The 72,089-nt window shown below is 38.3% G+C and overlaps 1 protein-coding gene, 1 non-coding gene and 1 pseudogene across 2 annotated transcripts; all 3 read right to left on the bottom strand.

The window, feature by feature from the left end:
- Window positions 1–9,279: 9,279 nt before the first annotated feature.
- LOC114217453 (small ribosomal subunit protein uS2B pseudogene) lies at window positions 9,280–14,804 on the bottom strand (annotated as a pseudogene).
- LOC114217547 (small nucleolar RNA SNORA62/SNORA6 family) lies at window positions 10,097–10,246 on the bottom strand. The gene has a single exon (XR_003610994.2). It is a non-coding gene; the product is annotated as a small nucleolar RNA SNORA62/SNORA6 family (small nucleolar RNA).
- Window positions 14,805–31,645: 16,841 nt separating the features above from the next.
- HPGD (15-hydroxyprostaglandin dehydrogenase) lies at window positions 31,646–63,233 on the bottom strand. Its single transcript, XM_028114324.2, has 7 exons — window positions 63,066–63,233; window positions 62,651–62,774; window positions 59,385–59,491; window positions 50,771–50,867; window positions 38,722–38,798; window positions 36,062–36,225; window positions 31,646–34,143 (listed from the first exon to the last, which is right to left on the bottom strand). The coding sequence occupies exons 1-7, from the start codon at window positions 63,156–63,158 to the stop codon at window positions 34,005–34,007; spliced, it is 801 nt and encodes a 266-aa protein (XP_027970125.1). The 5' UTR covers window positions 63,159–63,233; the 3' UTR covers window positions 31,646–34,004.
- Between the last annotated feature and the right edge of the window lie 8,856 nt (window positions 63,234–72,089).

The raw sequence follows: 72,089 nt of genomic DNA, 5'->3' as shown, positions 1-72,089 counted from the left end.
GTTAAGATGGTCTGTTTTATCTTCTTGTGCTGTCATTTAACGTATGTTTTGACCATGTAATCTTGTTTTTAACTAAAAATTAACATTCTTTACTTTAGAATATTCTGTTGCCACACAAAAATATTTAATCATGCTTAATACCTTCAAGAAAGGTAGCCAATTAAAATAAATAGAATCCCTTACTCTCCGAGAGATACTCCTTATTGTAAATGTAAATTGTAAAGGTACTTTATCTTAAAGGCTGAGCCTAAGTTTTTCTTTAATGTTCTCAATGGACAGTTTGTGTAGAAAAGACCAATATTTCTCCATCAATGCATGTAGGACTTAACTGTGATAGATATTAGAGAAACATGTAATATGATAAAAAGTCCTACCCATTGTTCAATCTCCATTGAGCTTTCTCTTTACCAAGATTAATTATGTGGCTATAGCCACATTATGTTCTTAATACTCCCCTAACAATGTATTAAGTTGAATCATATGAAGCTGCCATTTTTATAGGTCATAAATGGTTATGCATTCAGTTTCATCTGCTTCAATCTAGTATTTCAAATTTTATTTCTCTGACTTTGAAAATACTAGAAATTGATACAGTGTCTGGATATTAGTGAGTGAAGAATTACAGTTTGCATGTGCCATAAACTATTTTCAATATTAATTTTTTAAAGATTTTATTTATTCATTTGAGACAGAGAGATCCAGAGAGAGAGCATGAACAGGGGAAGAGGCAGAGGGAGAGGGAGAAGCAGACTCCGCACTGAGTTGGGAGCTGGACATGGGACTTGATCCTAGGACCCAGAGACCATGACCCGAGCTGAAGGCAGACGCTCAACCACCTGAGCTACCCAGGTGCCCCAATATTAAACTTTTAATAATAGTACAATACTAGCATTACTGACTTTATTTATTTATTTGTTTATTTCTGTATTTATTTATTTGACACAGAGAGAGAGAGAGAGACAGAGACAGAGAGCACAAGCAGGGGGAGATGGCAGAAGGAGAGGAAGAAGCAGGCTCCCCGCTGAGCAGGGAGCCTGATGCAGGGCTCCATCCCAGGACCCTGGGATCATGATCTGAGCCAAAGGCAGATGCTTAACTGACTGAGCCAACCAGGTGCCCCTGTGCATCAACTTTTAGATTAGCTTTTTAAATCCTTTGAAAAATAATTAGTATTTTCTTCCTTTTTTTATCATATAACATGTTTCTCTAATATCTTTCACAGTAAGTCCGAGGTGCATTACAGAAGAAATATTCTTTTCTCTACAAACTATCTCCTTTATTTTGACTTTGTACTTATAACTCATGCTTTCAGGCATCATTTACGCTGACGAAGTCAAAGACCCTTTGGATTTCTTTTTGCTTATTTCCTATCTAATGTTGGCTTATGAATATGCAGGTATATTTTCCCATTTCTGTTGTTAATTTTTCTACCTGTTTTTTTCAGACCAAATTTTTTTCATGTTGAATAAAAATGCCAGGTTGAGCTCAGCTAAATTTTACTGATAACCTTCTGAGTGCTTAGTAACTTATACTACCCCTTTCTACAATAAGGATGTCAGTTGAAAACATCAATTATAAAATTAATAAGGTTTCCCAGTTTAACAACATTTTATATTGCTCGCTTTTGCATAGATTGATAAAACAGAAAAGATGTTAATTTTTCACTTTTTTTTTTGTAGAAAAGGGGTGAGTTTCTAATTTTTAATTTAGAATGTCCAGTCATTAGATACCTTTAAGAATTTGGTTTGTACAACTGATGTTTGTCACTTTGATTTGCCATGTATATAATTCAATCATCTGGATATTATGCAAACATCTCCAAAACTTGGCAAGAAAGCACGACTTTCCATATCCAATACGTTAGCCAAGTCCCTGAATTAGTATTGTTTAGAAATATCTGTCTTCCCAAGACAACCCTGACTAAAATGAAACGTTTTCTGGTGAACAATTTTCCAAGCTTTAAAGCATCTGTGCACCCTGTTCGGTTCATCACAAACAGTGACTCCAAGGATTTGGCGTTAGGAAAATGATTGTAAAACGTTTAAATCATGCAGTACAACTTTGTTTTTTTTTTCCAAAGCAGCCACAGAAATGGCAATATCTCTGCAAGTGAACACTGAGTTTATCCCACCTGCCAAATATATAAATGTTTACCTCTTTGAAAATGGAAGAATGTATAGGTTAAATAAATTTAAAAATATTCTTTGTCTTGTAAGATCACTCATACAGCCCTGGGGAGGGTCTTCTCTTCCAGGTGAAAGATGTTCTTAGGTTGCCTCTCACTATTTCCCTTGCTAAGTGATGAATCTCTCTCTGGTGTTTCCTGGATTTTCGTCCTTCTGTGCCTCTACCTGGATGTTTATATCATGTCTCCGTCTTAGGGATGTGGGGTGTATGTGTGTGTTGTGGGGTGGAGGTGGTAAAAATTCCAGCAGCAATCTTGTTTTGCAGATTGTATGCAATTATCAAGTGTATTTGACTAAATATCTCTGAAACATATGATAAGTTACAGTTTCCTAAGAAACATTGATTTTATCCCACTAGTCTTCTTAGGGAGCAATTAAATCTCTATTGCTCGAGTTTTATTTTATCATTCCATGGAAAATCGGGCTTCCATTTTCTGGTTGAAAAACAAATACTGTGCTCCACTTAATTAAATCAGGTAATAATGGGAGAAGTGGAGATGTCCACCCCCAGCAAGGAATGGAGTGACCAGAAGTTGAGCAGATAGAGAGCTAAAATGACTTTTCCAGCTTTCTGACTCAGGTCTCTATGGTCTACTTTTATTACTTTGTCTGAAATGCAAATTCTCAGAATGCCAGACACACCCATATTCCAATGAAAGTACAAAAACAAAATTAAAAGCCAACCACAGTTGAGTTTTCATTGTCTCTCACTTTGATTGGTCTTGTTTCTTCAGCCTTCCTTTCCACCCCAACCAACCTGAATAATCAAAAATTGTCTCTGTTTAATAGGAAAAATGCCTGTGCTAAGAGGATAATTCACACAAAGAACTTTCTTCTGTAAATAGATACTCAATTGACTGTCAATAAGCCCCCTCCTCTTGCTGATGGCTCTGAACACTACCAGATATTATTGATGTGTTGTTTTTTGGTGGTACAGCTGAATTTTACTGGGGAAAGTAATACAGAGAAGGACTTTCATATCCAGCCCCTATTGCTGTTGGGCCTGTTTTCTCTTCTCACACAAGATTAAGGGGTAGGCTTACTTGAGAGTCTATGTTCTGGCAAGCCTTGTTGCTGAACTTGGCAGGAGCATTAAAATATCTTTATTAGAAACCATGAATCAAGTTCCATCACAGAATTCATAACCTTCCAGATCTGGCTGCCTTCTTTTATCAAACCTCACTGAAAGGTGTGGCTTAAAATAAAGTTTATTTTAGGGTGCAAAGATCCAGTGATAATGGTAAATTTTCTTCTATAGCATATACAGGAAGTCTTCATTTAAAGTAAAACACATCAACCTGTGATTTAAAAATGTGCCACAGAGTTTCCAAATATAATCCAGAGAATTTTGCCAATAAAGAGCTCAGCTATAAAGAAACAATGATGGGTTTTGAAAAACACCAGTATTTTCTTTAAGCCTGATGAAAATCCATTGGCTTTGGTTCTCTAAAGATGCATATTGAAATCGTTTATAATAGGAAATTCTGTTAGTGCTTTCTTAAAGTAAAGGTATGAAATTGCTCTCTTAAAATTGCTTCCAAGTTCTGGAAGTCCAGTTTGAAGGAGTCTAAACTCTCAGAAATCTACAAGACTTAACCTGCCAGTCAGGCATGGGCCCCATTATCAAGAAAAGCTATACACGATGAGAAGAGTTTTAACACATTGGCGAGAGAAGTGTGTATAGGCTCTCATAAACTCGAGTCTTATTTTTCCAGCATGAACTGCAGGCTGGAGGCCTCTCACCAGTGACAGGTGACATTCAATAGACAAATCTACAGAATGGGCCACAGAGAATCCCAAGCATGTCTTCAATCCTAGAAATGGTTGTAGGGGGAAGGGCAGAGAAGAAGCCAGTCTCTTTATCAAGATGGGAAAAGTTAGAATATCAGTCTACAGAGATTAATAAAGGTCAGATGGCATCTTCAAGAATAGTTTTGGTGCGCCTGAAACTAATAATACACTAAATGTTAACTAACTTAAATTTTAAATTAAAAAAAAAGAATTGCTTTGTTGTGTACTATCATTCTGTACAAGTGACGGGATAGGCTAGAACAAACATTCTTTTTTTTTTTTTAAAGATTTATTTATTTGAGAGAGAGAGAGAGAGAGAGAGAGACAGCATGAGTGGGAGGGGCAGAGGGAGAAGGGGAGAGAATTTCAAGCAGACTCCCTGCTAAGCAAGAAGCCCAACGCAGGACTTGATCCCACCCATGACCCTGAGATTGTGACCCAAGCTGAAACCAAGAGTTGGATGCTTAATTGACAGAGCCACTCAGGTGCCCCTAGAATAAAAACTCTGAGTCATCTGTGTGAATAATAGAATTGTCCAGATAGATAGGGCTTAATGGCAGTTTAGGACTACTAAGTAGCCAAATCACTGTTTATGTATGCTACAGGTGTGGATGTGAATGCTTTCTTGACCTAGTGCTTTGGATAAAGTAAAACCATTCTGTTTTATTATTTTTGAAAATGTTGGTGAGTGGGAGGCATTAACTTTGCAACAAAAATGCTGTGTTTTTAATATTGTATGTGATGATTTCATAGAGAACAATTCTGTGTTAGAATAGAGAAGGAAAGGCACTTCCTATTGTAGCTCCTATTACTAATTCTTTGATACGTAGATAGTTGGGCTGTAGATTTAGTGGACTAAACGATTAATGTATATTATGTCCCTTTAAGTCTTAGATGACGCAAGAATGCATTCTTTTTTTCAGCTGTGTAATAGCAGCTGACTGAAGCTGGTTAGATCCTATTGTCTTCCAGTGTCTAGCCTACTGCTCTTAATAGTTCAGAGGCACTATACCAAGGTGGAACTCGGTTATTTTGAGAGATTAAATTAGGAAATGGAACACCTTAGCTCTATGAGTGCACTTTACCTGCCCCCTGGCACATCTCACAGCCACTGTATGCTGTAAATACTCCTTGTTTATGAAGCCTTACAATACAAGCTTGACTGAATGGCTGAGGAAAGAACACACCATTGTTTTCCCCCTCAGTTGCCATCTGTGAAGAACATTTTGGCTTGGAAGCTTATGCTTCACTTCCTATGTAATCTGGAGGCTCTGTCAAAAATTAAATGGAGTTTGAGCAAATTTTCAAAGATCTGGGAGGTGTTTCATGAAACTCTGGGTGTTTTTTGTTGTTGTTGTTGTTGTTTAGATAATCGTTATGCCCTTCCTCCCTGGTACAGACTGCCCTTCACAGAAATCCTCATAAATTAAACTTCTTTCCATGAGGTGGAGAGATGAAGAAAGAACGCCTCTGTTTTAGTTTCCTCCATAGAATAATGCATATTTGGTTTATATCATAGAAGCTGACAGGTTTAGAATCTGCTTCCAGATGTCCAGATGGTTTAATAAAGAAAAGAATAATAATATATTACATATTTTCTTTTTCTGATCCAGGAAGAAACGGCTTTATGTCAAGTTAACTTGGAAGTTGTAAGATGAAGGAAACTGTTATGTAAATAAAGAAGACTGATAAAACAGAAGAAAACAGGGCAAGTAAAGACACCCTGCCCAGAAAAAAAAAACCAAGAAGGCATATAATAAAAATTACTTTTTTAAAACAAAGACTGAAATGTTTATCTGATTTATCACAGTCTGAATTATACGTATCTCTAGCTCCTGAGGTAATCTCAAGTCCAATATATTTGCAAACAACCATGTCCTAGAGTCTTTGCTGTACAATACAATAAAACCATGTTTCAAGTTAAAGCTAAGATAAAAAAAGAAACTATGAATAAGCAAGTTAAGACTATGAAGGCTTACCTAAGGCAGACATTCATCAACATCCAGGCATGTGACTATTTGGAATAAACTTGATTTATATGTATAAATATAAAACTGCACAACCCTTAAAAATTAAAACTTTTCTTTCCTATATGAAGTTCAGTATTTTTAAAGCCTCTTGACTTTATCTTTTCACAGAAGTATGGATATGTAGTTCATAGACTTGCTTTCTTGTTTTACAGTATCTATTTTAAACAAGGTAGATTGAAAGAGTTCTTAATTAAAGATTTTGCAGTTCCATCTTGGCTGTGTCAGCAACTTAAAAATAACAAGCTAGTACTTTGAGAGAAAAAAATGGAATGGAAAAATAGTAGAGAGATGGATTGTGGAAGGAGGACTAAAAAGTTTAGTATCGTACACTGTACCTGTGTGTGAAGCCATATTTAAAACTGGAATACTGAAAGGAAATCCATTTAACTCTTGGGAAAATGTCTCTTTCCTTTTATGATCATCTTCTGTGTGCAGTAAGTTAAACACATTCATTATATATTATTAGTTAACATTCTTAATACTTGACAATTTAATACATGTGGTTGTATTCCACATTTTTCATTGAATGTATGTATGTATATATTACATACACATATCATATATATATAATACATATATCCATACATATGAATATATACATATATACTCACATAATTTTTTAACATCAGGGAATATTCTGAAAATTCAATTGAAAAATTCATAAATGAGTTTTACAAAGTTTATGTATATTTAGATTAAGGAATGACCAGGCTATTCAAATATTTTCAGCTTTGAGTAAATGTGCTAAGATGATCAGAGTAATTCTGCTAAATTTTCCTAATCATTTTTTGGGAAGGCTGGGATGGAGGTGGGACTAAAGGCCTATACAGGCTGGCCTAGGGACCTGACAGGTGCTCCCGGCTGGTTGATGTTTCTGAACTCAACATCAGATCTGTTGGGATAATCGCTAATAGAGTACAGATAAAAATAAAATGCTACAAACTGAAAAGTAAGAGCAGATTATTTACTAAACACACACATTGTTCTATGTGCAATATAAATATAGTTATGCATAATATATTGTGTATAGAATATATATTATATGTAACATATTTTACACATGTTTAAGTTCTCTTTAAAACTCAGCAATCCTGTGAGATAGTTGCTATTTTATTGTCCCAATTTATTAATTTTTAAGTTATCGCCCCAATTACTAAGTACATTACTTATTGTATATGGAAATCCATCTATCCATTGCTATCCAGATCTGGCTTCCTGACTGAGATTTTGATAAGGTTCTCTCATGTGGCAGACTCAAAGGCCATGTAGGCAAAATGACTGGACCTAAATTTAAACTCAAAGGCAGCAGCTCAGACAGTTCCTTCCTTAGGTAATAATTGTGCTGGAAAAAGCAAGGAGCTGATTTTAAAAATCAAAATTAGCTCTATCACAAAGCAACAGAGCTCACACCCAAAGGAAAAGTAACCTTAATTAGTATGACCTTCTGCTGTTATTCAGAGGCCTTTGGGCTCTGCTATTTAGGTGGGTACCTCATGAATTGGCTAATATACAACCTAGTGGGATGAACTTTAGACATATACGTGGGAGGCTTAGGTTCTAGTCTTAGCTCTACCAATGAGTCAAGTGGTTTTAAGTATGTCAAGGGAACATTGGGTAATATATTAACAATAAAAACAAAAGCAATATGCTCAAATGCTTTAAAAGAAAGACATTTTAAATTCAAGATATTATTATTTTTACTACAATAAGAAAATAAAACCCATCGCTATAGTCCTAAGATATTTCTTCTACAGCTTAATTTTTCTAATGTTCAGTGAATGTTTTGGTCCATTTCCCTGAAAATGTGTGGGAGAGGCAGAGGAGGAACAGAAAGAGGTAGGTCCATGGGTCATCAAAGAACTGCTCTGATGCAAAGCAGGAAAATGAAAAATCATGTGTCTACTTCATTTCTCTTATACCTTATATTCAAAACCTAAAGCTTGAGGTCGTGCTATGTATATTATTCATAAAAGTTATTTAATTTTAGAAGTTGTCTACTGGTGTCTGGGTAGCCGGAAAGATACAAATGAAAAACTATGATAGATCCTTTAATGTTGAAAATTTTGACATTAAAAATATAAATATATTCAGTATTTTTTCTGTATAGAATCTTGTGGTTTCTGTTGTTTTGTTTGCTTTTTCCTCTTGGGAATATTCCAGGATACTGAAGGTAAGGAGTCATACTGAGGAATCTACTTTAAGATTTTAGGGAACACCGTATTCTAACGCTGTCATTTAGATAACCACAGCTTCTCTCTTTGAGGTAGAGATTTTCAGGGGGAGATAAGAAATAAGATTCTTTCCGATAACTATCTCACATATTTTCTAGACATTGGATTCAGATCCTTTGGTTATAAGATTGAAGTATAATTATCAACTGGTCATGGGGGCCATTGTGGGAATGGTGTGCGAGTAAACTTTCTCAATTTTAGTTTTTTCGCGTCATACTCACAAATGTTTTATTAGCGATTTATAAACAGATTTAAATCGATCCTTCTTCTGAGTCTAGGATTCTCGGCTATACTTTATTCGACTTAGTAACTCCCATGTTTCTTTCTGGATTGTATTACTAATTTCTAGGGTGGGACTGGGTGTGTGGGATGCAGAGTAATGAGAAAAATTAAGACTTTGTAGATCCTGTGGCTTGATAAACTTTGATATTCCACCAGGCTTGTCTACTTCTGCCAGAACCCCTATGGAGGAGGACACACTGCTGGCAAATGAGCTCATGTGAAACCTAGAAGCCTAAACAGTGTAATTTTAAATATTTCCTGATTAAACAAAATAAAAGTAAAAGGTCAGAATCTCAAAAATAGCAGGATTTGACATTAATCTACTGGTGAATCGGTACCAGTGTTCAAATGAGGCTCGAATGGTGTTCTTTTTTTCCTGAAAGCAAACCATAAGCCAGACATACAGAGCAGGACTTTTTTCACTTCAAAAAAATTGTACACAGCTTTGGTTTTTCTTAATATTTTGATTTTACACACCAAAGAGTTTTCTTAATAATTTTTTTTATAAAATATTAGCTCACTACCAAGTGGTCAAGTGGTAGTTTTACACTTTAGTACCCCCCCCCTTTCTCTCTCCCTCAGTTAGAAAGAAATCAAAACATATTTTTAAGGTCTTTTTTTTCTGTAGGAAGAACAAAATATTTTTTTTTCCAAAGTGGGTTTTTGTTTTTGTTTTTGTTTTTGTTTTACAAACTGTTTATTTTCCGTGAACCTTTTCCATTTCTATTTCCATTTTGTTTGCCTTTGTGGAAGAGCAGCTTAAGACCACTCAGTGGTTTTCCTACCCATTCAGTGGCCTGAGCAGTGGGAGCTGCAGACCAGTCTTCAGTGGCCGGCTGGGCACTCCAGTCTTCAGTGGGGAACTGCTGAAGAGGCATCAAGGGCACCTGCGTGCCTTCAGACCAGCCTGCGACTTCAGGCTGAGTAGCAGTGAACTCAGGAGGTGGAGCTGTCCATTCACCCTGAAATTCCTCCTTGGTCACAGCCTTTTCAGCAGTGGCCTGCTCTTCCTTTTCAATCTCTTCAGGATCTCTGTAGAAGTAGAGATCAGGCATGACCTCCCATGGGTGTTCACGGGAAATGGTGCCACGCATGCGCAGAACTTCCCTGGCCAACATCCACCACATCAGACCCACTGAGTGAGCTCCCTTGTTGTTGCAAGGGATGGCGATGTCCACATAGTGCAGAGGAGAGTCTGTGTTACACAGAGCAATGGTAGGCAGGTTAACATAGGATGCCTCTGTAAAAGGCTGGTGGTCAGCCTTGGGATCAGTAACCACCAGAAGTCTCAGCTCCCAGCAGGCTGCCTGGATCTGGTTAGTGAAGGTTCCAGGAGTGAAGCGGCCGGCAATAGGAGTGGCTCCAGGAGCAGCAAATTTCAGCAAAGCTCGCTGGCCATTATTCCTGGATGATATGACACTGACATTAGCTAGGTTTTCAATGGCAACAATGGCACGAGCTGCCATCAGAAGCTTCTCCCAGGTTCTCTTCAGATTTATGATGTAGATACCTAGGTGATAGCAGAAAGCTTTTTAACACCTGACCTAATTTGCAATGGATTTTCTTCTAAAAAACTGAATGTAGCAGAGAGTACTATCAAACTCCAGTCATAGAGGCAAGCTCTACTGGTGTTAGCGAAAATCCTGCAGTTTTTTAGCACACTTCCGACGTTCAGAAGTTCATTGGCCACAGATGGCCTCAACCTTGAGCTTGAATAGTGTGCACCCATAGTGGTTTTATAAAGACTTCCTTTCAAGCTGCTTCCATAAATATTTAGAAACCTCTCTCAAATCAAACAATCTTATATTTAATGTGTTAGGGGAAAAAATGGCAGTTAAAGAATGGAAGGAAGAAGAACTCCATTTCTTTTGGAAAAGCAGAGGGTGTGAACTAAGAGCTGAACCAGCTTCAGTTATGTGTGGATGCAGTTCTAGGAGTTAATCATTGCTTTTTTTCTGGTGAGACAAGTAGAAGTTTTTCACAAAATTGGTTTCTTTCCAGGTTGGATGGAAAGTGGAGCGAAGTCATGCAAATATCTTATAAGCACAGTTGCCAAGAAAGTCATTGATTGGCAGGATCAGGGAGAGTGAAAGGGGCTGGGGAAGGGAGTAGAAGGGCAAATTGTAAAATTTGAAGTGTAGCATCCGTTCAGTTTGTTTATTGCAGGTTCCTGGCTTGAACCACTTCTAGTTCTAGGACATGTTCTTACAACTTTGCCAATTGTTGGTGTCAAGGTTCATACTCATATAAATAAGTAGTCCAAACATTAAGATATAATTTATCAACATTCTCTGCATAGAATGGCTCTGGAAAAATTAAAGTGAGGTTAGTTTTTAGAACAATTTTTGTTACGTTACTACTCTTTCCTTACCCCCACCTGTCCTTCGTCTGTAGGCAGAACTCTCTTCTTTCATGCCTTTCTTCTGCCTAATAAAATGTGTATTCCATTTCCCAAAGGTTCTTATTTCTGCTGGAGCTAATCTGATAAACTAATGCCTGATGAGTTGTTTAATAAAAAAGGTTTGCTCTTATCTTGCCCATCTAAGATTATGATTTTGAATATTAAGCTCTTTCAAAGACTTCTTTTGTAAGAATGACCAATTTGGGGTATTTTCTATAATTAGTAGAGAAAATTTTTAGACCAAGGAAACTTCAAATGGCTCACTCCCCCTTTTGGGCATATTTTTCTAATAAGACTGAATCAACTACTATATATATATATGTGTATATATATATATATATATATATATATATGTAGTTCTGAGATGCCACATACAATTTACATATATTATACATATATACAATTTATATATTGTGTATATATATATACACACACATATATATACAATCATATATATATATATATATAATTAAAAGGGTGCTTGGTCCTGATTAACTTTCAGTTTTTTCCATCTGATATTCTTGAATCCATGAAATGCCACAGTGAATGAGAATAAATAATGATGAATTTAACCTTCACTATATCCTAGTATTCATTTTCTAGATAAGTCCACCTCCCCCAGATGCTTTATATATTCGTTGAGATGTTTTTGGTTATGAGTAACAGAACTCCAACTCAAATTAGCATAAGTGATAAACCAGATTTATTGGCTCACATATCTGAAAAGTCCAGGCATGTTTTGATTAAGGCAGTCTCTCAGTTTTCTATGATTCTCTTGGCTGTGCCCTTCTCTGTATTCTGGCTCCATCCTCAGATTGGCTTCCATCATAGCCACAAAATGGCTGCCAATAGCAACCAGGGCAACATGTTATTTGATTTATATCCAAGGGGAGAGAGACTGTCCCATTTTATAATCGTTTAACAAAAGTCTTGAGATTTACTCTGATTGAGCCAATCACGGCTCAGAAAGAAACCAAATGCTGGTTTATCTGGGCTTTGGTGACAGCCTCTGCTGAAACAATCTTTGTTTTATCTGGGGTAAAACAGCTTTGAGATGGGATGGAATCAATCCATCCAGAGTTCATGGCTCTAGCACAATGAGGGAAGGACATTTCCAAAGGAAAATCTGAGTGCAGTTGGTAAAAGTGGAATAAATTCTAAGTATGTAACTAAGTAAATATCATCCTGCAAGTCCCTTTAAGCAGAGTCTATTCTTTCAACCTTTGAAAAATGTACAGAAAAACAGAGAAATAGACTTCATTGCCAAACAGAAAAATTGTATGTGACTCATATCTAGCTTGGCAGTTTCTTTTTACTCTAGAGTAACCAAAGCTTTACTCATTTCTTAGAACTGGATATACACACTTAGCCATGTGAGAGATTCTAAGTACTATATGATTAAATAGCACTTCTAGCCCCCAGCCACGTAGGGAAGTTCTGAGATGCCACATACAATTAATTTAAGAGGAAAAGGACCAAGATGATACCTAGCCAAGGTTATGAATTCCATGTGATTTGGTGTAAGATATACAGTGCTCACCCTGAGACTGAGGAGCAGGCATGTATGAATATCCAATTTTGAAAAATAGAATTCTGAGGAAAGAACCAATTCAGTGCTTGAAGAATTATCCAGGGGTTGGTTTCCTTTAGTTTCATCTCTATTCTTGGTTCTGTTGCTACTATGTCTTCCAATAACAACAATAATAAAGAGTTTTAATCTGATGTTCTTGTATCACTCCTGCTTCATTGCAGTGGCTTTCTTTAGGTGTTTTCCATTTTTTCACTTTCATATCATTACATTCAAATACTTAGAGACAATCCAAGTGGCAGAAAGTAGCAAATAACTAATTTTCTGCTTGGTATTGACATATGGGCCTATAGCAGCCATGCTCCAACCTCCAACTTTATTGCTATCAGAGTCTCTATATCCAAAAACATCTCTTTACCTTCCTCTGGTGCCTGGAATTCTATAGGATCATACCCTATTTGCATTTAGACATGGTCCCAGAAAGTTACTTTTTAGTATGCTTAAAATGGCTTACATATAAGAACATGTTGCTAGTGAGCAAATTAAATCATTTGTGAAGTTTAGAATGTGAAATAGTTGGCCCTTTGCCTTTCTGGCTCTGGCTGTGTGTCTTTTTTTCACCTACGTGCTGCAAAATTCCAGTTTTGGAAAAGGAGAAAGGATGTGAAGCTCTACCTGCTGCCTCCAAAGGGCTGGCCTGGGTGAGACGTTGTGAAGATTGAGATGTGAGAGTAAAGGGTGGCTTTTGAGAAGTCCAGCAAGTGAGGAATTGGGAAGAGTTCTACTATGAAATCTTTCCTTTTTAGAGCTGAGCATGCAAATCTTTTTTGTTCATCAACTTAAAGCAGTATACATCTAACATCATGAGTCTTACTTCCTGTGCACTAGAAATCGAGGGGATTGTTTGCCCAGCACCCCTCATTCTTATGGTACTATAGGACCTTCTCTATAATCCCTCTCTCATAAGACTGTCCTGGTCTAGTGACCAACACCATATCTGAACTAGACCATCTGGAATCTTTATAGGAGTTTTAGATATGGAAACCAAGAAATGGAAGTCCATCTTTTAGTATGCCAGGTATAAAGACGGAAGTATGGGAACAGTTAGTAGCCATGTTTTCTACTCTGTGGGTAGGAGAAGCCAGGGTGCACCCACTAGTGTGATATTTGAGTTAAACAAAGTTATGAAAAATATGCAAGTTCTAATAGATGTTATTTAAATCTAAAAGGAAATATATATAAAAAAACAAAATCTAAATAAGTGGTAAACAAAGAATTAAAGTCTCAGGTGGCAGAATTCCATTTATTCAACTCAGGTGGAAATATTCAATAAAAGAATGTCTTGGACCATGTTGTCAGTGGCAAGATTCATGTCAGTCTGTATGTCTACTGTTCCAGGTCTTTCATTCTAGCCCCAAATAACAGGTCAATAGCAATTTTAACACACTGCAATGGTGAGATCAATTATTCTTTGAAGAATAAAATTGTCTCCTTGAGGAGGTTTAAAATTAAATATAGAGAATTTTCAGTAAATCAAATTAATATTTTAGTATTAGGATAGGGATGATATGTTCATATTTGGTATTAAATATTATATATTAATTATCTATTGAAGCTATGATGATTGATCTATGTGTCAACTTGGCTAGGCTATGGTGCCCAGTTGTTTGGTCAAATACCAGTCCAGTTGTTGCTGTAAAGGTAAGTTTTAGATGTGATTACTATTTACTGATAGATTTTGAGTAAAGCAGATTACCTTCTATAAAGTGATGGCCCTCATCCAAGCAGTTGAAAACCTGAAGAGAAAAGATTGAAGTTCCTCAAAGAGGAATGAGTTCTGCCACTCTCCCCGCTCACTCCACTCCCCACCCCCAAAGCTTGCCTTCAGACTCAAGGTTGCAACATCGACTCTTACTGGAATTGACAGCCTGTCAGCCTACTCAGAAGATTTTGGACTTGTCAGCTCCCACTCTCTCCTTCTGTATATACACACACCACACACATTAGTTTGTTTTTCTGGAGAATCTTGACTATACATATTTATGACAAGGACTCCAAAAATTGTTGACTTAAGGCAGCAAACATTTATTATCTCCCAGTCTCTGTAGATCAGGAATCAAGGTGCAGCTTTGCTGAATGCTTCTGCTTTAATGCCTCTTCAAGGCTGTAATCAAGGTGTTAGTTGGAGATGCGACCTCATCTGAAGGCCCAGGTCAAGGGTGGATCTGCTTCTACATTCACTCACTCTACATTCACTGTTGTTGACAGGATTCATTTCCTCATGGCTTGCTGAACTGAATGCCCCAGTTCCTCACTGGCTGTTACCTGAAGGCCTCCCTCGGTTCCTTGCCGCATGGGTCGTCCATAGGGAAGCTCACTACATGGAAGCTGGCTACATTAGAGCAAGCAACCAAGGGAAGAAGAGAGATCACCAAAGACAGAAACCGGGTTTTTTATACCCTAATCTGGGAAATGAGATAGTGTCATTTCTCGTGGAAATTCACTGGAAGTCACAAAACACCAGCCCTCCAAGGGGAAGGTATTACATAAGAGTGCCATCACCAGGGGCGCCTGGGTGGCTCAGTTGGTTAAGCGTCTGCCTTCCATTCATGTCATGATCCCAGAGTCCTGGGATTGAGCCCTGGGTGGGGCTCCCTGTTCAGCAGAGAATCTGCTTCTCCCTCGCCCTTTGCCCCTCCCCCTACTCGTGCTTTCTTTCTCTCAAACAAACAAAATCTTAGAAAAAATAAAAGTATAATTGAATGATTGATTTGAACTTGTAATTTAGTTTAAAATCAGGAGAGAATTTTTCTAAGATTTTTTTTAAGATTTTATTTATTTATTTGAGAGAGAGAGAATGAGAGATAGAGAGCACGAGAGGGAAGAGGGTCAGAGGGAGAAGCAGACTCCCTGCTGAGCAGGGATCCCAAAGGGACTCGATCCCGGGACTCCAGGATCATGACCTGAGCCGAAGGCAGTGGCTTAACCAACTGAGCCACCCAGGCGCCCCCGAATTTTTCTAAGATTGTAAACACTGTTAAAATGCGTGACAGAACTTCAGATTTATCACATTTATTAATTTAATTTATGAAGTTTACTAGAGCAATTTAAATAGCTGAGAAAGTACCTGAGAAAATTTCACTTGTCACAAATATGTTAATTATAAATTAGGCAACAAATATGTTAATTATAAATGCAGTCTAAAATGTTAAAGGCAATTAAATTAACTAATTTGCAAGGAGCCTGATTGTTCTGTGAGTTCTGCAACCTGAGTTAGACAGCAACGACCACTCTGAAAGTGATTGTTAAATTTTACTAATTTGTAAATAGAATTATGTGATATATATAAAATAAAATTAAAAGCTTAAGGGAAACTAAATTCTAGGATTTTTTCACTTTAATAAATTGAATATTAATTTTCAAAAAATCCCAGTAGCTAAGATTTGTCCTCTCTATGCAAAAAAAAAAAAAAAAAAGACCTCAGAAAAAATAAAATCTTACATTGACAAAAGCCAGTCCGTGGAAAGAGAGAAAGAGAAAATTCAAATAGGTAAGAAGAAAAGGGCAGTGGTGATCCTTTGGAGACCTTTCTAGCTGCTCCTGCCACTAGCTGCATCCCTGTCCTTCAGTTCTGTAAGATACCTTGGTGTGCTCAGAATCACTTTCACTTGAAACTAAGAGTCTGAACTCAAATATGTTTTTTCCTAGGACCTCTTCCACAGAAATGTCCTTTGTGACATACAAACTGGACACAGTATCTTCTCCAGTAATAGTAACTTTCTGAGAGCCAGAAAAGCTCTCCAGCGTGGGAACCCTGAGACCCAGAGTTCACTCCTGAGCTGCCATTTCTTTCCAGGTCAATTTCCTGTTTATTAAAATAACGTGAGTTTAGTATTTGAACACTGCCTCATATGACTATCGAGAACATAAATAATATACTTCGACATATGTTGAACAAAATATTCAAGGTTACTGGTACTCCAGTTCCATGTCAGCGGTCCCCCCAAGGTAGTTTAAATTTCATGTATTTTGTAGTACTGGGATAATAATGGTATCTGTCTTATAAGATTGTTATAAGATTTGGAAGCAAAGAGCTTGACACGGTGTCTGGAACAGAGTAAGCCCTCAATAAATGTCACTGATGTTGATGCTGCTTTTTTAAACTTTGCACATGGCGCACAGAAAATCTGTCAGCGGTCCTGGGGCTCTCCCTCCTTCTCCAAGCAGCGCTACTGATTCTGATCTGCGACTGTGCTTCGGTCTGTGCTTACCTCTTCATTTCCATTATTATTACATTTATTAAGGCCTCTGTCATCTCTTCAATGGGATTTTGCAATATTTTCCCATTTAGTTATCTGGACATCCAGGACAGCTTTTGTCTATTCCATTCTGAACACATCCCAAGAATGTCTTCTCAAACACAACCTTTTTCATACTTTTCCTTATTAACGTCCATGAAAGTTTCCCTATTGCCAACACAAAGCACAAACCTCTTAGAACAACACACGGGATGCTTTACACTAGCTTCCAATCCTAAATTTTATGTTAAACTCCTAGAGAACTGATTATAGTCTGCTAGAATAATTGCAGTACACCTCTCGCTAAAACATCTTCCACCCAAACTCTTAAAATTCTTTCAAGGCTGGGCTCAAAGTTCTCCTTTTCTATGAAGCTTCCTCTTCCCTGACTCACTCAAGCAAAGTTTCCATAATAATTTTCCCATCAGCCTTCTACATAAAGCTATTACAGTTTTTATGTTTGTTTCCCAAACACAAGTGAAGACAGGTGTGTGACTGACTTACTCATCCTTGGCTCCTTGATCTCTAGGACTGTTCTTGAAGCAAGGGGGCTATTCAGTAAATGTATATAAAATGGAAAGGTAGATCCATTGATATGCTCAGAATGTGTAATATTAAATGTAATTTAAATTGAAAATTAAATTTAAAAATTTGTAAATATCCTACTTAAGAGTTCTAAGAAAATTGTTTTTTACTTTTATTTATTATTTTTTATTTAGTGATTCCTCACTTAATGTATAACACCCAGTGCTCATCATAACAAGTGCCCTCCTTACTGCCCATCACCCATCTAGCCCTTCCCCACCCACCTCCCTCCATCACCCTTCAGTTTGTTCTCTATAGTTAAGAGTCTCTTATGGTTTGCTTCTCTCTCTCTCTTTCTTTTTTCTTCCCATATGTTCATCTGTTTTGTTTCTTAAATTCCACATGAGTGAAATAAGAAAATTATTTAACTTGCCCTTCTATTGGGGAAAGGACTGCTTTAGACTATAATAGAGCACTAAGTTAAAGTAAACCAAGTTTGTGGGACACCTGGGTGGCTCAGTTGTTTAAGCATCTGCCTTCAGCTCAGGTCATGATCTCAGGGTCCTGAGATCAAGTCCCGCTTTGGGGTCCTTGCTCAGCGGGGAGCCTTCTTCTCCTTCTGCCTGCCGCTCCCTGTTCTCACGCGCTCTCTCTCTGACAAATAAATAAATAAAATCTTTTTTAAAAATAAAGTAAATCAAGTTCGTCTCTTTAGGTAGTGGGAGAGGGAAGAACAGAAAAGTGTTTCATTCCTTGTTTTGGCGTGCAGGTTAAAATATAGTTAAAGTAGATTTGTCGCAAACTGCAATACGACAGAGTTGGTGGACTATAATGAAGTGAAACAAGAGGGAGTTTTAAGAAAGACTCACTATTTACTTACTTTTTCTTTCCATGTTAAGGGGGAGAACACCAAAACAGATGGATTTGGGGAAGCTTGTGATTGAGAATTAGTATGGGGATTCTCAGCCTCTTCTCTCTAAGCTAAAATGCTTAAGAAGCATGTTTATAGCAGCAATGTCCACAATAGCCAAACTGTGGAAAGAGCCAAGATGTCCGTCGACAGATGAACGGATAAAGAAGAAGTGGTATATATATATATATACACAATGGAATATTATGCAGCCATCAAAAGGAATGAGATCTTGCCATTTGCAATGACGTGGATGGAACTGGAGGGTGTTATGCTGAGTGAAATAAGTCAATCAGAGAAGGACATGTATCATATGACCTCACTGATATGAGGAATTCTTAATCTCAGGAAACAAACTGAGGGTTGCTGGAGTGGTGGGGGGTGGGAGGGATTGGGTGGCTGGGTGATAGACATTGGGGTGGGTGTGTGCTATGGTGAGCACTGTGAATTGTACAAGACTGATGAATCACGGATCCGTACTTCTGAAACAAATAATGCAATATATGTTAAGAAAAAAAAAGAAGAAGAAGATAGCAGGAGGGGAAGAATGAAGGGGAGTAAGTCGGAGGGGGAGACGAACCATGAGAGAGGATGGACTCTGAAAAACACACTGAGGGTTCTAGAGGGGAGGGGTATGGGGGGATGGGTTAGTCTGGTGATGGGTATTAAAGAGGGCACGTACTGCGTGGAGCACTGGGTGTTATGCACAAACAATGAATCATGGAACACTACATCAAAAACTAATGATGTAATGTATGGTGATTAACATAACAATAAAAAATTATTAAAAACAAAAGAAGCCAAGAAGAGGTAAATGAAAAAAAATGTTAGCATTTGTTAGAAACCTTTAAAAGTGAGTAGCCTTTTAAAAGAGAAAGTTTTATTGGAGACTGCCATTTCCATCCTTTCTGGTTTTCTAGTCGTCAAGTTGTGTAGTGTTTTTTTGTGTGTGTGTTGTGTGTGTGTGTGTCTGTGTGTGTGTGTAAAGAGATCTCCTGTTATTCTGCTGATTTATTTATTTATGTGTTTTTTAAGTTCTGAATGTTTTATAGCAATGACAGAAAACAGGATTGTTTGGACTCCAGCATTCCTCATTACTCACTCACCATAACTTGTAATAAGATGAACAAAGATAACGGGAGGCAGAGATCAATCACTGCTCTGTTGTATTGTGTGTTAAGTGATACTGAGGACAGCGACCCAGCAACCCACTGACTTGGGATGTTTTAGAACACATGAACAAAGAATTGTCCAGAATCAAGTCCTGTGATGGATGGGACAGTTTGGGATCCTGACTGATACCCCCCCACCCCCCTAACCACTAAACAGTTCAAGTCAACTAGCCAGCAACAAGCACTTACCTTGAAACAGTGGGGTTTGGGGAGCCATGGAAAGGCCTGCTTTTCTGTCTTAGGTGCTATGATTATAACATGAAAATCTTATTCATTATTCAATTGAATCTGAATCAACACTGATTACAAACATCTGTATGCAGACAATTAAATTCAGAAACCTATTCCGTATGCTTTTATACCCGGCTAAATCTGAAAAACATATTTCTCTAAAGTTTATCTAAATCTCTTTCTAGTATCTTTAGCCTAAAATTCCCTTCACCCTCATCCCCCACCCCCTCAATTTTAATTCTCTTCCATTTGCAGGAATCCTATCCTAACCATCTGCCTTGCACATACGCCCATTCTCTCCCATGTGGGGTAGATTCAGAGATGAGGATAAAAGAGAAACAGAATAAGCAAAAGCCCTAGGTGGGGTTTGGGGAAGCTTGTAATTTGATAAGGATTAGCTCAGATAAAGCAGGATTGGCAAATTGTGGTCTGATGGTGAAAGGTCTGGAATGTCTGGCTGGAGCTCCGGACTTCATGCTTCTGGAAGTAGGAGGCAGGAAGTTTTGAGCTGGGGAGTGACCTGATTAGATTACACAAGCACAGTATTTAGGGTTAATTGACCAGGACAGACACGGGAGGCTTGAGAGTAATTATGAGACAAATAAAAGTATATTAGCACATGTAAGATGTTAGGAGAATCTGATCTTAGGCACAGAAGTGGGTCAGAGAAAAAAAAGATAGTAAAAACAAAAAGACCCCAGGCTAGAAAGATCGAATTTTCTGTCTCAATTTTATAATGGGCAGCATGTTCGCCATCATGAAATCCTAGGTGTCTGCTTGTGTAATCCCATAAATATATAAAATCCCTTCACTGATAAGATATAGGAAGAAGATACAACAAAAAAAGATCACTTTTGTCTTATCACTTTAATGACCATCAGATAAGGATGACAAAATTTACTTAAGAAAACTGATGCTCAAAACATCCACCTTGCCAAAGAAACCTCCCCACCCCCACCCCATGGGCAGGAAGAATGGAGCAGACGGTTAATCAACTAACATTTTGTAAACCTTTTACAACAAAATCTCAATAAAATAAGCATTGGATTTCTCCAAAATTAGGTGGCCACTGTGACTCATTTAAAAAGGTCCTTGCCAGAGCCTGGAGGTAGGCAACTAGGTGGCCATATGATGAGGTGGCAACTCAGAAGAGTGAAGTAAGGCCACACAGTTCTGGAAAGCCTCCTACCAAAACACTTAGACATTAAATAGATATGAGAAACCAGACATTAAGTTAAGTTAGAAAGGAAGCAGAATAACACATGAATACCATAGTGATCCTTTATGATTAAGGAAAGTGTTACCATAAATGGTATTGACTTTGTATAAAGTTAACTGCAAAGACCATTATGTAGTACTATAGAATAGACAGGAAGTTCAAAGAAATTTAAAGCTCGTTCGGCCAGCTTTCCACTTGTGCAGAGATGCCATGTACAGGATCCCTAGCAGGGGCTTAGTATTAGCCTTCACCCACCTCAATGATCAACACATTTTCTGCTTTCAGGGCACATGTATTTCATTTGGAGTATCCTCATTCTGATGGTACCTTATACCACATCCTTTGTACCTCGACTTATTCACAGCCCTGTTCCCTGGAGAAAACTTTGTCTATTCCTCCTTTCTTAAAACAACTCCAAGTATGTGAAGCTTTGCGTATTTCTCCCATTGAACTTAAGATAAAAATCCAAACTCCAGATTTCTGAAGTCCTCTTAAAATGTGGTACTTAGACTCCAGCTGAATATCCTAGAAATCATCTGATCAATACAAAGAAGAGTGGAATATTAACTTCTGGTGTTTGGGAAACATATTTTTAAAGACAGTCTAGAATGTTTTAGCCATTTAACAGACATTTCATTCATTAATTCAATAATCTTTACTTGATGCACATCATGTTCCATGCACTGGGTTGGTTTTTTTTTTTTTGGTTTTTTGTTTTTTTTTTTTAAGATTTTATTTATTTGGGAGAGAGAGAGAGGGGTAGCACAAGCAGAGGGAGTGGCAGAGGGAGAGGGAGAAGCATGGGGCTCGAACCCAGGACCCTGGGATCATGATCTGAGCTGAGGGCAGACGCCCAACAAACTGAGCCACCCAGCTGCCCCTGTTTCTTTTTCTTTTCTTTTTTTTTTTAAGATTTTATTTATTTATTCAGAGAGAGAGAGAGAAGGCATGAGTGGGAGGGGCAAAAGGAGAGGGAGAGAGAGAATCCCAGAGTCCTCGCTAAGCACAGAGCCTGATGTGGGGCTCCATCTCATAACCCCAAGATCATGACCTGAGCCAAAGTCAAGAGTCAGACACTGAACAGACTGAGCCACCCAGGCGCCCCCCCCCACCATGCACTCTTTTATATGCTGGGATTAGATGGAGAACAGAAATGGATAAAGTTCTTGTTTCTGTAGAAGTTGTCTTAAAGCAGAAAAACCATAATGAAGTGAAAAAATAAATGACCAAGATAAATTCAGAGAGAATCAATGCTATGAAGGTAAAAACTAAAACAAGTGTGATGTGATGGCCTAAGGTAGGAGAGCTGAATGGTTAAATTAGAGTGGCGGCCATGGGGGGATGTACTGAGGAGATAATATTACAGCCCAGCCAATCTCAGAAATACATGGGAAGAGGGTGCTCTAGGCTGCAGAGTGAGTGCAAGGTTCTTGTGGGGAAAGTTTGTTACATTCAAGGGTCAGAGAAGCCAGTGAGTCTATGGAGAAGTCAGAAACAAGGGAAGTGAGAACACGTAAGATCCAAGAAGGAGGATTTTATCTTAACTGCAATGGGAGACATTGGGGTTTGTAAAGAGAAGTGTGGGATGATTTAATTTAAAATTTGACCCCTCATGCACTTACTTGTTTTCTATTGGGTCCACCATTATATGTAATGTTCTTTCTTTCTTTGGACTCATCAGCTAATTATTATTAGAATTTCTTTTCAATTAGTTTATTAGTTATACATTATCTTCTACATTATGCTAGCTTGATTTATTAATATCTAATATTAATTAGTGGTTTTTACCAAATCCTAGGAAATATGAATACCTTAGAACACTAGTTCTATTTACACCCTCATGACATCTATGTTTCATATATTTTAAATTCTGGAAGTCATTATTTTTATTGCTTAGTAAAATATTTATTTTTATTTATCATGCTCCCCCCCACCCCCATTACCATTACACTTCCAGCTCCTTGCATTTTTCTTCCTCCATCTGGGGATTCTTTCTGGTGTTTGTTTGTTTGTTTGTTTGTTTGTTTATTTATTTAAAGATTTCATTTATTTATTTGCCAGAGAGAGACACAACGAGAGAGGGAACACAGCAGAGGGAGTGAGAGAGGGAGAAGCAGGCTTCCCGCTGAGCAGGAAGCTGGATGCGGGGCTCGATCCCAGGGATCATGACCTGAGCCTAAGGCAGATGCTTAACGACTGAGCCACCCTTGCTTATATTTCTTTGAGTGGAGATATATTGTGAAATATTCTCTCAGTTTTTTTTTTCTGGAAATATTTTTATTGCACCTTCAATTTTGAAAGATTTTTATGTTTTTTTTTTTTTTTGCTTGTTTTTGGACTTTGAAATATCATTTCATTGTTTTCAGACCTACATAGTTTCTGTTAAGAAGTCAGTTGCCAATCTTATTTTTGTCTGAAGATAATATTTCTTTTTCACCCCTCTGGCTGGTTTTAAGATTTTCTCTGGTCACTGGTTTTCAGTGGTTTGTACTTGACAATTTGTGCTTTTCTTCTTGTCATTCATATTGTTTCTTGAACCAGCAGCTTGAATTACTTTAGGAAAATTTTTTAAAAATGAGTTTCAAATATTGCTTCTGCCTCAATTTCTCTTTTCTTCTTTCCTGGGACTCTCATCACACCTCTGTCAGACGGTCTTAAGTCCACATTTCTTTTACCCCTTAGTCTGTATTTGCCATCCTCCCTTTCTCTTTTTGTTGCAGCCTAGAGATTCTCTGCTGGCCTACTTCTGATTCCCAGATCAGATTCACAAATATCTTCAGCTATGTCTAATCTCTAATTTCATCTATTTTCTTGATTTCAGTAACTGTCTTTTCAGTACTAAAAGTCTTATTTTATTGTTTCTAGTTCTTTGGCAAAATTCCCAATCTTGGTCATCTAATTTTTTAACATGATTTGCAATTATTTTATTTTTTATTTTTTAAATTACAATGATTTAAAAGTCCATTTCTGATAACTCCAATATTTATTTTTTCAAATAAAATATTTTCTTATTGTTCGTATGTCTGTTACTTTTTAATTGAATGCTAAAAATTGTGTATGAACAATTATAGAAGCTCTGGCTGATTATTTTTCTCCAGAGAAGATTTTTATTAGCTTATGGTAGACAAGTAGAATAGTAGTGTGTCAGCTAAATCTATTAAGGGATTAAGATGACTTGAATCTGGGTTTTAGTCCTCGTAGGGCCTGGTCTCTATTTCTGGTCTGTCCTTATTTGTAGAGTATGGCCCTCTGGGGTCCCCAAATGAGGATATTTTTTGTTACCTCCCCACCATAACTGGGGCTGACTCTTATTGTTTTCTTCCCCACACGTGATGCTGGTGAAAACAATGTTTAGTTTTCCAGTTTCTTAGTAACCACTTTATATTAGCCTGTCTGCCTCTCAAACCAAGCTGCTTATGGGTTGTCGAACTGCTTGTGCTGAAGCTGGCTTTCAGCTTTGGGCTTTCCTTTCTGTACTTCCTTTTTTTTTCTATAATCCTGCTCTCTCAAATCCTTGCTACTTAGTTGTCTTACACTCCAATATTTTTCCTCCATCCATGTACCTTTTTTTAAAATATTCTTTTTTAAAAGATTTATTTATTTTTAGAGAGTGTGAGAGAGGGAGTGGGAGGAGGAACAGAGTGAGAGAGAGAGAATCTCAAACAGACTCCCCACTGAGCATGGAGCCTGACGTGGGGCTCAGTCTCATGACCCTGAGATCATGACCTGAGCCAAAATGACAAGTTGGACAGACACCCTTGCTTACCTGACTAAGCCACCCAGGCGCCTCCATGTAACATTTTACTTCTGTTCTATTTTGCTTCTCTGCAACTTAGTAGCCATTAGCCCTGATCTATTGTTTGTCAGCATCTCTAAGCATTTAAAAATTGTCCAGTGTCTCCAAGGAGAAGTAGTAAAAACACCACATTCATTTCAGTGAGTTTTTCTTCTCTCCAGCATCTTGATCCCTCAAAATTCTGTCTGCTGGGGAGCTTTCCTTTGTCATCAATCAGATGTGTATTATTATTATTCAGTCAAGCTTTTTTAGTTTTTTCTTTTTTTAGAGATTTTATTTATTTGAGAGAGAGAGTGAAAGAGAGACAGAGAGCACAAGATGGGGGAGGGTCAGAGGAAGAAGCAGACTCCCCACTGAGCATGGACCACCCCCACGTGGGACTCGATCCTAGGACTCAGGGATCATGCCTGATTGTCAAAGACAGACACTTAACCAACTGAGCCACACAGGCACCCCATTAGTTTTCTTTTTCTTTATCTCCTCCTTTCTTTCTTCCTTCTCTTCTCCCCTCTCTCCTTCCCCCCCTTTTTTTCTTTCTCTTTCTTTGTCTCTCCCTTTCTCTCTTCCTTCCTTCCTTTCCTTCTTCCTTGAAGCCCATCAAGACCAGAGGCTACTTGATAATTTTTGTTATTGAGCATACTGTATTTTAAATATTTTTTCTCTGTTTTTAGGTTTTCACATATTTTTCAATACCATCTTTTTTTCAGAGCCTTCTTATACCAGTTAGCATTTGCCACATAACAAAGAACGATTCATTAGTGAATTAAAACAACAATTTATTTATCTCACCATTCTGTGGGTTGGTAATTTGGGCTGGGCTCAGCCAAGTGGTTCTGCTGCATGAGTTAGGCTTGGCTAATCTTGAATGGGGCTCACTCATGCATCTGCTGCTCGCTACTGGAGTGGCTGGAAACTGGCCAGTTAGTATGTGTTGGTTCTCCTCCTTGTGGTCTCTCATCCATCCACAGGTTAACATCAGGCTTGTTCATGAGGAGGCAAGATTCCATGCACAAAAGTAGCAGCAAGCAAAAACCTCATCAGACTTCACACAATATTGATTCTCTTGCACTGTTTTGACAAAGGAGATCACAAGGCCAACCCATATTGAGGTGCAGAAACAGACTCCAGCTGTTGTTGAAAGAAACTACAAAGAATTGTGGCCTTTTTTTTTTTTTTTACAGTCTACATGCTTGATAAATCATTAATTCTAATAATTTAAGTTTCTTGGATTTTGTACATTGATGGTCATATCCCAGAAAATAATGATAGTTTTATTTTTTTCCTTTCCTTTCCTTTGCCTTTTCATTGCCTGATTGTACTGGATATATCATTCAATTTCAAATGAAAGCTGAGATAGAGAACATTCCTGATTTGTTCTCAATTACAGAGGGAAAGACTTTTTAAAATATTTCACTGTTCATATGCTGTACTTTTTTGGTGGATACTTTTCATGAGACTAAGAAATCACTCTTCTATTACTAGTGTTTTATACATATTTGTTGTCATAATTAAGAATAATGTTGAGTTTCATCAAATATTTTTTCTGCATATATTAAAATAATCATATGATTTTCCTTTTTATTTTTTAATATGGTCATTTTCATGGAATATTTTTTAAAGTTGGACCAAATTCAATTATGATAATAACCCAACTTGTTTTCTATTATTTTTTGATGTGGAAGAATTTTTTTTGTGTGTTGCCTTTAAGGATTTTTATACTTATGTTCATTATGGGAAAAGTGTGATTGGTCTATTTTTTTTTTTTATAATATCCTTGGCAGGTTTTGAAATCAAGATTATAAGTTGGGAATTGGCCTCTTTTTCTGTACTCCAGGAGAGTGGATATAAAGTTGAAATTGCTTCTTCCTCAAATATTTGGGAGAATTAACCAGTGAAGGAATCCAGGCGAAAAAATGTTCTTCTTGGTCTATTGTTCTCCATTTGGGGTGGGGGGTAGGAATTGATGGTGCCAAATTGCCTGGAAAGTTGTGTCAATTTTACACATTCTGTCTTGTCAATCCAAGTTTCAAAACCCAAGGTTTATTTTAAGTCTTAAACACTTAAAGGTTTTTTTTCAATCTGGCTTGTAATTTCTTTAGCTGAGCACTTTTTAAAAAAATTAGTAGATTTTGATCTATTTACTCTAGTCAATTTTGTTTGCCTGAAAAAAATCTCAAATATATTTAATTGTCATAATAGTCATAATTCTCAAGCCTGATATGTTTCTCTGCACCTCCTCCTCCCGTCTCTTCTTTCAACATAATGGCAGCTACATTGAGATAAGCAGGCTTGGATGGAACTGTACATTTGCAGTTTGTGACAGACCTATACTTTTTTTAAGTTTTATCTCAATTCCTGTTAGTGTAATATTAGTAATATTAGTTTCAGGTGTACAATATAGTGATTCAACAGTTACACTCAACACCCGGTGCTCAGCACAGCAAGTGCACTCCTTAATCTCCATCTTCTACGTCACCCATCCTCAACCCACCTCCCCACTGGTGACCATCAGTTTGTCCTCTATAGTTAAGAGTCTGTTTCTTGGTTTGCCTCTCTTTTTCTCTTTCCTCATTTTTTTGTTTCTTAAATTCCACATATGAATGAAATCATATGTCTTTCTCTGACTGACTAACTTTGCTTAGCATAATACTCTCTAGCTCCATCAATGTAGTTGCAAATGACAAGATTTCTTTCTTTTTATAGCTGAGCAATATTGCATTGTGTATATATACCACATCTTTATCCACTCATCAGTTGATGGACACTTGGGCTGTTTCCACAATTTGGCTACTATAGATAATGCTGCTATAAATATTGGGGACAGACCTATACTTTAATGCATTTTTAATGCATCTTTAATGCAGAAAACATTTCTTAGTCTTGCCCTTTTGTATTTGGAGTCTAAAGCCAGTTAAACTTTCCAACCCAAAAGACTCCAAATTTCTGGGTTATTTCTTCTCCTTTTTTATCCCCCCCATTTTTATCACAAACTAGCCAATTCCACCTCTGGTTTCTATGTGTTACTAAATATAACCAGAAAATACCAAAACACACCACTAGCATTCCGTCTTCCAACCTCTTCACCTAGAAATCAGCCTCAGTATGCACAGAAGCAATATCATTATCAAATGTTTTACTTTTGCTTAACATGGTCCTCCATTTTTCTAGCCTCACCATCCGCTACCCACCTACTAAGCCAATGCCACATAGCTTGGGTCTGGTTGTTGTTTGGCAGCATTCCACTTCTGTATCAACTGCATTAGCTAAGGTAATGTTCAGTGCTGTAGGAGAGAAATCCCATAATTGCAGGAGCTTAACCAAATAGAATTTATTTCTGTCAGACACAAGAATTCAATGTAGGTGTAGAGTAGGCAGCATTCCAAGAGGACAAGTAAAGGATTCAGGCTCCTTCCATCTTGCATCTCCACCATAATTTAGAGCTCCAGAGTCTATTCAGAGTGGACAAGGAAATTCCTCACTTCCAGGAAAGAGACCTCACAATGCTTACTTGTAGGATTGTTATCACTGCTATTGACCAGTGGTCCGGGTATCCCCTTTTCCAAGTGAAAGATTTTATTGTAGATTTTCTCCCTCTGGTCATCATTACACAGGATGTGTGTGCACAAGTTAGATAAATTGTCTTTTGAGTTCATAGGTCACTAGCTCATGAGAAGCCACATGTCCTAATGGAGAGGACTGTGTATCTACTGGAGATCTGTATTTGAGTTACATGTAGTAACTGCATGGAATTTTAGGATGTTTCCCTTGAGTGGGAGTATGTGTATTCAGTGTGAGGAATAAGGATTTTATAGAGATGCTAGGTGTGGCAAAAACACAAAAGATGCATTTGCTCATCAAAAATGCATGCTCCCTTTCTATTGTGTAGAGTTGTTTTGGGGAGGCTTGTGTCTACAGGTTCTACATTTCCCAGCATTGGTTGCATTTGGATAAGGTCATGGGACTAGTTCTCACCAATGAGCTATGAGTAAAAATAATTTATGTCACTTGCAGGCTGAAATGTTTAAGAAGCAGATATACCCTCTCCACTTTTCTTCCCCAGTCTACTGGCTGAAAATGAATGACCCCAAAGCCCTAGACAGTGGAGCTATAAGACAGAAGATCCCGAACCACTTCTGGAAAGTTGCTCACCAAATACCAGCATTGGATTCTTGTGCAAGCCAAGGAAAAAGTTTAATTATGTTAAGCCATGAATTTCAAGGTTTATCTGAATCCTCTGCTACTCTTACTCAATGATTATAAAGTATACATAGTCCTAAAAATTCTTTTGTGATTACAGGAGCAAAACATTTGGAAGCCACAGATCTATTCCAGTTCTTCCATTCTATCCATCATCTATCTATCTATCTATCTATCTATCTATCTATCTATCTATTATCTATCTATCATCTATTTATCTATTTACCTATATCATCCATCTCTTTATGTATATGTAATTTATCTATACATACAAAAACAAATATGAATTTAAGGGCAGATAAATAAAAATTTATTTAAATTTGTACATTTAGATTTTAGATAATGGTGTCTGATTAGAATGCAATTGCTTTAGGGCAACCTAAATCTGGGAATTTACCACCTCACTCTCTTACAATTTAAACTCAACCAGTTGAGCCCAAACATCTGATAGGATTTAATACGATGATCGGCATGTTTTAGTATCATTGAATCCTTCTTTAGCTTCTATACTGTGATGGTGAGATGGTATTTCTTTTTTTATTTTTGCAACAGTATTTCTTAAGTACATAGCTGAAGTCACAGCATAAAACAAATAAGACACATGATCTTAAGGATGAGTGATAGGAATTAGTAATGAATCCATACATCTCTATGCAAAAGTGCATGGGCTGTTAATTATCTGCAAGATGTCTGCACGGTCATTAGCTATTGTGCAACTAGAACCCAGACCACTGCCCATTTTATCTTATGGAGTTAGAGTGTTATCTTTACTCATGCCTCTTAAAAATAAGCTTTAGTGGGTGCTAAGTAGCAAGCTCAAATCTATGATTGCAGCAGGGTAAATATCAAATGTATGTTGTGTCTGTCACTTGTCTGGTTATTCTCAAATCGATTCCCTCCCACTATCCTCCTCAGCCCTATATCAGAGGGGGCAGATCCTGCAAACTCCATTTTCCTGACTCGAGAACAGAATACTGAAGCACAGGCCAATAGGAGATTTCAAGATCACTTCCTCCCTCTCCCCTCTTAAGGTGGCATGTCTGGCTACGGCTGCCTTCTCCAGGGTTCCACATCCCACCAGACAACTCCTGCCTTGTAGGCTTAGCTTTGCTTGGCAGCCTTCCCAGTGGCTTCTGGGTTCTGGTAATATCCTGAGTCCCACCACTTTGTAGTGCCTTCCTGCTGGTTGCTTTATCATCCCAACCTTTTTCTTTGGCTCTTCAGTTCTTCCAGTACCTTTGAAACTCTGTCCCCATATTAGATTCCTTCAGACTTGAATGCTCTTTGCCAGACCAGACCTTAATCAATGCATGTCTGCACTAATATCTACATAGAATACAATTTATTGAAACATGTTCATATAAATGTACCAACAAAATAATGGTTCGGGAAATATTTGTTGAATGAGAGGATTTATGTGTGGAAGTGTTACTTGAAAACTGGGTGAAAAAGATATTTTAATGGTTTAAAATTAAACGTAAAAATTTCTGTTAACGGGGCACCTGGGTGGCTCAGTTCGTTGAGCATCTGACTTTGGCTCCGATCCTGTTCTCAGGGGCCTGGGATCCAGCCCTCCATCAGGCTTCATACTCAGCAGGGAGTCTGTTTCTCCCTCTCTCTCTGCCCCTCCCCCTGCTTGTGCTATCTTTGTGTGTCTCTAAAATAATCTGTTAAAATTTAGTGTAACTATATGTGGATGATGAAATTCTAGTAAGAATTAGAAGTGGTGCTAAACCATTTGAATGGAACCATAGAATTAAAATGGTAGTATAGTCAGAAATTCAAAAATAAAGTCTAGAGGCAACGATTGTAGTCAATTTATTAAAATAAGTAGCTTTTGAACCTTTTTGAACTTTATTGTGATTCACAATAGTAAAGATCTTAGATTGAGAATGAGTACAATTATACATGCATGCGATAACTGCTGTATTTTCTACTCACTTTCTTCCCTTCTCTTTCATCACATTTTATCCCATGTGACACACAGAGTTTTGAAACATGGTTCTAGGTATGTTAGAAGAACCATAATGGTCTTCGCAAATTTATCCAAGAGATTAAGATATTACTAGTCCTCGCTCACTCTGTCTTCCTCTATAGTGGCTATCTATTGCTTTTATTAGCTCAGTATGTTCACCCATGTGCTGGTAATGGCAGTGTAATTTTCCTCTTGGAATTATTCCTCTCCTTGTCTTAGTCCAGAGGGTTCAGGTCAACTTCCCGCCCACCTCTCCCGTCCCCGACCACTTTTTTCACTACCTCTGGGGGAGGCATGTCATCTGGTTCTGGTCAAGCAGAATGATCTTTGAACACAAGGACCATCTCCGTACTCAGTACCTAACCTAAGCAAGGCCAATGAGCTCTGCTGTCAGAAACAAGTTTTTTTCGGGGGCCTCGGTGGCTCAGTCATTTAAGCGTCTGCCTTCGGCTCAGTTCTTGATCTCAGGGTCCTGGGATCAAGCCCCACGTCGGGCTCCCTGTTCAGCCGGGACTCTATTTCTCTCTCTCCCTCTGCATCTCACCCCCACCCCCGGCACATGCGCGCTCTCTCTCTCAAATAAATAAATAAATAAATAAATAAATAAATAAATAAATAATAAAATCTTTAAAAGAAAAGAAAAGAAAGAAAGAAACAAGTTCTTTTGCCAGACTGGAAGCTGGTGAAAATCAGCTTGTCGATCCCAAAGCCATTGTATGGACAGAGCTGCCTAGGAGGGAAGCTAACAAAAGGAAAGAGATCGAAGACTGACGCCAGAATGTATGACCCTAAAGCCAGTCACCTTTTCCCGTGCACGAGTAATTTCGCCTTTAGAAATTCCAATGAAAGAAAGAAGCTTCACTTCAAATGATAGTATGTGCAATGGCTTGAATTTTATTAAAAATTTACATTATTCAGACCTATTCAGTATCCTAAACTTATGAACAAATAGAACAAAAATAGAAATCATCACATAATCACTTATATTTTAAATGGCACAAGTATTTAAAATTATTTGGATACAAAATTTAAGTTTGTTGGACATTTCAATGCCATTATCAAGTCTTAATCTTATTTCAGTGTCCACATACTTTTAGTTTGGCTGTTTTGGGAGCCCCCCCCAATTATTAAGAAAAGAACATTTGAAAAAAAATACATATTATTTACATTAGGATTTTCACTGAAAAAATACAATTAAAGAAATTAAAGCTTCCCCTCCCCCCAATTTAATGTTTATTTTTTTCCCAACCAGTATACAGAGATATCATATAACATTATAGATTTATTTAAAGCTATTTATAGCAGATACCTTTTATATATTTTTTAAAGATTTTATTTATTTATTTGAGAGAGAGAGCAAGCACATGAGGGGGGAGGGTCAGAGGGAGAAGCAGACCCCCTGCTGAGCAGGGACACCCCCCCCCCGGATGCGGGACTCAATCCCAGGACTCCAGGATCATGACCTGAGCCGAAGGCAGTCGCTTAACCAACTGAGCCACACAGGCACCCCTATATATACAGCAGATACATTTTAATGTAAGACAAACTTTTACAATGTAGGTCACTTTTTTTCAGTTCTACTCAGTATTTGATTTTATATGTCTTCAGAGTTCACTGATTTGAAACAAATTCCACTCAAATCACAAAGTATACTGAAGGCTGCCAGTTTACAAAAAATGATCCATAAATGAGAAGTTTTAGCTACAGCATTGAACATTACAGTAGGAAAATATGTAAGATAAGGGACATTTCCACATGCCTGTATTATTCCCCGACTAGTTACTGCCACAATGTGTGAACAAGTTGATGCACGATTACAACTCTTCTCTATCAGACATTCAGATGCTCACTTCTTCTTGTTTTTCAAATACGTTATGTGAAACTCTGGACAAGAATTATTCATATTAAAATTACACCTTAAAAGTGAAGGCAATAGTTCTCTATGGCAGAATTAAAACAGAGCAAGATATGATAACACTCCCGTGTCTCTAGAAAAATCCTCATCAATCTCTCACATGGACGGCATTTGCTCCAAGCTGGGAGCTTTGGACTTAGCAGGCAGAGTGAATCACTAATACAATATTCTATGAAAAAATGATTGATTTGGAAATCTTGTGCTTTCACTATCAGTGGCATTAATTATTGCTTGCAAATAATGTTACCCAAAGCAGTTGCATTTCCTGATCCTATCTTAAAACACTTGACAGGGAAAATAGCAAAACACCACAGGCTAACTTTACCTCTTGTTATTACGACTTTGAGCACACAGAAACATTTACAATTGAGACTGTGACAAAACTAGTTTTTGTCCTCAATAGCTATACATAAAACACTAAATAAATTCTGGAGATTAGAAAAAGAAAAGAGTTTTATTAAAAATCAGGCACTATGGAAATTGGTTACTTCACAAATGAGGTAACCTGAAAAATGTTATATTTGTATTTTTTTCCTTAATGAGGTGATCTTAAATATAATATTTTAAGAAGCACTATCATTTTTGCTATAACTGTTAAATGTTTCATTCCTGAGATTTCTGGAGAAAATTAAATTTCTTAAAGTAAGCAAACAAGAAAGAAATGGTCTTCCTAGATGGGAAGCTGAACTGTGGATCAATATCTCAGTCAGTTACTTTCTGTCATTTTCCCATACATCAGGTTTTTCATTTGGGATATATTCACACTGTAGTTTATTCTTTTAACTACTGGCCCCAAAATATGCCACATCTTTAAAGAGCTGAAATGCTCAGCTGAAAGATGGCATATAAGTAAAAGTTATTGTTACTAAAAATTTGCCATTGTAGGTAGCTTCTTTTTTTTCAAGTGAGAACATAAAAACAAAATGAGATTTTTACATCTGGTTTGATTTAAATAACAATTCAAGTATTTCCTTTAAAATGATATTCTGAAAAACATTAATATTTATGTACCACAAATTTAAATACATTTTTCTGAAAGGCAGAATATTCCTTGAATATCCTTTGTTTTAATCATTACATAGACTATAAAGATCAAAAGTTAGCTTTGGTTCACATCCCTGTTTTTGATAGTTCCTGATTGTTTTTATCCAAATACCTAACTTATCATTTAGAGATAAAGTTAATATCAAATGCATAGAGGAAAGCTTCAGACAATAACACAATTACATTTGGTTTAAAAAGCTATATTCAAATGAAGATATGGTCTAATAGAAGTCATTTGTTCTTATTTTCAGTTATGGCTGATATATAAGATGTTCACTGAGTTTTTGCATGAAATGGAGTTGTTTCGTAGTCTTGAAAATGAATTCCCTTAGAAGTTGTGATCTTCATAATAGCGCCATTCAAAGCATCATCTTCAATGAGTGTTATTAATCCACTTGCAATCATTGATGGGCTAAAAATAAAGGAAACATTGGTTTTTTAAAACTAAATATGAGGCATAATTATCACTACACTTTGAATTGTTTTTGAAAAATCTATTACCTTTAACATGTAATAAGGAAATGGATATTATGAAGCTATGGCTACCTCCATATTTTAGTCAGTTAGATATCAACTAAATCATACGATAAGTTGAGTGGTAGATTTCCACGCCTAACCTTCTGTCATTCTGATGGGAAGAATTTATGAATTTATATTTATTGTTCAGAAAATGATTATCTTCTCATCTTTATCTTATAGTAGATCTTAGACTTACCAGATAAAAATGGTATTAAAGTAGAAATGTGAGGAATTATAGATAAAGTTTACTGAACATCTATTATCTACTTGTTGCTGTTTCAAGAAACTTCCACGTAGCAATGTATTCATGGACTTTCCAAAAATCCCATTTTAGCATTATTTCTATTTTACAGGTGAGAAAATTGAGGTACCCAAAGGTTGACAGATAAGTTTATGGTCAGGGGTAGAGGCAGGATTTGATCCCAAGTGGTCTGATTCCTTTGTCATGACGGTTATGTCTCTGGGCTGTGAGACCAGCTGCTTGAACTCAAACACTGTTCACCAACCATGGGTGTTGATCAACTGTTTCTTATGAAAACGATCAAAGCTATGGGGCCATATGAAATTTCGCAAAAGGTAAATGTGAATATTGCTTGGAATTTAGTCAAATTAGGCATCACAGCTTCCAAAGGCAACTAAACACCATGTTTTCTTTTTAAAAAAAAAATCTGATGGTGGTCAAAGGCATTATGATGCACTGCTTCTTGGAATTCATAATGTATAAACATTCTATCCGGAAACCCAGAAAAAAATATTTTTTAGAGAGTTTGCCAAAATGTCCACAATAGCCAAACTATGGAAAGAGCCAAGATGTCCATCGACAGATGAATGGATAAAGAAGATGTGGTGTAGGGCCGCCTGGGTGGCTCAGTTGGTTAAGCGTCTGCCTTCGGCTCGGGTCATGATCCCAGGGTCCTGGGATTGAGCCCTGCATCGGGCTCCCTGCTCCATGGGAAGCCTGCTTCTCCCTCTCACACTCCCCCTGCTTGTGTTCCCTCTCTCACTGTGTCTCTCTCTGTCAAATAAATTAAAAAAAAAAAGAAGATGTGGTGTGTATATATATATATATATATATATATATATACACAATGAAATATTATGTAGCCATCAAAAGGAATGAAATCTTGCCGTTTGCAAAGACGTGGATGGAACTGGAGGGTATTATGCTGAGCGAAATAAGTCAGAGAAAGACATGTATCATATGATCTCACTGATTTAAGGAATTCTTAATCTCAGGAAACAAACAGAGTGTTGCTGAAGTGGTGGGGGGGGTGGGAGGAATGGGGTGGCTGGGTGATAGACATTGGGGAGGGTATGTGCTATGGTGAGCACTGTGAATTGTGTAACAGACCTGTACCTCTGAAACAAATAATACATTATATGTTAAAAAGAAGAAGAAGAAGATATAGCAGGAAGGGAAAAACGAAGAGGGGGGAAATTGGAGGAGGAGACGAACCATGAGAGACTACGGACTCTGAGAAACAAACTGAAGGTTCTAGGGGGAGGGGGGTGGGGGGATGGGTTAGCCCGGTGATGGGTATTAAGGAGGGCACGTACTGAATGGAGCACTGGGTGTTACATGCAAACAACGAATCATGGAACACTCCATCAAAAACTAATCATGTAATGTATGGTGATTAACATAACATAATAAAATTAAAAAAATGAGAAATAGAGAGTTTGCTAAACCAACACTTTGAAGCACCCTTAGTTTCTCAAATTTAAAGGGTTATTTTTTCCCTTTTTATGGCTTATGTCTAGATAGTACTTTGCTCCATCATATAAAGGAAGATCAGTATAGTTTTACTTACTCCAAAATTCCATAGAACTTCATCATATCCTTAATATGATCCTTATATTCTATATATTGTCCCATGTTTTCTTCTTTCTCAATGGACTCGAGGATGGGTGTATTAACAAAGCCTGGGCAAATGGCATTCAGTCTAACACCACTGTTCATGAGATTAGCTGCCATCTGTGGATTAGAAGTAGAAGGTTTTAGGTTTCAGTTGCTTTGTAAATGTATACCATGGGACACATTGATAATTAAAACCATTTCAAAGACTCTGATGTGAAAAATACTAGTCAGATATCCTTCTAGTGATCTAACAATGACAATGTTAAGGTTGACTGGTAGCAGAAAATAAAAGAATACATACCTAAATTGTTGAATTAATTCTGGAAAGCCTCAGCTAATTAATTCTTTAAAAATCAATATTGCTGGGAAACTCCTGAAAATACTTGATTATCTAAGCTGCTCTTATCTACTGAACTCTGCGGGAAGCTAAATGTAAAAAGCCGAGGCTCAGAATTAATATCTCTCAAGTTTGCTTTTAAAGATTAGAATTGTATATCAAGAGACTATTTCTTTAAAGATACTGTTAGTGGAAAGTTTGGGACTCTGATTGATTATAAAGATACTCTTGATAATACGCACTATGTGGAAGGCAATTTAAGTATTTTCAGACTAGCATTCTTTGGCTTAATTTCAACCTATTGATTTTATTTGAACTGTTTATAAAACAAAATGTAGTCAATTATTTTTGGATTCCATTAACGTACTGCTAAAGTTCATTTGTAACCCCCAAAATCAACAATCATGGATCTTTTGGGGTCATTTATGGACAAGCACAGAGCAAATGTTCCAACTAAGGCCAAAAAGATGTTCTTGTTTCAGCTCTTATACTATAAACAAATGTCCTCTTTGTGATATATTTAGTCTATCTTTTTCCCATTTTTGTGCCTTTTATTGGTGACTTTGCTATGTAAAACGCCTCCCAAGCATAGTGGTGAAGTGCTGTCTAGTCTTCCTAAGTGAGGGAAGGCTGTGATGTACCTTACAGAGAAAATTCATATGTTAGATAATCTTCACGCAGGCATGAGGTGTAAATGCTGTCGGTCATGTTAATACATATCAAATACAATACATATTAAATAGACTGTCTTTACATAGAAATATACATAAGACTAGACTATGTATGGATTGGTTGCTCAAAATGCTGTAACCAGAGGCTCGAAGGAACTAAACCCCGTATTTCCCCGAGGAGCAACAGTTCAATATTCTCTACTGCAGTGTTGGCAAGTGATTTGATAGAGCTAACTACCACAAATAATGAGAACTGACTGTACAGATTTACATTCTTGTCATTGTAAATAGGAGATTTTTGGTATTTAAAAATTATTTATTTTTTTATTTAAATTCAATTAGCCAACGTATGGTAGATCATTAGTTTTTGGTGTAATGTTCAATGATTCATTAGTTGCATTATAACACCCAGTGCTCATCAGAATTATCTGGTTTTGTAGTAGCTTTATGTGTTCCTTAAAAGTTGAATTAAAGATTAAATCTCTGCAAAGTAAATAAAAATTTCCAATCAACTTGAATTAAGAGCATGAGAGTTGATTATCTTCCTTTTTGACTGAACATTTACCATTCATGCATCTACTTTCTCTCTCCCCATCTCTTCTCTATCTATTTCTGTCTGGTCCCTCTCTTTGTCTCACCTAGATTAATCACAGCAGATTCCCCCAACTCTTCTATCCCCTTCTACACCTGTCCTCTCTAATATATTCTCTAACAACAGCCAGAATGGTCTTCGGAAAATGGAAACCTGATCTTGTCACTCCTTTGCATAAAAGACCCACTGGTGCTTGCATTTCGAATCAAAGCTCATTCCTGTGGCCCATAAGTTGCTTTTTGTCTGGCTCCAGCTTCTGACTTTCCCCTTGCTCCTCAGGTTCCATTCAAAATGCCTCCTTTTGGTTAACAAAAAGGCAAGCATTCCTCTGTACACCTGTCACACGAGGCCCCGTGGAAACGTCATCCTTGACTACTCTCTCTGGTAAATTCTGGTCCCATCCCTCTGTGCTTGCCTTTTTATCATATCTCCAGTGATAAGTGATACCTAGAGCACACTACATATTCTACTCAAGGAGGCCTAAAGTTAATAATTTTTAAATTTGGAGTCAATTTTAAAAATAAAGAGTGTTGGGCGCCTGGGTGGCTCAGTTGGTTAAGTAACTGCCTTCGGCTCAGGTCGTGATCCTCGAGTCCCTGGATCGAGTCCCGCGTCGGACTCCCTGCTTGGCGGGGAGTCTGCTTCTCCCTCTGACCCTCCCCCTTCTCATGTGCTCTCTCTCTCATTCTCTCTCTCAAATAAATAAATAAAATCTTTAAAAAAAACAAAAAAATAAAGAGTGTCTTCCCCCCCCCTTTCTTTACCCTTAGGATATTTTTCCATAACGCATCTGTGTTTAGGACCAACTTCATTTTTAAAAGATCTCGTCTTCATTTGCTCCTTGATGTGATCTGAAAACGATCTTTTATAACAAAGATTAAAGGAAAATTTACTTTTCTCTCTTTAATCCAGATGTACTGAATTCTGAATTTATTCTCCTCTGCTTTATAGAACTTATGTTTCATATATGCACAGAAAGAAAACAAGAGATACTGTGGTAGTTAGGTCCTCACCGCTGCTGAGCGTGTGAATCCAATTATGCCGTGCTTTGAAGCACAATAAACAGGCTGTTGTGCCACAGGCATGAGCCCTGAAACAAACAAAAAAATTTAAACAATTTCACTAAAAAATAAGCAGATAAAAATCCAATAATTGCTATGCAATTGAGTAATTCGTGCCTATTCCATTTGAAGCTTATTCTACAAAATACACTACAATAATTACCAGACATTTTTCCTTCTGTGATCTCTACTATACTGGCCAGAATTGATGGTATGTAAGTTACAGCCTAGGAATGAAGCCAAAAGTGATACGTAAGTCCTTCTGTCTCCCTGACCCTCTGTCAAGAGAAGTAAATGTTATCTGAAACATAAACAGAACCACCTTTAAACCCAGTAAGTTACCACCAATTTCCAGTTTTTAAGTCTTGATTTTAAAAAAGTGTCTATTCTACATTTTGTAAGACTTCCAAATGGCTGAAGTATAAATTTTTGAAGTGAGACTTGGAGATGACTTGTCTTTGCTTTAGATTAGTATGCATTTCCCCATCGCCTATTGTACTAAATGATGCCTCTAAAGTGTTTAAGAAAAGTCAAAGTAACTTCTTTTGATTCTGAGCTATAGTAGGTGCCTAGATCTTCTTGCCCATGACTTAGGTAAAGAAAGCCAGAAATTAAAAAAAGAAAAGAACAGAAAACCAGAAATAAAAATGTATGATCCTATTTTATTTCATTTCATAATCATGTACTCTAACAGAATTCAAGCAATTTTAGAATTGGTTTAATTTTCCACATATATGCAATAGTAACTGCTCGGGTGTATGATTAAATTCATGGCTTGCAGAAATAGTAGTACTGTAGCACGCATAGCATCTTTTCTCCCCTACCTCCTCGCCCGACCCCCCAAGAGAAACAAAACAACAGGAAAAACCTTTTACTGAACTGTTACTATCAAGTTTGTTTCTCATCATTATCAATTCTCTAATCCACAGTGACACTTTAAACCAGAGCCATTCGTATATTTCAGTGTTTAACAAATTTCCCCCATTAACTCATTTTAACATTTTTTAAATTTGTGATATCTGAGTCAAGAAACAGTGATCTCTGATTACTATAATGTTATTAATATCAAATGTCACGTTAATAATACTAAATTATTCTGCTGAGACACGTTCATCTCCACCCAGCTAACTAGTCCCAGAGCACCACCAATCAGTTGAGCGTGTTGTGCCAAAGTTCAGCAATAAATGCAGACCTTAACCACTCCCTGGGTGCCTGCCAGGTCTCAATTTATAAAGTATGTTTGCTCAAGAGCAGTTTAAATCCCTGAGGATGGTAGATCACACATAGTGCGTCCACCTGGTAATCTCAAAGTACTGTACCATGTGGCTCTCTTGTCGTGGTTGTTGTTTCTTAGGTTAAGTAAAATGTGTAAGTTAATTAAGTTCATCGGTGTCAGTCAACAAGAATTTATGATGCCTCCACAGGGTACACAGGTGTGTTAGGGGTTGGGGACAAAGGGAGTAAGTAGGTGCAGTCAGACATTGCTGTGCTTGCTCTTCTAAGTTAGTCGTTGTTTTGCCTCTCCTTAAAGGTTTATGAGACAAAGGCAGTTGGTTGGAGGATGGTGTTCACGGACTGCAGGAAATGCAGAATGAACCTTAGTCAGAGATAAGCTGACACAGCCACAGAAACAAAAAAGCACAAGGACACCGTTCATAAATGTTGTCAAAGATGAATTCGGAATGAATTTTTGTTACTTGTGCGAAGGTACTGAACTTCCGAACCCACGCTAGTTCAAAGTGTCACGGAAGTGAAATAAATCAAATAGTGTTAGGTTGGTTCCATTTAAGAAGCAAGCACAAAACACAGACATTCCTCTAAAGACACAACTGTAAAGGCGACCAGAATGTGAAAAATTTGTTTGCATTTTTAAAGTGGCATTTGGTTTTATGAATCTTGTTAACATTATAATGACATTTTCACCGCTATCCTGCAAATGTCTACTTATGCATTGCTTTCACTTTCTGATATTAGATCAAAGCCTGTATAAATCAATATCAGACATTCAGAAATCGTGGCCTTTTTTATTTTTTTACAGCCTTTATTGAGGTATAACGGACATACAATAAACTACATATATTTAAAGCGTACAGTTTGATAAGTTCTGACAAATGTATACACCCATGAAACCATGACCACAATCAAGATAATAGACATATCCATCACCTAAGTCTCCTCATGCCCCTTTGTCATCTCTTCCTTCTGCTTTTCCCCTCCCTCTAGGCAAACACTGATCTGCTTTGTGTCACTGTAGTTTGCCTTTTCTAGAAGTTTATACAAATGTAATCATATATTGTAAACTCTTTTGGTCTGACTTCTTTCACTCGGGATAATTATTATGAGCTTTATCCATGCTGTAGTGTATATCAGTAGCTCATTTTTCCTTTCTTTTTTTTTTTCTGAATAGTATTCCACTGTAAGGATATACCCATCAGTTGCATATACATTCACCTGTTGATAGATATCTGGATTGTTTCCACTTTTAGGGTATTACAGATTAAGAGAATTCTTTTTTTTCAATTACTTAAGCAAGTCATAGTTAACTTAGTTAAATAGAGATTTTTTTCTTTATCTTGCCATACATATAGATTTTCACTGTTGCTTTTTATGTTTCAAACAGGTTGGGTGGGTTAGTGATCCTCAGTGCTTTCCCCCCAGCTTGCCAAAGGACAATCCAGGTGGAAATTTACTATCTGCGCCTCAGCTTGCTATTGTGAAAAGAAGACTAAATGGGTAGAGAAAGGCTTTATTTTTTTTAAGGTTTTTGTTTTTCTTTTTAACAATGATTTTGTTCTGAATATTTCAGAAATCCAACATTTTCTATTGGATCTCGAGAGCCACTTTTCTTTTACACACAATGCTATTGCTATTGTGGTTTAGCGTCAGTATTTTTAACCGTACTTCTGTTACCTTAGCCCTAAAACACTAATATATGTTGTTTCTGCGTGCTTCAAATAAAAATGTCTTCTGAGGCTGGGAATCAGGGCAAGCAGGTAGAATTGTGCAGGGTGTGTATGTTATGATTTTGGAAACACCATTAACATGGTAGTGTAAATTTTGCCCTTCCCTGCCCCCAAATTCCTGCAGTTTATAACCTGCACAACTAGACATGGCAGCCGTCTCTGGTAGAGGAGGTTGACCAGACAAAAGAGACTGTGAAGGAAGAACCAGTAGACATAGGAAGAAAACAAGCTAAGCACCCTGTCATAGAAATTAAAGATAGTATTCTAAGAAGCCTACAGTGGTCACTGTTATCAAGTGCAGAATCAAATGAGAATCATTCCCCTTGAGATATGAACATGTCTCAGTATCACTTATCTAAAAGTAATACCCTTGGTCTCACATTTTCCTCCAGCTACAATTCCATATCTCTTGACAGCACAAACTACTGAAAAGAGTTACTCTATTCATTGTCTCAACTCTCCTTGCTTCCCATTTGCTGCACAACTCACTCTACTTGGGTTTCCATTTCACTGCTCCAATCAAACATCTCATGACCAACACTTTCTTATACTATTTAACCACTCAAAAGTGTCCTTTTAATCAAAGTGGTCAAGAGGGACTACAGCATGGTAGTTTGGATTTTGGGCGCGAGGATGGCCGAATTAAAAAAAATTTTTTTTTTCAGGGAGGACGTTTTTTTGAATCTTTTAAAAAATTTATTTGAGAAAGAGAATGCATGCGAGCACAAATGGGGGGTGGGCGGCAGAGGGAGAGGAAGAAGCAGACTCCCTGCTGAGCAGGGAGCCCCGCATCGGCTGGGGCGCCTGGGTGGCTCAGTCAGTTAAGTGTCTGCCCCGCATCGGGCTCCCTGCTCAGCAGGGAGTCTGCTTCTTCCCAGGACCCCGGGATCATGACCTGAGCCAAAGGCAGACACTTAACTGACTGAGCCACCCAGGCACCCCCCGAGTTCAAATTTTGAATCCACCACAATGAGCTATGTGACCTTTGAAGAAGTGCTGGCTACCAAGGTGTTTTTCTTCTGTGGCCTAAAGCCATCATAGCAGCTGCTGAGTCTCCAGTGAGCTAATTTACATAAAATACTTAAAGTAGCGCCTGGCACATAATAAACTCTACTATTTGCTATTATTTTATATAAATATTTTCTTTAGGAGGAAACATCCCCAAATCTTGTTTTATAGACTTATTTATCCACATTATATCTTTTTGTGAGAATGTACATTCTGACCTAAAAATGCCACAAATCTGGTCCAGTGTCCTAACTTTCTTTGGTTTTTGAACCGTGGCAGACTGTGGGCTATTAATCCTAATTGAAGAGGATTTACAGAAGTACATTCATTTAAGATCTGTGTGCTTAGTAGTACCTTTCAAGTACAAGGTATAGGGAAGTAGTCTTTTAAAATATAGTCTATTGAGGGGTACCTGGGTGGTTCAGTTGGTTAAGCGTCTGCCTTCGGCTCAGGTCATGATCCCAGGGTCCTGGGATCGAGCCCCGTGTCGGGCTCCTGCTCAGTGGGGAGCCTGATTCTCCCTCTGCCTCTGCCCCTGCTTGTGCTCTCTCTCTTGTTCACTCTCTCTCTCAAATAAATAAAAAAATATATACTTTATTGAAATGTGTCAGACTAATGGGAACACCCCTGGTGCAGGGGGAGAGTGGAAATTCATTGGCTGAACTGCTAGATCAGTGCCCGTCATCCGACTTCAAGGGACTTTTGCCAGTATTAGGACTACAGGACCAGCTGCTGGAATTAATTTGGGTTTTTAACATCTTGCAAATTAATACCTATATGCACAGCGTCTTCATGTTAAAGGACTTAAGAACAACAACAAAACAAAGGATTGTGGCAACGAGATGGCAGTCTCCAAAGAAATGACATTTTGTTTAATATTGTGAGACATTTCTTATTAGTGCTTAAAAATGGATACCTTATATTTAAAATTTAAGGTCAAGAATAGAGTTTTTACCTCTAAAACTCTCTATCTCTAAACGCTCTAAAACTTTTATCTCTAATACTCTAGACCCAGCATGGTGCAAAGTTCACTTACAGAATCCCAAAATGACTCTCTAAAATATAACATGTCTAATTAGTTATAGGATTATGTTTACCATAACAATAGATTTAGAAAAAATATCAATAGGAGAAATTCTAGCCACAAAATAGAGAAATTGTTTCTACAACCGCTCAGGATAATACCATCAAATAGCCACTGACTGATGAGATAATTACAAAGAAAAATTTAAATACCTGAAAATTACATATGCAATTACAGAACATACAAGGAAGACATTTAGAAAAATATAATTTCCATTTCCACATTAGTTCTTCCATCTTTAATATTCTTTCTGCCCATATTTGCAACAGATAGCTTTAATCTCTACATCTCGTAGGATATAAAAAAACTCCAAAAGGATTTTGTGCAAAAAACTGAAATCTGCTCAGACGGGAATTGTACTGGATCCCCAAACAGGTTTTCTTTTAAGTGGATAGAAGCCATATGAAACAGATTACAGAGAAGTGCTAAAGAAATTCAACTTAGGAAAATAAATTGAGAATCTAAGGATACCAATCTTTGCATGATAAACTGTAGTTCAGCAGCTATGCCAAAAAGCAGGAATCTGAACCCCTCGCATTTTCTTTACAATCAAAAAGGAAACCATGTACCCACCTTTCTGTTTTTAACTATCACTTCTCTAAGACGAGGGAAAAGGGAGAACTAGTGAGAATCTGTTTATCTATATTCATGCAGAAATCCGACCAAACTAATGGGGGCACTTCCTCATTATGTGATGTTCCACATAACAGAACACCTTATCTGATGCTGCCTTTTGTCCCCTAGGTATCATGTTTGCCATTAACAAATCATGTTTTATTTATTTATCTTTTTTATTTTTTTTAAAGATTTATTTATTTATTTTAGAAAGAGAGAGAGAGAGAGAGCACAAGCAAGCAGGGGGTGGGGGAGAAGGGCAGAGGTGGAGGGAGAAGGAGGGGAAAGAATCCCAAGCAGACCCCCAGCTCAGCGCGGAGCCCTCCACAGGGCTCGATCTCACCAGTCGAAGATCATGACCTGAGCTGAAATCAAGAGGCAGATGCTTAACCAACTGACAAACCCAGGCACCCCCAAATCATGTTTTAAAGTGTGACATGACATAAAAAGTGGTCTAAGCCTTCCTAAAACCACGACATCTTCTATAATAAAAATCTTTCCAGAAAGGTAATGTTGTTTGTTATGAATTAACTTTATTAATTCTTAGAAAGTGGCTTCTAATGTTCCACCAAAACTCTCCTTCCTAAAAGTTCAGGCATTGCCTGTGCTGTGATCAAAAGAAACGGAGATGGGCTTCCATAGCCACTGAGTGAATCTCCCTCTGCAAACTGGAAGCTAGCTGCTCAAAGTGTGGTCCAAGGACCAGCACCAGAATTTCAGGACCCCTCCCAGACCTACTGAGTCAGAATTTACATCTAAACAAAATCCCTAGGTAATATCTATGCATGTTAGATTCCAGAAGACTTATTCATTTCCTAATCTGGCTAGGAAGCCCTAAACCTTTTTATCCATTCCTCAAAAGGCCAACTCATTAATATTTCATCTTTCTTATTGATCCCTCCAGTCTGTGCCTTCTTAATAATTTTAAGCCATAAGACAGCAAAATGGACACCATGAAGAACGTTGCCAGTACAAAACAAGAAAGGTGGCTCGCATATTCCTAACAGCTGACATCTGACCAATTAAGATCCAGATAATGTAGGATCACCTAATCTATGACATACACTAATAATGGCAAAATAAAAGTTGCTGTTATTACTACTGCTAATTCTCACCACATTTTCCAAGTTATATATAGCTGTTCGACTCTAAGTTGTAGGGACTTGGTAAAAGGTAAATGTGACATTCATATAGCCAATGCCTGTGACTTGGAAGTTGCTAAATATGTTAGGCCCCCTTCCTTGTATCAGGAATACTTGCAGAGGGTGGTACCACGTGATTCTTTTTACTTTCAGCTTGGAGATGAAAGAAGGTGATGAGTATTTTAGCTCACCTGAAATTTCTGCTCTCTTGTGACATTCCAGTTCAACTACTGCTCTTCAGGCCATGGGAGACCCAGTGCCTTGAAATTCAGTATCATGTTTCTGTTTAAAAAGTCTATATCACGCTAACCATTTGGTTCTGCCATGCTGATAAGAGATACTCATGTACAGCTCTTCAGGTAGAAATTTTGCCTAGTTACATCCATATCCCCCTTTCCTTTCTGCACATGCTCAATGCATGCTTGATTAAGTTGAATCTGTTACTTAAAGTGGTATCTTTAGGACATCCACCTTAACACAAACTACAAGCTAATTATATCAGCTTAGATGAAATGTATAGCTCAAGTTAAGTACGATACTGGGTTGGTATTTAAGACATGCTAAAAAAAAAATCTATGATTGTTTTCTTGAGACCCTAATGTTTTCAGAAAATAAGTTTTCTTATTTACGGTTTTTAATCTCAGTAAATAAGACCCTAATGGGATCTCTCACAAAATGCCCCAGAGTGCCTGTCTCAGAGGCACAGAGAATGCTCCCAGTGAACACCAGGACCTCAGCAGCTGGGTATGTAGGCAGGTAGAGGCAGATTGCTTTTCCTGTGACAACTACTTCATCCTTCCCACTGTTTGAAGCAATGAACTATAGAGGAAGCACACTTGACTCTCACCGGATGTCTTGTGCTCAGAGCACAGCTGTTGAATGACCCACATTAAACCAGACTTCATGCTGATCTGTTGTTGTTCCTCTCAATTTTTTTTTTAATAGTTAAGGATGAATATGTCAACATGAGTCCAGCTTTATATACTGTGTTTATAGACAGAAACTCCTAGAGAAGAGTCTAGGTTGTTAACAGTGCTCAGAACATCTTCTGGAGCTCCCAGCTGGCGCACACCCTTCCCTCAATACTCGGAGGAATCACTCTCCACTTGACTCCTGTTTGTTAAACTTATTAATTGCATTTGATACTTGGTCTGCGTCAGTGGTCATTACTCATTAACTTCTCTGCCCAAACCAGTGTTTCAACTTAAGGTTTTACTGACAGTGAAGGACTCCAGTGAATCTATGTAAGAGATCGTGAGGGAAGACTGGTGGAGTACAACAGCACCCACAGCTAGTCCTTTAATAGAGGGACCAGTAGGGGGGAAATAGGAACAAATCTGAGGACAGAAAGTTCGGAAAACACCTCTGGAAAACACAGAGGAAGCAAGCATTGGAAATGTCTTTCCTAGATTTTGTCATTTATACCTCAATAAAGCTGGGGGAAAAATACTTTGACTCTGGTAACTCCTCAAAGACTTTTTTCGTCATCTGGCCTCTCCCAACAGGCTATGACTTCAAGGGTTTAAAACTTGTTAGTAACATTTCTGAGGAAAATGTGAAGCCAGAGAAGTTCTCACTGATCTTTTTCTACTATTACAAAATCCCAAGTGTTTATCAAACTAATCTTATTGTGGGAAGAAGAGATGCTCTTGGGGATTGGATAGAATACAAGGCAATGCATCTTCATCCTCTTTGTGAGATGAAAGGACCTTAGTGCCAAAACCCAAGGCGGGAAGAGAGGTGGCAGGGCCTGCCTAGTTTGGCCAGTGACAACAAAGAGACAGTATAAAGGCATCAGGTATAGAGGTCAGGCATTATGGAGGGAAGGTACGTCTCTACATAAGGATGAAGGCACCACATTAAACAGAATGGACAAAGATGAGCTACGTAACCATTATAAGTAGAGTTACCCTGCTGGTTGGGAGGAATGTTAGGTGGAGAAGCAGTCTGGAATGCTATGATATTCATTAAACTGTAAGAGTGCCAGAAAGGTAATTTGAAACCAAAACGATCTTATCACTGAATTTGTATTTATTCACTGTTTCATCTGCATGATTAGAGAAAGATTCACACACAGTTCCAAATGTTGACTCTGAAACAGGTAAGAAGAGAATGAATACCCAGGGGTGGGTAGTGTGATAAAGCAAGCTCTTAGCCAAGAAAGCAAAGTGGACGTCTAATTGTAATCCTTAAATTGCGCTTCTCAATGACGTGTTTTGACTTGTGACTTTGGTAACCTCCTCAGATGTTTTCAGGGCTTTACTCTGTGTGTCAAGTGGGGCAAAAGCTTAAGATATCATTGAGGTTTAGTTATGTGGTCTTGAGATTAAAGCAGTGTCCAGAAGGCCTGAAGATAACTAGCACATTTCACTGGTTTCATGGAGTTATAGGAAGTCAGTTTCTTTTACCTCACAGTTGGGCTAACCTAGTCACGGATGGAGAGCCAAATTAACAATCTCACGGACAGAAGAGTTAGATCACCTGGTGATTAAGACAGAAGAGGTCCTGTATCAGGTTGCTTGCATGGGAATTTCAGCTTTACTGCTGCCTTGCCGTGTAAGCTTGTGCAAGATACTCAAATTCTCCTGCCTTGATTTCCTTCTCTATGAAATGGAGATTACAGAATCTACTTCATGGGGTGGTTGTATTAAATGAGGTAATATACACACGGTGCTTAAAATAGCATTGTGTAAACAGTAAGGGCTCAATGAGTGTTTGTGTGATGACACCTTTAAATATTTTTATTGGCCAAAAGGCAGTAGTACCTTGCATTTCTTAATTATGCTCTGAGGCAAGTAAGCCCCCCCCCTTTTTTTAAGCCTCCTCTTACGGTACAGACTGTCTCAAACAGTCCAAAATTGATCTAGCCCTAAGACTTCCAGACTTCTGGGAATGAAAGAAATGCCTCCAGTGACAGAAGGGCAAGGGGTTCCCTGGACAGGGTTCATGCTTCTTCAATCCTTGTTAGCCCTTTAGCTTCAAGACACAACCCATGCGATTATCTCTTGATCACCACCTCATGTTTTTCTACATTTCTACTTTTATTAAGATATCAAATATTTCTTGTTAATTCTCCAATCATTTATGTATTTTTTCCCTTATAATTTCATTTCAAAATGGTGCAGATATAGCCTTGGCAATTTGCCTCTAGGGTTTCAGACTCCCAGAATCTAAAATGTGGCTCTCTCTTGGGCCAAATATCTAAGTCTTGCCCATGCTCTCTCCTTTTACCACATCCTCAGAATTGAAATGTTATCATTTATAAGTATACGTAACATTAGGAAAAATAACCAAGTTACCCTAAAAAACTTGTAGAATTGGTTCTATAATAACTTTAGGGATGTCATTTTGTCTTTAAGCAACCCAGAAACCAAAATGCTAGTCTGTTTTTTGAGAACCTCTCAAGAAGGAGATTTTTAAGCCTCCCTTGGTTTGAAGAGTTTAAAGATGATCATCTAACAATGAAGCCCAGAGGAAGGAGAAAGAACAAAGCTGAGAATCAGATCTCTGATGTGGTCGCAGGTGCTTCCACACCTGACCCCTGAAATACAACTGCAACTGGGAGGTGGGGCCCGGGGGAGGGGCGGGGAACACCTGTTCTGAAATTACCACGTGACTGAAACCAGATAATGTAAGGAAGTCTCCCTGCTTTGGGACACGCAGAGTTTAGACGACTCACTGTCAATACTGGTCAGACTTCTAAACTTCATAATTTCATTTGAACTACTGAAGAAGCATTGGTGATTTTTTTTTTCCCCTAGAATTTTTAGAAGTCAAGTCATCTGGTTAAGTTGCTCCAACAGTTCTGCCAAAGATTTATAGCCACTATTGAGTAATATGGTACCGGGTGGTATTAAATCCTACTGCCCTGAATAAAACAGAGTTTGGATTACACGTTGTGGCAAAGACTGTTAGCCATCTACTGGAATCCATTCTTCCCTTAGGCACAGAGCTAGGTGACATTCTCAGACCCTCTTATAGTTAGGTGAGCCATGAGATCAAATTCTGTTCTGGAACCTGAATACAAGTGAGGCTGGGGGTAGAGGGGTTTAGAAAGGTAGCTTTGCCCCCCCACCCCATGCTCTCTATTTCTGTTGCAGAGAAAGGAGTCCCCACCCCACCGTACCCCACCCCCACCAGCATAACTATGGAAGCTCCATGTCAAAGAGCTCAGCCAGCTAGTTTTCCCAATGACTGCATATGGAAGAGGCTCCTGGCAACAAGGATCTTGCCCAGGACTGATATATGAGTGAGAAATAACCTTATACTATATTTAAGCCATTACATATTTGGGTGTATTTATTACAGCAGTTTAGCATTGAAGGGTGGCAGAATAGGTCACCCCAAAATGTGTCATTTTGGCATAAGAATTATTTGGAGCTAAAGGCACTTCAAAAACAGCAGGTATAAGAAGGGCACTCCGACCTCTCCTTTTCCTCCTGAAAGCAGGTGATAAAACTCCCATGTAAAATATGTCCTTCCTATAGCAGTAGGAAAGAAACATTCTTATCACCAGAGATGGGGAGTTGAGGCCAACGGAAATCTGTACAGACCTTGTTAAAATAACTCTCATCTTCCTTTAGGCCCCCTAAATATCTTAGTGGCTTTCCCACAATTACCTCTCTTTGTTCAACCTTGTTTATAAATGCTTAGGCCTAGCCATTCTTGGGGCTTGGTTTTCCTATGCGGACTCTGATGTACACGTAAAAATCTATATCCTTTTTTCCTGTTCATCTGTCTTATGTCGATTTAATTCTCAGGCCCAGCCAGAGATCCTCAGAAACTACAGGTAAAGTCTGGCCTCCCCTACAACAGATCCCAACTACTATATATGCCATATTTTTAAATTATATACTCTTTCTAAAATCACATGGGAGTAGAGATACCGTACTGTGTTTTAGCACTTTTTTTACTTTGTCAGAGATGCTTTCATATGCATTACTGCTCAGTGCCACAGTAAGGGAGCTTAAAAAGTCACAATTTAAAGTAATAGAAGTAAACATATACTTCAAACTTCTGATATTATGCAATTGAAAATTCCACAGAGCCAGTAAAAACAAAACAAAACAAAGCAATTAAATGAAATTTCAATTCCCAACCTGAGTTGATAACAAATATACTCGGAAGATTTACTTTTGTGGTCCAAATTACCAATAGGTAATTGTTACGAATGTCATACTTGTCCTTACCTGCTAAAGAGGACATATTGATAATGATACCGCCTTCACCTCCGTTTTGCTTACTCATGTAATCCAAGCCAAGGTAGGTTCCACTGATAACAGAAACCTAAGCCAGAGGCATAAACAGGAAAAACAACATAGCCGTTATACTTTATAATATATCCCAGAGTGAAGCTTTTATGGCGATTGCAGACACCCAGGGAGATTTCTGCAAATACTATCACCGAAAGACTTTGAAGCGGCTGCTTGCCTTTTTTTAAAGCCAGTCATTGACTAGCTTCTCTTTTGTTTGCCTACAGTTGTAGAGCTTCTCACATCTCTGCAAAACTTGATTTGGTTGCCCAATCTGAGACTTTATGAAAAAAGTTGTATTCCTATAGTGCTTTGTCACTTGACCTCAAATCTTGGCATCTTCAAGAATTGTACATGCAGTATTCTTTTTCTTCTCTAAATATTGGGTAAAAATTTATTTACCCTTCTTAGCATATGGTTCTCAGATCCTGGTCTTTCACATTTTAATTCTCTTGGATCTTGGAATATATAATAGTGGAAACCCTTGATTTCCTACATGGTTTTCATGTCCTTTTTTTTTTAATTTCTAATAAAAAGTCTATTTGGCATTTGTATCTACTTCTTCCCCAAGTAACTCACGAGGAAGGTGATCTCCCCAGGTTTAGTGTGGACACTGATTAATTTTGTTCAGTCACAGAAATCCCATTTTCTGTGCTAGTGACTGGTTTAGGAGCCCACATGGGACCCATTTCCAGCCAGTGAGACCTGAGGAGCAGTCAGCTAGAGGGGGTCCGGGTCAGGGCAGGGCAGTAGAAGAGGATGTGGCTGAAAATACTGTTGCTTTTAAGAAAACCAGAAAGAGGGCGCCTGGGTGGCTCAGTTGGTTGAGCGACTGCCTTTGGCTCAGGTCATGATCCTGGGGTCCCGGGATCGAGTCCCGCATCAGGCTCCCTGCTCAGCGGGGAGTCTGCTTCTCCCTCTGACCCTCCCCTGTCTCATGTGCTCTCTCTCTCTCTCATTCTCTGTCTCTCAAATAAATAAATAAAATCTTTAAAAAAATAAAAAGAAAACCAGAAAGAAATGATTACATTAGTCCTTTTCCATCCCTCTGTATGGGCGTGGGGCTGGAATACACAGTTACACTGCTAGTATCCTTAAGCTGAAAGCTCCATGAAGGAAGGCAGACTGGGGAGATGAAAAGAAACTGGGTTCTGGGATCACTGTGTGGCAGTATCAAGCTCTCGTGATGTCTGTGTTGTGTGAGATCACATCATTCTCTTACTCAGTTTCAGGACCCTGACTTTTCGGTCAGGTGGACACAGGGTCTTCTGTAATATCTGTCACTTAATCTTGTTCATCACTCTCGTACTGTCTTTTTGAGACTTTACTCTGATTGGTTACTCACCTTCCTGCGTAGGCAAATTTTATGTTGTATTCTTTTTTTTTTTAAAGATTTTATTTATTTGTCAGAGAGAGAGAGAGAGAGAGAGAGAGAGCACAAGCAGGGGCAGCGGCAGGCAGAGCGAGAAGCTGAGCAAGGAGCCCGACGCGAGGCTCGAGCCCAGAACCCCAGGACCATGACCCGAGCCGAAGGCAGTCGCTCAACCGACTGAGCCACCCCGGCGTCCCTGTTGTATTCTAACATTGGAGGATTTGCCACTACCAAAAACAACCTGTAGTACAAAACTTCTACTTGAAGCCTTATTTTCCCTTTTAGATTTAAGAACTCCTCTCCCTTCCAACTCAGACTTTGAGAAGGTGAACATTTTCTTTTGATATCTTAATTCCTACTTTTTGCATTCTTCACAATACGGCAAAGAAAATGACACAACAGTAATGAGTCTGAAACTGAGAGCATATAGTGGTGGTTACCTTCTTTTTATTTTAAAAAGTCCATTTGGAGTTTTCTTGTCACACTCAACGTTGCCACTCTACCTAATAGTAGTTCTAGAACAAAAAAGTAAATTGAAGATTCTACTCACTTAAGCCATGTGTCAGTTTGATATTAAGTAAGCTTAGGGAGAATGAGGAAAATCTCCACATGATTCCCTTCACAAGAAAAAATACAAAACATTAAATGGTTTATATAAGAAGGAAAAAATGTACATGGCTGAAATAACTGAAGTGAGTTAGATTCTGGTAGTTTCTGCCTAAGTCTCTAGCAAGTCTGAACAGAATTTCTGTTTACGCATATTGGCGCTATGCTTTTATTCTCAGGTATTTATAGCTTTGCTGACACCCTGCTTTTGTGTTTTCAACATCTACTAGATGCAGCCAGATAGAAAGTTTGGGAATATTTAAGCTTTAATTTTTTAAAAAAAGGAAGATTTATTTCCAGGTCTTTGGTGGAAGAGGACAAAGGATTATTTTCCCATCTATTACCAAGTTAAGAACTGAGGAACTTTTCAAATGAAAGTGTTCTCGGAATAAATCTACAAAACAGGGTTTAATGCTTTGGCTGGGGCATATGTCGTCCTCTCCTGCAACAATCTCTTCCTTATCCCAGGTAATAGATTCAAGGAAATGTTAAGAAACCAGAGAATAAAATGTTTTTGTTAATATTCTATTTCTTGTCTCTTGGCAATATTTATATAGCACATAGAGTGGGTCACTAAAATACCAAGCATCTAGGGGAAAAAAAGAAAATGAAAATTATAGACGTATTCTAGCTACAAACAGAATACCAGGGATCTGTATTATTTTAGTCTATCACAAAGGTACTCTCAATTTTGTACTTGACCTTCAAAAGACGGTGTACTCGACTCTCAAAAAAAGAAAAAGAAAATCCCATGGGGCGCCTGAGTGGCTCAGTCATTGGGCCTCTGCCTTCAGCTCAGGTCATGGTCCCGGGGTCCTGGGATGGAGCCCCGCAGCGGGCTCCCTGCTCGGCGGGAAGCCTGTTTCTCCCTCTCCCACTCCCCCTGCTTGTGTTCCTGCTCTCACTATCTCTCTCTCTCTCTCTCTGTCAAATAAATAAATAGAATCTTAAAAAAAAAAAAGAAAAAGAAAATCCCATGGCTAATTTCACATAGTGCAAATAAAAATCCACTTACTGACAAAATGGTCTAATTAACACATGCTTACTCAATAGTTTTGGTTATGAATAATTTTTATATGTAATACCAAAATTATAACTGTGCTGTATTCCAAATCTTAAATTCATTTTTTCCACGGATTAAAGTACCTTATAAGTTAAAACCACTCATAAATTCCCCTGTACTGGGAATAATTCTTAAGTAGCAAAGATAAACGGATAAATGGTAATAGCATATTTGTTTAACTCTTCTTATCAGGCATCATGTCTTCTTACTATATATATGTAATATAATATATATTATTATATATAATATATAGTATGTTATATAACATACATATTTCCATAACCTATATACAAAAAGCACACATGCATGTATTCACTACTGAAATTTCCTAATCTATCATTTTCCTTATCTTATCTTCTTCCCCTCTGAGGTTCCTTTTAGTTTATTTCTGGTTCTTGTGCTACACTCTAGCTCTAATTTTAAAAATCCTGTCATCTAAATCATGAAACGTTGCCTTTCAGGTTTCTTGTTTTTTGTCCAGCCCAAGTCTCGAGGAGTACTAATATAGAGGACCACTTTTTTTTTTCCTGAAATTCTTTTCTATCTTTTGTTTCTCTGTGTTCAGTCTTTTTCCATTTTTGCTTATTTATGTGATAAATACTATTTTATTCCCTCCTGCGGAGCTACTTAAAATTTAGCAAGTTCTGCCTAACCATAATAGTTCAACTAGATCTTTAAATATTATGGAGTAGGAGTAACAAAACAGAGAGAAGTTACTAATTTAATATGTAATCAACATCCTTGGGAGCCAAGAAAAGGGCGTACATTTGACAACATTTCTACCCATCTTCTCAACTCTTCCTTAGAGGCAGAGTAGGGCAGAAGAATCCACTTCATATAGAAATGAGATTGTGAGAATGAAGAAAATGTTAAGTTTTGACATTCTGGATGAGAAATGTAATTTATTGAGTGATACTGTGTAGTAGCACTATGCTGGATACTTCATGTAAATTAGGGTTTATTTAAGCTTAACCATTCTTCCAGGTAAGGAAATTATCTTCACCTTTTACAACTGGGAAATTCAAGACCAGAGAAATGAAATAAAAGTTCATGAATTCTAAATTCAGGACTGTCATCTCGTTTTGACGGAATCTAAATGTATATCCTTACCAGTGCAAATCTTTAGTGAACCCTTGTATTTCTGAAAAAAATAATCAACCGCAATAAGCCATCTATTTTTTTAGTTTTTTTTCGAGTACACTAAGGGATTCAATATGTTATTTACATGTCCAAATTAGATTATAAATCCCACCTGAATGGGAATGAATTATTTAGGCTTATTAAAGATCAGAAAGTAAAAGAAGTATATTACAGAATGGCCTTATCAATATTCAAAGTTAAGTCTACCTCCACCCGCGCAGTTGCCAGAGAAACCTTTGATAGTTATTCAAAGATTCAGTCTTTCCTGAACATTCCTAATGAGCCCTGGGTAGCTATAAATAGAGCAACTGCAGTTGGCTTCAGACTAAGGAGGAAGCACAGAATAGCCTAATGGAAACAAAAGAATGGGAAGAGGTTTAATGTATCTCTTGTGTGGGAAAAGTGGTGAGATCGGCTGAGTTAAGGATAAGGAAATGGTAAGTTTGGTAAGGAGTAAAAGTAGGACAGATGATACAGTTTGGCAACACTGATGTATTTGGAAATAATCCAAACATTGTATTAAAATACAAAAATGAATATTCCTGTATGTAAAATATCATAGAAGGGCAGTTTATGTATCCAATAAATGTAAATTGAACATCTACTCTGTACACAAAACAAAAATTTCATGCCTTGAAAGAGCTTATAGCATACTGGCATAAATTGCACAGGTATAAAAATAATTCGAATATAATTTTAAAATGTGTAAGCCCTATAAGAATGGTATTATTATGGTATACAAGATTCCAGAAGAGGAAGAAATATGTGGTGAGGTCCTTTAACTAGGTGGTTACTCTGATAGGGACAGGAACATAGAAGAACATGCAAAAGAACATGCATGGTATCATAAAAGGAGGCAAATTACATCCAGAGTATAAAAAATATATAAACCAAACACAAATATTTGCATTATACTAACAGAGATAATCAAGTTGGAAGGATAGTGATAGGTCAGACTCTAATCTACTCTTGAACTGAACTGGGTGTTGCAGGTAGGAAGGGAAGTAACATGTTTTCAACTTATATAGAGGTAACAAAGGTTATAGCTTGCTCTCTAGATGTAAAATGAAATAAATGTCATTAGTTCCTGGAGTTAAGCTAAGGAGTGGCCTATCTCAGCAGAGTCCAAAGAAAAATAAAGGCCAGATAATTTCAATGAGAAAGGATCTAAGAGAGTGAGTTGTAACCAAAGGAGTCAAATAAAATTCTCCTGGTCTTCTAGAATTTTCTATTTGCAGATAATGTAAGAATTTCTAGCCTGCAGGAAGTGTTTATTCACCCAGACCATGTGAAAGCAAACATGCCCTCCCAGCCAGCCCGGCGAAGATTGATAATTCTAATCCTATTACCTTTGTGATAATCGCGTCATTATTTTTATGTTCTTTATATTAACTCTAATCATTGCACAGTTTTCTGAGAGCTGATTTGTCTTTTTCTTTTTTAAAGATTTTATTTATTTATTTCAGAGAGAGAGAGAGAGAGCATGAGCGCAGAGAGGGGCAGTGGGAGAGGGAGAAGCAGACTCCCTGCTGAGCAGGGAGCCCAATGTGGGGCTGGATCCCAGGACCCTGGGATCATGACCTAAGCCTAAGGCAGATGCTTAACCGCTTAACCGACTGAGCCACATAGGCGTCCTGACAGCTGATTTCTTAGAGAAAAGACACAGTAGGTGTCCATTACGAATGCAACAAATATAGGAACTTTATAACCTAGTGATCTTTGTCTATAAAATATCTGTAGATATTACTGAGGAAACTATTAAAAATACCAGTAGTGAGAAAATTGCTGTGTGATTTGTGCTTTTTCACTAGCAGAACTTGATGCAAAGAAATTCTCGTCACTTTATGTGGTTGTGGAAAGTGCCATTAAGTTTATAAAAATACATTCTTAAATATTCCTGAAGTTCTCAATTGGTTATAAATTCATTTTTTTTTCCCATCTGGCAACCAAAAGATACAATGAAATACATCGTTCATAATAAGTCAGGGACAACCACCAAAGATTAATAAAATGTATAATTTTCAGGGTGCTTGGGTGGCTCAGTCGGTTAGGAGTCTGCCTTTGACTCAGGTCATGATCCCAGGGTCCTGGGATCCAGCCCTGAGTCACGTTCCCTGCTCAGTGGGGAGTCTGCTTCTTCCTCTCCCTCTGCCCCCACCAACTCCTGTGCATGATCTCTCTCTCTCTTAAATAAATAAAATCTTAAAAAAAATAAATAAAATGTACAATTTTCTTACCAGCAGAAAAGAATTAAAGGTATCCAGTGGAATTTAAGAACGGAATGGAAAAAGGTCAAAAGCAAAAAAAGAAAACTTAGTAAATTCAAAATATGAACTAAAGCCTGTGTGGCTCAGTAGTTAAGCATTCAACTCATGATTTCAGCTCAGGTCATGATCTCACGGGTCATGAGATAAAGCTCTACATCGGGCTCCACACTCAGCAGGGAGTTTGCTTCTCTTTCTCTCTCCCTCTCCCGCTGCCCCTCCCCCCACTCACTCTCTTTCTAAAAGAAATCTTTAAAAAAGTAATTAAAAAATAAAATATGAACAAAAATATAAGACATAAATCCCAATAAAGGGTAATGATAAATATAAGTGGCTTAAATTCACAAATATAAAATGCAGATATGCTCAGATGTGACTTAAAAAGCTCATGCTACACTGTCAACAAGAGACAAATTTAACATAAATGTTGACAGGTCAGGTCTCTAAACACACACACATATCCCAGAAAGACTTTTGGGGAAACTTGACAAATAAATTTTAAAGTTATTTGAAATCTGATGCTATCTAGGAACACTTGAGACAAATTTTATTATTATTTTTTTAAGATTTTTATTTTTTTGACAGAGTGAGTGCGTGAGAGAGAGAGAGAGAGAGCACAAGCAGGGGGAGAGGGAGAAGCAGACTCTCCACTGGGCAGGGAGCCCAACGTGGGGCTTGATTCCTAGGACACTGGAATCAGGACCTGAGCCAAAGGCAAATGTTTAACCGACTGAGCCACCCAGGTGCCCCGAGACAAACTTTAAAAAAAGAACCGGAAGGAGTACCTTTCATTCTCGATTAAAGGATGTCAGGCATCTGTCAAGTTTGGGGAGAAACTCTGTACCCTTATCAAAGTTATTCAACACTTTTGTGAGGTAGTGTAACTCTCATTACTCCCATCAAGTTATTACAGTTAAGAAATTATTCATGGGAATGTAGATTCAAGTCAAACATTTATTGACTAAGCACTATCTTCAAGATATTGTGTTGATTACTGAGAAAGAAAGAAAGAAAAAACATAACACATCCTGTTTTTAAGGAGTTTATCATCTTCCCCCGGCAGGATATCATGAAGTAGGGGGCCACTCCCTGTATGTTTATACATACAAGTGGTCCTTCTGTACTTGACACATACCTGTTTTGCAAGACTAGTAGAATGACCTTACCAAGGGCAGGGTGACCCCATGCAGAGCCTAGCTCTTACAATTTCCTTTGGCTAAGGTTTAAGTTTTACTAAACCCCAAGATCTTATGTGAAGTGTATTTATAAAATGGGATAACCAACAAACTTGTGATACAGAGACTAAAACAAATTTTATTTCCTAATTCTGCAGTTTTGTAATTTAAGAGCTAAATGATCATCAAACATGGTAGAAATTATACATAAACACATACACACACACACACACACACACCCACACCCCGACTCGCAGGATAAAAATCCTAATAATTACAAAGTCCAACAGTCACTTTAGCCTTGCTTTCTGTTACATTCCTGGAATTAAATTAAGACTTAGTTTTTAAATAAACAAGTTAAGCCAGGATTGACAAATATTTTTCTGTAAAGGGCCAGATGGTAAATAGCTCAGTCAGTGCACATTGTAGGGTCGTTGTCATGATTCAACGCTGCGGCTACAGCAAAAAGCAGCCACAGGTAATAAGCAGATGGATGACTGGAGCTCTGCTCCAGTAAAACCCTAGACACTGAAATTTGAATTTCATATATTGATATATTTCATATTCTTTTTACATTTTTTCAACCATTAAAAAATGTAAGACCCATTTTTCGCTTGTAAGTCACACAAGACAGGTGGCAGGCTAGTTTCACCTATGGACCATAGTTTGCTAACTCCTAAGTTATGCAATAAACTATGAGTTTTTTCATATTTCCTTTTAAGATTTTTAAGACAGAATTATTTGCATCATTAGAAGCCTCAAAAGTCTTCCCATTTGTAAAAGGAAATGCTTTGTTCTAGCTTTCTGCAACTTCGCTTTTTCTAGGTTAGGGGTCATTGTATTGATCCCATGAATGTAAGAACCTTTTCTTCTTTAAAAGCATCAGTTTATTAAATAAGTTTAGACAATAAACATGGCGAAGACAGCTTACCAAATTAATCTGCACAGTTTTTTCCCAGTTTTTCTCATTATTCACACCAGCATTATTGACCAAAATGTCCAATCTTCCAAAGTGGTCTACAACTTTTCTAAAGGTATCTAAGTAAAAAAAAAGAAGACATAGATACAGTCTTGTATTCCATAGGTACATTTCAATCCTACCCTGTGCCCTGAAATTAATTTTCATTTATCTACTTTTATAATGAAAATTATACTCTTAGGTTGTGACTTAATGCCTTGCTTCTCAAAGCATGGTTTGTGAGCCAACAGCAACAAGAGCATTCCTCAAAACTTGTTAGAAATACATAATCTGGGGCACCTGGGTGGCTCAGCCGGTTGAACATCTGACTCTTGGTTTGGGTTCAGGTCATGTGAGATTGAGCCTCACTGGGGGCTCTGCACTCAGTGGGGAGTCTGATGGAAGATTCTCTCCCTCCGCTGCTCCCCCAACTTGTGCGTGCTCGCACACTCTAAAATTCTGTCCTTAAGAAATTACTGAAGTTCTGTGGCTTAGACTATGACAAACACCCTTTTTTAATAAGCCATATTATCTTTATAAAGTGTTATATTAAACACAAGTCGTCTTGTGTATTCAGATCCATTATGATCATTTCAGGGGGTCTGATACTCCAGCAAGTAAAAGTGTACTTTTCATTCAGTTGATTTGGATACTGTAACTTCAATATTTACTATTCATTATTTTCTCTTTGTCACTATTATTGTTACTTTGTATTACTAGTTTGTGTAAAAACTATGTTCAACCAGGGTAAAGTCTGCATAGATCCTGAGGCCTGAAGTTCATTCATTATATTGCCCAACCACATACCCCGTCCAGGCCTTGCAAACCCTCCTTAGCCAGTTCATACTTGGTTTTACCACTTTTGTATCAGGTAACACATTATTTCTCAAAGCAGCCTTTGACAAGAGTTCTATAGATTTAAACTGTTTCCTTGGGCCCTTTACCATTGGTTCTAGCTCTATTACTTGAGACTATAGATAATATTCATGGCTGTTCTTCCAAATGACAGAAACGTATTCTCTGGTCTTAGGGCCAATATATGAGTTCCTTGAAAACAGTAAATCCACACAAACTTTATTCTGATTGAATAAAATCTAGAATTATTAACAACCACCAGGCATATTGAAGAGGGCATGGATTCATCAGTTCCCAAATGGATAAATTACTATGCAAGGTAATTGCCAAAAATATTGCAAAAGCCATTATTTACAGTACTTTACCATACTGGAATAGAAAACAAGAAAATAAAAACTGTTTACTTTTTCATGGAATTTTTAAACTGCTTAAAATCTCAAATTGATTCCAGAAAGGTCCTCTAGCAGAAAACATCTAAGGAATATTTTTTTTTTTTTTTGCATTCCACCTGAAACATGTTCTACTTTTCAAAACTCACATCCATCTTATAGGAAATTAGGTTGTTAAGTACATAAGTCTAATTGCTTTTTTCTTTGCTCATTCTGGTCTCTACTGTATTCCTTATACTCTGCCCTTATCAATATCTAATACATCATCTTCTTTCTGGCCTACACTGAATTTTGGGCTCAAATGGCTTACAATTAAGCTCTTGCTGACATTTAGAAGCTTGGGGAACTCTATAATTTACCCAAACTCTCCATGTTGTATTTTTTTCATTTGTAATATGAATTCTGTCTAGATCATCTCTAAGAAACTTTTCACTTCCGTATTTATGTGATTTCAAAGAAGTCTCTCTTGGCCACAGCCTAAACAGTTTCAAAAGCTGTAGATGGCATTAAATCCTGAAATTGTTAGAGTCAAGGCCATGTCTTCCTTAAATGCAAATAAATGCTGATGTTCAGACAACATGTGGATTTCTCATGACCAACATGCCTTCTTCTGGTCACTCATTATGTGTCTGAGTTTCCTCCTCCACAATCACTTATCCTTAAGGAATGTGTTTACAGCCAAGATACTAATTTTAAATACTGGGAAGCAAAACAATTAAGGTTAAATGTCACATGTGAAACTACATAAATTCAGGCAGAAATAGCTTTCAGATGATCTATACTGTTTCCTATTTCATCAGCATGGATGTTGGGATTTGGCATGACTTTATCCTTGATCCAAAATATCATGCACAATCAACAGAACTTTGTCCTCTGGCAAAATATGTTCCACTAGCACTGTGGTTCACAGATCTCTTCTAGTTGTGCTTGTAATTCATGTTATAGGTCTTTATTAGCATTTTCAGATTTAATTACGTAATTTCCTTTAAAACAATTTCCTTTAGCTGTGGGGGAACACTCCCTTCTAAGGTACCACTCCATCTTCACCCTTTTATAGAATATCCCAACATTTCAAAGCAATTCTCACGTTCAGTGTTCGTTTAAGAACAGGAGTACTAGAATGACTTTTATGGAAGATTTTTGGCCCCTTCGTTGAAGATGTGCCTAACAATTTAGTTTTCCAACAAAACTTTGTGAAATACATGTATTTTATTTTTCTACTTTTTTTCCAGAAAAAGGTGTTTGTTTGTTTTTTTTTATGCGAGTCTATCAGGCCTCCATATGACCAAATCTGTTTATTGTACACACCAATATTGTCCTTGATATCTCACAAGTAGATTGTTCTATTTTAAGGGAGTAGACCGGAAACAGGAAAGTGTTGAGGAAAGTCTGATAGAAATTTTTCTTCTGCAATTCTAACACTGCACTACAGCTATTATTATTTTTAAAGTACCATTTCAGAGGGGAAAAACCAGAGAGAACATTTGGTTGAAAGCATCCAGCACGTCTCTGATGATGATCCTTGATCTTGCATTCTAGTATGTTTAAAAGGAAACATTGCCACATTTGGTTGTCATTGGACTCTGCGTCTTCCAGCGTTCTGGGAGAAGTTGTTTGCCACAGTCCCTTAGCCTACTTCCCACTTTCCAAGTTCCATCTGCAATTTCAATCATTTAATAATTACTGCTGCAGCACGGTCTTTGAATACACAAAGGAATTTTGATTACATTATGTGCTGCCAAATGACTAAAATAAAAGATTTCTCAAGCAGTCTCGGTTTTCCCCCCTTGGTCTTTATAGCTATCAGGATGTGGGTAGGGAACCTAACAGTCTAAGCTATCTACTAGAGCGTCTAAGTGGCTGCTCTCCAGGAGGCAGCCGATCTGCCTGCACCCAGGCTGGCTCTCTGGCCCGGGCTGCCTTCAGGTCGTTGCTTGTTCAAGGCATGTTCCGATGGATGGATCGGATTTGATGGATCGATTCCCCCTCTCTTACCTCTCAGTTGTTCCTGGTCTGCCACATCGCACTGGATGAAGAGAGTCTTCTGAGGTTCAAACTGCTCATCCAAGGCAGCTTTACACTTTACACCTGCTTCAAGATTCCAATCGACCAGCGCTACCTATAGACAAGAGGAGAGGCATCAAGGTCCTGCGCAGCTTGTGAAACAGACGAATAGTAAATAAACACCAGGACGCTCCCCTCTTGGACCTCAGATTCTGCAGTTAAAGTTGGGGGTCTCTCCCCAGCCGCTTCGGAGGTCTGCTCGAGACTGTCAGCCTCAGCAGCTTTTGAAAGCGGCAGGGTGGGCAGCCCGGGACGCGGCGCCCTGGCTACCCGGGGAGTCATGTGGCTGGGGGGGACGAGGGTCGGGGTGGGAAGACAAGTTTCCGCGGCCGGGCGCCACACTTACCTTGGCGCCCTTGTGCAGGAGCGCCTCCGCAAAGGCTCTGCCGATGCCCTGCGCCGCGCCGGTCACCAGCGCCACTTTGCCATTCACGTGCATGGTGCGGCCGCTGCTCGGGGCGGTGGGCGAGCTCGGCGTCTCGGCGCCGCTGCAGCTTTTATGGCCCCCTGCGCGCGCGCGTGCAGCCAGCCCTGCCGGGCGCTCTCCTGCGAGTGGGCGGGGATGAAACTGTCAAGCCCGCGCCGGGGAACCCACGGCTGTGTCACCTGGCCCTGAGCGCTCGGAGAGGCCAAGCTTCGCGATCTTTGCCTTCCTGACTCTCAGCCCGGGTCAGAGCCTCCCCTTGGCCTCTGACTGAGCGGCTGGCCGGGCTCTGACAGGAAAAACAAAACAAAACAAAACAAAACAAAACAAAACAGATTACCTTCAGTGCGCTAAAGACCACCGGGATAAGAGGAGGGCAGAGGAGGGGCTCAGGAGCTTGGTTTCCTCCTCCTACCCGAACATCCTCCCCTCTTTCGCCGCCCCCCCCAATAAGAAACAAAAACAAGCAAATAGAGCAAAATCTTAGGGGTGTTGCTCTTTGTCTCCATCTAAGTTTACGTCTGAATTCCCATGTCTTGGCGATCCGAGTGTCAATTGTGTGTCACCTTTACTTGCACAGGACTTCCAGAGTCGCTGTTAGCCTGGTGAACTGTTGGTTCAATGGAATGCTTACTCATTGAATCAGACTAGCTTTGGAGGCTCTGAGTTGCCAGTATGGGAAAGAGGTTCTCAGTCCTCCAGGAACTTGAGTATAAGCTGTCTACCCAAGATGCATTCAGCCAGGGCTGTTTTTCTGACCTAATCACTTTTTTTTTCCTGTTATCACCTGCAGGCTTCAATTTTAATTCTGTAAGCTTAATACCTGGTTGGCATGTATTATGAAACCTAAGCATTTGGGGAGATGAAAGTCAGGCAAAAAGGCTTGACTAACAGCAGAATGAAGCCTTTGTGTACTTCCTTGCTGCTTATTGGAGATATGGGCGAAGGTGACTGGGTCAGCACTGAAGGTGTTTGGGCGGGCTGTGTGAAATACATGTTGTCAGTAAGCCGGAAGAAAGACTTCCAAGTTGATTTGAAATTGGGTCTTCAAAAAATGTTGAGAAATTAAGACAGGAAAAGAGATTTACATTCTATCATGATCATTAAAAGTCATAATATGAAGAGTGCGTTGAGGGATCATATTGAAAGAGAACAGCAGAGGACAAAAAAAAAAAAAAGGAAATAAACAAAAACCCAATACCTCTAGTGGCATGCACAGAACAGAGAAGAAAAGGAATGAGCTCTTCAGCGGGAAGGAACTACTAACAGAGAAGGAACCACTAGAGGAACATTGGACCATGTTGGGAGAGCTAAGTGTTGCAGCACATATGGGGGAAAATAGATTCAAGAAGAGAGGAGTGGTTAATTATACAGACACTCTAAGCAGCACAAGGAAAAGACAGATGGAGGAATGCTTCGGATTTTTCAAGAAAAGAATTAGTGTGAATAAATTTACAAGGCACAGAAACCAAATGGCTGAAATTTAAGGAGAAAATGGCTGGGGAGAAGATGGGTACCGTAGGAGTTCAAGATATTACATGGAAAGAAATAGATCAGATAGTAGTCAGGAAGATCAGAGGAAAAACCAGTTTTTCCTCCAAGGAAGGACAGGAGGACTGATTCAGCTTAAAAGGCCAGGAGTCTGTGAGAGTGAGAGGAACCGGAAGCAGTCTGTGGGTGCAGAAGAGCATTGGCTTCAGACTGACACAAAATGAGTTTGGATCTCACCTGACCAGCAGTCTGACCTTGGGCAAGTTTCTTCAACTCTCTGTGCCTCAGACTTCTACTTAGTAGAGTAGCAATTCCTATAAGAATTTGGTGAAAATTAAATTATGTAATACATATAAAGCACTCTTTCAATGTCTGGCACAAAGTCATGCAATAAATATCTGTTCTAACTAATTACTTCTGGATTATCCATAAATAATACATGTGAGCTAGAAAAGAAAAAGTGAGAAACAGTTTTTTGTTTGTTTGGTTATTTATTTATTTATGTATTTATAGTACATAGGAAGAACTGGGATCTAGGGCAGTTAGTACCTTTTAATCCCTTTCCTCTCAGCTTCCATTGTCACCATCTTTGTTCAGACCCTTAACTTTCTCCTGGGATAGCAATTGAATTAACATCCTGAATTACTTTGCCCACAAATTTCCTAAATCCAGTTCAGCTTCCACACTCCTTCCAGGAAAAGTTCTAACCTATTGATCTAGTCATGCTTGGACATTCTCACTTTCAAAATCCGTAAAATACCCAAACTCTCGGGCACCGCGTGGGAAGAGGGCATAGCCTTCCACACCCCGGGTCTTTCTTGTAGCCTGTCTTTAGAGTCTAGGAAGTGGAATCAGTTAAAACCTACCCCACTCGCCAAGCCTCGGGCCCTTGCCTTCTTCTGTCTTCTCACCTGAGGATGCTTCCCTTCCTAATGTCTTCTCTTGTCTTTCAACTCAGCTATGAAAATTCTACAGTGAAAACACTGATCGCATTATTCTAATGATCTGACTAACCCTGTGTGTCCAGTTTTCCTTGAAGGGAGAACTGGGCCTTTTTTTCGGGGTATCTCCAGCATCCAGCACAGGGCTACCCAAAGTGTGCGCTTGTACATGTTGAATGAAGAAAAGTACAGATAAATATGAGATATGTGTTTGAGAGAAGATGGAAAATTTGAACTAGATGATGAGATCCCCCATATATTATGATTACCCTTTTTACACAACTTACAAGACTGGAAAAAATACATTGGTATGGTATTTTTTGAAGCAGAGTGTCTTGATACTTTTTTTCATATTTTGTATTAAATGTACATTTTGACTTAAAAATACGTATAGGACATTATATATGTATATTCTAAAACCAAAAAAAGTATTCTTTACCCAGTAAACATATCTCCCTGTGGTTTCTGATATACATTTCTCAGTTTCTGTGTTGATAACATTATTTAGTTTCATTGACAGTAGCTATATAATTTTATCATCAATGTAATTTGTGTAATTAAAAAAATAATTCTTAGGTGAAACTAAGTTAAATCTGGAACAAACCATCATTCACATAATTTTGCAAAGCATTCCTATTTACAGGAATTACTAAATAGTAAATAAACTATTTACTTTATTTAGTAACTTCGAACAAAATTCTCTTTAAATGGAAACAGATAAAATGCAAAATTAAATAATAGATTAAAAGGGATGATTTTTCTCTCAATACAATTGCAGGTATTGGGTATTGAATATTTATTCATCTCATAAAGTCTAAAAGCATGGCCTCTGCAACAAACTGCCTGCCTCTGAATTGAGCTCCACTGCCTCCTAGCTGTGTGACCTTGAACAGGTTACTTAACTTCTCTGAATCTCAGCTTCTTGGTGAGTTAAATGAGGATGAAATAGTACCTATTTCACAAAGTTGTTGTAGGACTATACTGAGTTAAATAAATTCAAGTGAAGTGCTTAGACCAGTGACTGGCACATAGCAAATGCTCTGAAAATGCTATTATCATTAAGCACTGTACATATATAATTGCATTTATTATTTACAACCAAACAGTGACATAGTTATTATTGTGGTCATTTTACAGATGAGGAAAATAGGTTTAAGAACATTAGGGAATTTGGCCAAGGTCACTTATCTAGAAAATTGAAGGAGGTGGTTTTGAGTCAAGGTGTGGTACTAAGTGGTACTCCTTTTTATTTTTTTAATTAAACTTTTTGAGATAATTGTAGCTGAGCAGTAGTTTTAGCCATGATTGAATAGTGATTTCTTTAAGAAAGGCAAGTTAAAAATAGACTTAACTTCAAGTCAGAATTCCTAAACAGATATATATATATAGAGAGAGAGAGAGAGAGAGACAGAGAGAGAGAGAGAGAGAGAGACAAACACTAGTCTCTGTTGGCTCAGTTCTGACCTGCTAAAACCAACCAGTCTTAACTTGATTTTCCTTCAACCCGTGCCCAGGTTGCACATAGACATCCCAAGATGCAACTAGTCATGGGCCAGGTTAAAGATAGAGACAAATCAGTCACCTGATAGGTATCAGCTTATTTATTTTTTAATTGATCGCATATAAATCAATATAGAAATAGACTTTTTCTTTGTGAAACCAAAAAGCACTGCTGAAATAAGTCGGTTTCTGCAAATGCTGGGGTCAAGGATTCTTGTTTTGACTTTGCCTGCACAAGCTAGAATAGAGGAGCTGACTATGTTTGAATCTATACTATGTTCTTATTCTTTTGTGTATCATATTTGATCCTACAAGATACATAGTATTATCCTCATTTTACACTTGAAGACACTGAGGCTCATGGAAGGCAAATGATCCATCCCAAAGTCACACTCTGCCATTTAGCAACAAACCTGACTTCAAACCCGTCATGCAGCTCCCAAAGCCTTTGCTTTTCTGTGCCGCTTGGCTGTCTTGGACAGATGTATATTCAAATGCAGCCTCTTCCTCTTTGCTAATTGTACGATCTTGAGTTGATTACAGTTACTCAACCTCTACAGTCCTGAGTTCACTGAGCTGTTAGGTGGAGTAAAGGTTGGCAGACCATGGAGCACCTGGTACAGTGCCTGGCACATACTTGGTGACCCATGAATTATTACTATTAGCTTCTTCTTCCTTAATGTTCATATTTCTTTCTGGACTTAGATATAAAGACTTAGTCCAAAATGGAAAAACAGTGATGATAAGGGCAGAGTTTCAGCTAGTCTGTGAGGGCTGCCATAAGAAACTACTCTGTGACTTAAATGAGAAAGATTCAATTTCTCACAGTTCTGGGGGCTGGAAGTCCAAGATCAAGGTGTCGGCAGATTTGGTTCCCCGAGATCTCTCTCCTTGGCTTGCAGATGGCTGCCTTCTCCTTATGTCTTCACCTGGTCTTCCCTCTGTGCACAAGCCCCTGGTGTCTCCCTGCCTATTCAAATTTCCTCTTCTGACGGGGATACAAGTCAGATTGGATTAGGGGCAACCCTGAAGGCCTCCTTTAAAGTAATCACATATTTAAAGGCCCTATCTCCAAATACAGTCACTTTCTGAGATACTGGGGGATTCCACAGATGCATTCGGGAGGCAGGTGGTAACACAATTCAGCCCACAACAGATAGGTTTTCCAATTTGGAAATGGAAGTCTGCTTCTTGATGAAACTATATTGGAGAGCCCTATAGATGCAGTAAGGATTGAGCCAGTTTTGTGGCATGTGATTGACAAGGCATCATACATTCCTATGACTGGTAAGAACTGGGAGGCAAGAGACATGGGAGAAGAGTAGTCAAGATTATACCTATGGTGGTAATCTGTGACAAGGAGGGTGAGAAAAAGCAATTTGGTTGTTGTAAACAACTGCTCTGAAGTAACTTCTACTTACTATGCTGTGCTTATAGGATTTGTATGATTTATTCAACAAATGTGTCTTAGGCACCAAAGATATGTCCTGCTCTAGGACACAAGGACATGCAGTCAATAAAGCACATGGTCCTACCCTCCATGGAGTTTGTAACCTAACGTGGCTGGGGAGGCAGACGATCATTTGGGCACAGGCAGGTGTGTGGGAGCAGAGAGAGTCAGAGAGACTTAACATAGTAAGGTGCGACTTAACATAAGTCTTCTGGAGAAAATGCTAGTTCTCCTGAAACCTCTCCTTCTTGGACAGCAGGAGAAAGGGTAGTGTAAACAGGGGAGAGCTGAAGATTCTAGGGCCTAGAAGGAAGGGGAGGGCTATGTATTCCAAGAGTCAGAAGAAAGATAAGAGTTTGGGATGGTGGTGGGGATGCAGAAGATGAGACTGGAGAAAAAGGCAAGAGCCAGACCCTGAGAACCTTTGAACCCATTTTTAGGTTGTGCTTGGAGAAAGAGTTGTAGTCAGGGGCAAGGGAAGCTGATCAACTGTATTTATCCTGCTTTACTCTTATAGAATTTAGGGGTTTGGGAAGAAGGGGGGACTTAGAGCACTGGTAAGACGCCACCGTGATGTGAACCGCAAGAACCAACCTGACAGGACAGAGTCGAGTGGAAGAATGTCCGTGAAACCTCTGGGAATGTCACCCATTCACATCTGCATTGCATTGTTGCCTGTTTTGAGTTGGCAGTACTCTGTATAACAATGAAAAAAAAAATTGTATGTAATTCTGGATGTCAGGGCTTGTACATTTGGGTTTTAAATTTAGGGAAGGAAATTTTTTTGTACTTGGCTGAGCTGTTCACCTGTGGGAGGTTATTTATTCTTGCTGAATTTTTGGGTAGTGTTCTAGAAAATCTTTTCGGACTGGCCCTGTGGCAATTTAACCATCTTGGTCAGAGAAGAGTAATCACATTTCACAGTATGGTGAGGAGAAATTCAAGTTTCCCCCGTGCAAGGGATTCCTTATCATTTTTAGATCCTCCTAAACATAGGGGAGAGAACAACTTCATTCCTTTTCGTGGTTGTGTAATAGGAGGTCTTATCAGACAGGGAGACTTCTGAAAACTACTGGCACAACTGACCTAAGCCTCGATACACTCAATTGTACAACCAATGTCCTCTGTTGGGGGTGGGGTGGGGATTTGGAGTCTAGAATGTGCATATGTTGCTGATGTGCCATTAGTGATGAGAATTTTTTCAGGTGATGCCACCACAGGTCCTGGTCTTCAGTACCTGGTAACAATAGAGGACACTTTTCAGAAACCCATTGCCTAAACTTTGAAGAGACTCTTTTAATATGTGATTTCCTATGTTTCATAAATTCTTAGAGTTTTTAAGGTAGTAAACTTAATGGACTTCATAGATTAAGATGAAGAAACAATCAGTGAATCTATTTTTGGTACTGAGAGATAGAATATACAATAGAAATCCAGACTTGGAAACTTTAAGGATTTGTGACTTGGAAGTCAAGAGAATTTGCCCTCTTATAGGCTAATAAGCTGCATGGGCATTTGCAGATCAAACGCTCAGTGTTCTCATCTGTAACATTGTGGTTTGAATAAAGTGGAGAGCTCCTCTAAGGGAGCTGCCTGTCCTCTGTTCTAATCTCCCGCCTCCCTCCTTTTTTCTGTCTCTCTTCTCCTCCTTCTGCCCCGTATTCTTTCTGAGCCAGGATTAGACATGTTTGCAAACAAGAAATAAAGGGTGGGAGTAAGACAGGGAGGAGGTGATTGTTGCCGGTGATTTCTTCCTTGGTTAGGAACCTCTGTGTGTGAGGGCACAGGACCCAACTCTCAGAGCTACTTGAACCCTGGATGAAGTGGGAAATGAGAGGAGGCGACCTGGATAGTAGGACAGAGGAGGAGAGAGCTAAAACCATAGGCTGCAGTGGTTCACATCTGTCCATCCCACTTATCACATGCTCTCTGCTCTTGAAATATTGCTAGAGAGCACTGTTGCTTTATAACAACATAAATAAAATCACTAGAAAGAAAACAATATGGAGGCTAGATATAACATTTGCTAATGCTGTGAAATTTACAATGTAGATCTCTGCTATATTAGATCTAATAACAGAAACTGCAACAAATAATGTATGTTAGGATGTAGGATTTGAACTGGCCATCTTTATGTCAGAAGCCTATGAATAGACACATTTATTTCAAATGGGGACAACTAGGTTAATTTTTAGGTTGAAAAAAATTATGTTCAAGTTATTGTCATTGACCTGGGACTATCTTATATTTATGAACTGACTTCTTCAAGATAATCTAATAATAGTAAGTAGCAATAGTTAAATGCTGTACAATTTATTGAGTACATTTCATGAATATTTTCTAGTTGATCAGGGAACATGCTAGAACTTCTGGAGCTACAGCTAATCAAAGCAACCCTTCACCCTTTCGTTTGCTCCATGACTCACAAAAGACCGCAAATAATCAAGGAAGTTAGGATAAGTGTATTTTTACAGATACTCCTTTTAAGAAATGTTATAGTTTGTTGTATTTTGATTTAAAATGTATCTGGACATATCTAAAGAACTCAGACTATCAGGCTTTTTAACTGAATCCTGACACTGAAGTTGTCTTTTCAAGATTTTTACTTTTGTATAAATATGCTAGCTTGCTTGCACTCTGCTTTGGAATTTAGTTTTCCTAATTGCTGTCAACCTTTTGAACCTACAAGGCGAGATCTTATATAACACTGTGTAAATGACAGTACAAGCTAACTATAGAAAAATTCCTACTGATAGGCCCTATGGGTTTTAACTATAACTATGCAAGTAACCTAAGTATCCTGTGAAATTAGGGGAATAGTCTGGCTTAGAAGAGTTTAAGAGAGAGGTCAGAGACAGAGACAAAGACTGAGGAAGGAAGGAAGGAGGGAAGGAAGGAAGGAAGGAAGGGAGGGAGGGAGGGAGGGAGGGAGGGAGGGAGGGAGGGAGGAAGGGAGGGAAGAAGGAGAGAGAGAGAGAAGGGAGGGAGGAGGAAGGAAGGGAGGGAGGGAAACATTAGCGCAGAGCTGCCTGAACGGATGTCTCAGCCCCTTGCTTGGGAATCAAGGTCTCTCTGTGAAGCACAGTGACTGTCTAGGAAGGGCAGCTCTCAATAATGGGAGCAATACAAACGACTAGCTTAATAGTCAGATAAGATCAGATATCTTCCCAGTGACTCACTGTGAAGAAAAATTCAGTTTTGCAGTTTCATTTTATGAAGAGAATAACACTATGAGTAAACTTCTTTTAGAAGATTGGACACTTTGGAAATTTGCCTCATCTGGGTTTGGGGTCAGTCCAGACTTGAATAAAGGAAGGAAAAAGATTTTTCCTTTCCCTATATTTCTCATCTATTTATCTCACTATTTCTCATCTTTCTTAGGCACGCTGGAATGGAAGTTCACAAATTCAGTTTCTTCTTCTAGATTTCTCCTCAATGTCATGAGAAAATTTGGGCAAAATATGCAAATTCCTCATTTTACGTACAGGTGGGTTTTATTTTTCTCCTTCTGAAACAAAAACGTTTCTGCTACATACTACTTAAGTAATTTATAGGGATTTTGTA

Source organism: Eumetopias jubatus, unplaced genomic scaffold (assembly GCF_037043125.1).
Source record: "Eumetopias jubatus isolate StellerSeaLion01/CBP00866 unplaced genomic scaffold, mEumJub1_p1.0 scaffold_2, whole genome shotgun sequence".
Classification (NCBI taxonomy): domain Eukaryota; kingdom Metazoa; phylum Chordata; class Mammalia; order Carnivora; family Otariidae; genus Eumetopias; species Eumetopias jubatus.
Note: the sequence above shows the minus strand (reverse complement) of the source record. Positions and strands in the feature narration are given on the sequence as shown.

Excerpts from the sequence above, each read along its gene's own strand:
- HPGD (XM_028114324.2), bottom strand. The coding sequence starts at position 63,158 with ATGCACGTGAATGGCAAAGTGGCGCTGGTGACCGGCGCGGCGCAGGGC. Across the intron at positions 38,799-50,770 it reads CAATATGTCCTCTTTAGCAG|GGCTCATGCCTGTGGCACAA; the intron begins GTAAGGACAAGT and ends TGTTTGTTTCAG. Across the intron at positions 36,226-38,721 it reads GATTCACACGCTCAGCAGCG|ATGGCAGCTAATCTCATGAA; the intron begins GTGAGGACCTAA and ends TCTAATCCACAG.